The sequence below is a fragment of the Lycium ferocissimum genome, chromosome 3 (assembly GCF_029784015.1).
Source record: "Lycium ferocissimum isolate CSIRO_LF1 chromosome 3, AGI_CSIRO_Lferr_CH_V1, whole genome shotgun sequence".
Classification (NCBI taxonomy): Eukaryota; Viridiplantae; Streptophyta; class Magnoliopsida; order Solanales; family Solanaceae; genus Lycium; species Lycium ferocissimum.
This window is the reverse complement of record NC_081344.1, coordinates 65,154,261-65,226,349: the sequence shown is the minus strand read 5'-3', so window position 1 is coordinate 65,226,349 and position 72,089 is coordinate 65,154,261. Positions and strand designations below refer to the sequence as shown.

General features: G+C 34.2%; 3 protein-coding genes and 1 pseudogene across 3 annotated transcripts; all 4 read left to right on the top strand.

Annotated features, from left to right (window-relative positions):
• The first annotated feature begins 11,529 nt into the window (after positions 1 to 11,529).
• LOC132050416 (factor of DNA methylation 4-like) lies at positions 11,530 to 21,315 on the top strand (annotated as a pseudogene).
• A 5,990-nt stretch (positions 21,316 to 27,305) lies between these two features.
• On the top strand, positions 27,306 to 29,015 carry LOC132051183 (flowering-promoting factor 1-like). The gene is made up of 2 exons (XM_059442441.1): positions 27,306 to 27,618; positions 28,487 to 29,015. Exons 1-2 carry the CDS (start codon positions 27,522 to 27,524, stop codon positions 28,774 to 28,776), a joined length of 387 nt encoding a protein of 128 aa, XP_059298424.1. The 5' UTR covers positions 27,306 to 27,521; the 3' UTR covers positions 28,777 to 29,015.
• Positions 29,016 to 32,966: 3,951 nt separating this feature from the next.
• LOC132051182 (GDSL esterase/lipase At1g29670-like) lies at positions 32,967 to 36,322 on the top strand. The gene is made up of 5 exons (XM_059442440.1): positions 32,967 to 33,366; positions 33,758 to 33,882; positions 34,147 to 34,392; positions 35,379 to 35,607; positions 35,891 to 36,322. The coding sequence occupies exons 1-5, from the start codon at positions 33,117 to 33,119 to the stop codon at positions 36,127 to 36,129; spliced, it is 1,089 nt and encodes a 362-aa protein (XP_059298423.1). The 5' UTR covers positions 32,967 to 33,116; the 3' UTR covers positions 36,130 to 36,322.
• Positions 36,323 to 46,291: 9,969 nt separating this feature from the next.
• Positions 46,292 to 51,765, top strand: LOC132050415 (serine/threonine-protein kinase PCRK1). The gene is made up of 4 exons (XM_059441649.1): positions 46,292 to 47,080; positions 48,418 to 48,678; positions 49,900 to 50,022; positions 50,849 to 51,765. Exons 1-4 carry the CDS (start codon positions 46,709 to 46,711, stop codon positions 51,422 to 51,424), a joined length of 1,332 nt encoding a protein of 443 aa, XP_059297632.1. The 5' UTR covers positions 46,292 to 46,708; the 3' UTR covers positions 51,425 to 51,765.
• Positions 51,766 to 72,089: the final 20,324 nt, after the last annotated feature.

Here is a 72,089-nt window from a genome sequence, read left to right as displayed (position 1 = left end):
ATATGACCAAGCTCTCCACATACAAAATAGCCCTGAGGGGGCGGAGACTGATAAACTGAAGCTGAGGACCCGGCTGAAACAACCCTGCCTACTAGTCGAGAAAACGACCTCTCTGGAGCTCTTTTCCTGGGTGGCTCACTAGAGGAAGCCTGCAAGGCAGAATGCACAGGGCGATCGGAATATGACTGATACGGCCTAGAAGACTGACCGGCGCCCCTCGAACTAGAACCACCATAACTCCCAATCTGACGCTGCCTCTTCTCACGACCCCCTCCAAATGCACGGGTCTTAGCGGCCTCAACCAAATAATCATGCTCAACGATGAACTGGAAGGAAGCTCCCATAGCCTTCATCTAAAGGCAAGGAATCTAAAGAGAACCGACTAGCCCACTAACAAAGCGCCTACTCCTGTCAGGCTAAGTAGGGATCAAAAGAGTGGAATAACGGGCCAGATATAGATAGCGATTCACATAGGCCTCTACAGACAAACCCCTCTGCAGAAGATGTAGAAACTCATCCCTACGTGCCTCCCTCAAAGCCTGGGGCACATACTTCTCAAAGAAGGCCCGATAGAACTGAGTCCAAGTTAGCAGAGGAGAACCCTCAGGTCTGCAAGAAACAAAATACCTCCACCAAGTCTTCGCGTCGCCATGAAACTGGTAGGACACATAGTCAACTCCATGGGACTCTACGATCCCCATCCTATGTAGTAACTCATGCATATCCAAGATGAACTCATAAGCGTCCTCTACAAAAGTACCCAAAAACCTCAACGGCTCCAACTTCCTATACCTCCCAATAAGATCCTGGTCAGTCAAGGTCGTAACAAGGCCCGCCATGGGATTAAGATCATCCCCGGAGCTAGCACTATATCAATACGGGGAACCATAGCTGCAGCGGGGTGTGCCACTCGACTAGGTCTCTCCTCAGGGGTCTGGGCCCCAACTCTGGTTTGCGAACCTCCGCCCGGAGTAGTGACACCAGCGGCAGCCTACTGGGCATCTAGATGGAGTAGAATACAGGCCATAGTATCTTACATAGTATGCTCAGAAGTAATCTCGAACTGTGTCCGTGCTGAGGCCATATCATCCTCGGTGGCCTGGTCTCGAACCTGCTGATCCTCAGACTCTGGAGACAGAGATCTCTCGCACCATTATCCTACCGCAGGAGCCCTGTCCCTGGCTGGGGCAGTCCCGCGGCCTCTAGCTCTGTCGCTCCCTCTGGCTGTCGCTTGCCCTCTGGTTCTGGCCCATGATCTCGGGCTATAGTAGCTCGAGTCCTCACCATCTGTGAGAGAAGAGATAAGAGTCAGATACTAATTCGATTGTTCGAGATACCAAATAGAACAAAGTAGCACATAAGAAGGAAGGAAAGCGAAATTTCCTAAAATATCCTATAGCCTCTCACAGATAAGTACAAAGCTCATCGAATCGATCCATGAGAATCTACTAGACACGCTCTTGTATTATAGACTGGGTAACCTAGGGCTCTGATACCAACTTGTTACGACACGATTCTGCTAAGTCACGCGAGCACCTACCTTTCTCACCTCGGTAGGTGAACCCTCAACCCAACAATAGTAAAAACACAAACAATTAACTAAATAAGAGGAAGAGATAAAATCACGTAAGTCTGACGATAATAATATAGAAAATATGTGAAAGTAAGGAAAATACACCCGAGTCTGGTTTAATCCATACAAGAGCATCTAACTAGAATATACAAGTCTGGAATATCAATAATACATCAAGTCTGAATATGTCTCGAAATAGAAAATAAGACATAAATAAAGAAGAGTCTTCAAGGCGGCAGACGTCTCGTGCTCACCCTGTAAACTCTAAGCAACTCTCGGAGCGACTATCAGCCATGAGAAATGGAGGTCGATCCCACCTGAAATTCTGCATTCATAAAAGAATGTAGTAAGTGCAGGTCAGTACAAAACCACAGTACTGGTAGGTATCATAGGCCGACTAAGTTTAGTTAACATAACCCAGATAGTAAAGTAAGATAAACAGGTAAATCAACAAGTATAAGTCAAACATAAGCCAAAAATCGAGTACACGTCATCACCTTGGTTATAGCATCTACATCCAAGTGTGCCAAGTCTCAATATATCCAAGCGAATCCAAATAACACAAGTATATCACCAGATCATCACAATAGAGCCATAATACAATGCAATGCAATAATGTATGAAATGTAAATGCAATACAATGTTGTGTACACATGTAATCCAGACGGAAGTATCAACGTCTCGATAGCACAACCCATGGGGGACCCGCGGAGTCCATGTACCTCACGGTCCGGCAATAACCTGAATATCGCTAGCTCACGATCCCAGTGCAAACCTCGGGAATCGCTTCGCACAACCTTGATTTTGGGACAACCATCAGATATCGGTCCTCACATCACTCTCATCCAACTGAGCCCTGCTTATCACAGTATTTCCTTAAGTATCATCAATGTATCAATAATATATCATGAAGGACGAGAATGTGTGCAATGTATGAGGTCAAGGCCAATAATCAGATCAATATCACAAGTACCAAGTAAGGGTACGCCAACAATATCATGAAAAGGCTACATAAGCCATATAGAATACTATCCTCGTATCAAATATCAACAAGCAAGGTACTACAATATCATGAATAAGATATATCAATAGTCTTTAATATCTACTATCACCACGCGGCATCAAGCCAACAACAATAGAACAAATCAAGTCTCAACACAATGGGGTGGCTAGCCCCAATCACACAATATGGCCCAACCTAAGACAATATCCAACTCAACTTCATGCCCGAAGGTTTGCATGCTTTCTCCGATAATACCATCTAAATATATGCTTCGCTAAACGAAGTCTCACCATAGGGTAAACTGTAACCTACCTGGAAGGCCGAACATCAATAACACTAACAATCACGCCTTAGCCTTTCTTATGGGGACATTTTGAGTGGTCAAGTGCAGCTGAAAACTCTAAGCCAGCAATTTAATCAAAATTACACTGAAAATTGGTAAATATCCAATTTTAAATTATAATTTTGTGTAGTAGCACATGTTTATTTTATTACACGTATGGTAATAGTAATGTTTTTTTGTATCTTTTTAGGGGTTATACACCTGATATGAGTAATATTGGGTAATAAGTTTGGTGCAGTTGATTATTATCGGTAGGTATACTTTTTATTAATTAAATAATATAAGTGTTTTGATGTTTAGTATTTACAATACTTGAACTATCTCTGTAGTGAAAATTACACACAAAACTCGCCAGTGGCACCAAATGTTCATTTTGGTGTTGTTGATCTTTCTTTAAACCCTGAAAATATTGAACACTATCGGTAGTGTTATATCCGTATTTTGAACAACGGGACAATATGAGTGAATTACGATAAGTTGGGGACAAGACCATTCCGAGATACGAAGTAGAGACTTTTGTTTGTTTTAAAAGCATAAGTGTGTATGAATTTATTGGCATGGAAATATTAAGGAAACATTTGGGGTCAAAAGCTATTTATGGAAAGTATTCTATTTTTGGAAAGTAGATATTTCATGAAAAACAAAAAAAAACAAAAAAGTAGGGGCATGTGGCCAGCCATGTGGTATGTGGGCCAAGGCCACATGGAGCCTTATACATGGTATTAAAAGATGACTAACAAGTCATCTTTCTCATTCAACACTTAAGAAAAATCAAGAAGCTTTGAGAGAAAAAAGAAGGGCCATATTCGGCCAAGAACAAGAAAAACCAAGTCCAAGAATTAGCCATCAAAAATTGGTTTCTTCTAGCAAAACAACTAATTGAAGGGTCCTCGTTAACGTGGGAGTGTTGTTAGAAGCAATAGACTACTCGTTTTCTTCATCCACCACCTTAGCCAAGTTGTGAAGTTGTGAAGAAAGGTGAGTTTTAATCTTGTTTTTATGTGTTATGGGTGGTTCATGTGTGTTGTAGTGTGTCAAAAATGCATGTTGAAATGAGGCCGTGTGGATGGGTGTGGCCGTGTGTGTGTGTGTTGTGTTAAAAGTAGTGAATTAATTCTAGTTAGCATGTTTTGATTGTTGTAGTGTGAAGAGAAGAATGAAAATCATGAAGTTGGTATAGAGGGGTGTTGGCCGAATAGGGTCCCCCTTGTGTGGTTGAGGATGAACAAATTTTAGTTAGTATTTTAGTTGTCGTCGTTATGGATTCTGTGATGAAAATGCAAGTTTAATGATTCAAATTGATGTTGTAATGGTTATGGGCTGATTTGGAAGTAATGTGCTTTTAATGTAATTTTTGTATTTATGAGAATGACATTGTTAATGTGTGGATTTATTGGTGTAATTCATGAATTTGAGAGAAAGAAATATGGTTTTAGTGCCCTCGAGTTGGGGGTAGTTTTCGGGTGAAGTGGTGCCTTGGTTGGGTTGTTTGGAATATTGTGTGAATTGTCCAAAGTGTTCTTGAATATTGTTTGAATGGTTTTGGATTAGTAATCGAATGTATAAACGTTGATATTGGTTTGAATGTAAGTAGTTGAAGTGAGTATAATGGAATATTATGAATGTTGTTGGATGATGTAAAAGAGAGTTACTAATGTTATAATGCATTCTGGATTGATTGTTGATGTTGTTAGAATGGTTGCTGGTGTTGTTGTTGTTGAATTGGCCGAGTTAAATTCTCGGGGTTGTTGTATTTATAGGGAATCGCCCAAATTTCGTAGAATTTGGTGTTCGTTTGGAATTGAATGCCTAGATGCTTATAGCTAATGTTTGATATATGTATTGGCGTTATGTAGATCTTGGGGTGCCCGAGACGTGAGGTTTGGATTAGCTTGAGAGCAGACGAGGTATGTGAAGCCTAACCCTTCGTTCTTTTGGCATGTCCTAGTGTTAAGTAGGCTATAACACGAGCCTCGGGGTAACTCCACTCTTGAGATCCGAGCTTATATACGTATCTTATTTGCTTCTAAAGATTTACTCTCTTAATGTAGCCTAACTAAGTCACTTATGTTTTCATTTGTTTGGATTTCAAAAGTTATGTAAAGAATTTTATTCCTAAAAGACTCCGTAACTACGAACGTCCATAACTTCCGTGGACGAGCTCGGATCGCCCCGAAACGTTCATAGGAGATTCCATAAGGCATAACATCCCCCAACTTTCATAGGCGGGCTCGGATGGGGTTGGTACCCGTCCGTGGGCCCCGCGACTTTTCTATGTTCGTTTCTAGCGACTTTTGGTAAGGACTTAGTATGACTAACACTTAACTCCCGAGTACGGATTACTTATTATCTATTGAGTCTGTGATAATTATTTTATGCATAATGTTACTCACGACTCTGCTCGTGCATATGGTTGTTACATCCTTCGCCGAGTCCCGGGCCGGTACGTTCGTGCGCACTATGATATATTCCGAGTATGATGTGTCCGGTTCGCCGAGCCTCGCTAGTAGGCCGGTTCCGAGTATATTTGGCGTTATGATGTGCTATGTGATATGTCGGGTTCGGAGATATGAAACCTTCTGGAGTATGATGTGTTATGGCGCCAATGTCAGAGGGCGACCATATTCTAAAAGCCTATGCATGATTTGTTTTTTTTAAAGTAAATATTTTGACATTTTGCATATTGTATCTATTTTTCCGCATCTTTGGTTTCGATTATGATTCTGTTATTGTATTTCTTGCTTTGCATACTCGCACATATTCCGCACCGACCCCTTTCTTTCTTCGGTGGGGTCGCGTTTCATGCCGCCCGTGTACGTACGCCCGTTGGTGATCCACCGGCCCTAGACACCTATTCTCGCTATTTGGGGAGTGCTCCTTCGTCCGAGCCTCACATTTTGGTATATACACTTTTCCGTTGCATATGTATATATTCATTCGGGGCACGCGGGCCCTATCGCGTCATATGATTCTCGTTGTTCCGTTTAGAGGTCCGTAGACACGTATGTGGGTTATGGTTGTTTCGTACGTATATGTTCCCATGCTTTATGTTTGGGCGGTCCCGTTCACGCGCGGCCTTGTCACGCATATGCGTATATTTGATATGTTATGTACATTATGCGCAGCCTCGCCGGCCTTTGGTGATATATGTTTGCTCTTATGCGATAATCTGAGACTATGTGTGACCATTTGTATTTATGCAAGTTTAGTATGCTGATTCTGAGTATCAGGTGCGTAAGAGTGTCCAATTCGGACACTAGTCATGGCCTACGGGGTTGGGTCGTGACAGGTAGGTTCATTACCTTGATATTAAATAATCCATATATATTTTAATGTTGGTATTTAAAATATGTTACCTTTTTTTCATGTAGGAAGAGGCCTTTACTAGATGGTGATGATTATCCTAATTATATAGAACATCATCGAGTGATAGCGATGATATACCGAATGCAGAGGAGTCCGACGATGATGATGATGATGATGATGATGAGGTTGATGTTAATCCTCATATGCGCAGAACAACAATTACTAGAAATGATGAAAAGTCGGCCAAACCAGCAAGAACCGATGGCCAAAAGCCCAATTCACCAACAAGAACCGTTGGCCGATAGCCCAATTCAGTGGCATTTTGAGTTATTTCATATCTTGACAATCTTCAAGGTCGTCCTAATGCCTTCGTCTACACCAGAGAAGATGATCCAATTTTTCATAAATTGTGGAAAGAACCGGTCGATCTTGTAAATAATGATGTTCACCTTGCAAAAGGCATGATGCTCCAATCCAAAAAGGCATTGCAAAAGGCCGTCAAAATTTATAGCTACCAAGGAATGAGGGAGTTTAGGGTTAATAATTCAACCCGAAAGATACTAAGACTGGTTTGCAGACGACAGTATCAAGGTTGTCAATGGATGCTTCATGGTATTGTTAAGCGTGATAGTATGCGGATTATCACAAAATTCCACCCACGTCAGACTTGTGATATGGGAGAGAATCAAGCAGATCATTTTAATTTAGATACAAATATGATTGCTCAAGTGTTACTTGTTCAAGTTGCCGAAACCCTAAGGTAAGCTATTCGACCAAGTTCATTATAATTTTGACATCAATTAAATTATCATATCATTGCTAAATGTTGTTTGTTTAAACTTGTCTAGGTATCCCATCAAAGATTGCATTAGAAATGTTAAGGAAACATATCGTAAAATGATAAGCAAGAGAAAGGGATATCTTAGGTGTAGGTGGGCTTTTGAGATGATTTATGGTACATGGGGGGCTCTTTCCAGCAGTTGCCGAGGTATATGGCAGCTCTACAGAAATTCAATCCTGGTACTGTTGTAGAGTGGTAGCTCGTTGTCGGTAATATTTTCAATTTTGTGTTTTGGACATTCAAACCTTGCATTGATGGTTTTGCTCATTGCCGGCCAGTCATATCCATAGATGGGATGCATGTGTATGGGGTATACAACATCAAGCTACTGATTGCAGTAGGAATGGATGCCAATAGGTAGATATTCCCTCTTGCTTTCGCCATTGCCGCTAACGAGAGCAACGAGACATGGGGGATGTTTTTGACACATTTGAGGCGATATGTTATTAAGGTTCGTATGGGCATATGCGTGCTATCTGATAGACATCAAGCCATATTAAACAATATGGGTGCCAGCCTCCCTTTGCTTACCATCGCTTTTGTTTAAGGCACATAAAGGCAATTTCCCAAACAAAATTTGAAAACAGCACACTAAACGAATTGATGTGGGCGGCTGCAATAGAGCATCAAGAAAAAAAGTTTCTTATGCAGATGGAGATGATCAAGTCAGTGAATCCAACAGCATATAATTGGTTGAAGGATATCGACATTGAGAAATGGACATTACATGCGGATGGAGGCAGGAAATGGGAGATGCTAACAACAAACAGCTCTGAGTCATTCAATGGTTTGCTAAAATCTGCTCAGGGACTACCCGTTACTGCAATGGTGAGAATGACTTTCAAACAAGTTGTGGAGCGGTTTGCCACTAGAACAAGACATGCCAAAGCCATATTAGCAGATGGTGGAAATTGATGCCAAAACCTGCACAAATGTTCGAGCATCATAGGAAAAATGTGAGCTACACAAGATGGAAGAGTATAACTATGCTGAACGTGTATATGAAGTCTGGACAGGTTATTACTAAGGTCGGGGAGGAAACCTTCATGCCGTTTATGAGAGAACGAGAACGTGTAGTTGTGGTCAGTGGCAATCATACCACATGTCGTGTTCTCATGCTATCAAGTGTTTCGAGGCAATGGGAAAAACGGTATCCACTTATGTGGCATCCGACGTCGCAAGTTATCTTAAAGCATATGCCAGAGGTTTCTAGCCACTTGGTGATGAATCTTATTGGCTAAATGAGTCATTTTCAATGATTGCTAACATGGAGTATATACGTAAAATGCATGTTAACGCACGAACTCGGATTCCCAATCAAATGGATGTTCCGGATAGGACATACTCTCGAAGGTGCTGAACGTGTAAGGAGTTTGGCCATGATAAGTGTTTGTGTAACCAACGGGTCCGTGGTGGTGCAAGAACCTCTCGTAGTGGAAGAACCTCTCATAGTGGAAGAGCCTCTCGTGGTCGAAGATTGTCTTGAATTATGAATGTATTTTAATCCCTCTTGATGTATTGGAATTGCCTTGAATTATCAATGTATTTTAATTTTTCTTGATGTATTCGAATTGTCTTGAATTATGAACAGCAAAAAAAAAAAAAAAAACTCGAAAAAAATATCAACATATCCTTAATAATATAATGCCTGGACTAAATAATAAAACACTTAAATCAAATCCTTATAAAATAAAACACTTAAACCTCACGATAATAAGTTTCTAAACAAAACTTACTTCGGGGCATTTACAACCCCTAAAACGACGATCCAAACGTTTAGGTATACTTGATGTATTGAGCCTACATTATTGTTCGCAAAAAAAGATATCAAGTTCTATATAAAATATTAATAATCCAGAGTTTTGAGACATGACTAATCTTTGGTCAAAGTATGAAAAAACCGTGAGTTTCAAAACTTTGAAATTATACAAAGTAAGAAAAAATAAAACTAGTACCTTTTGCGCACTAATTTTGTGCGCAAAAGATACTTCTGTTACTTTTTTTTTTTTTTTATGAATTATTTTGGATGAAAATTTCACTTTTAAAATTATTTAAGTTGCGGACTCCGCGAAGAAAAGGCCAAAACAAGCAATACAAACAGGAATTAAATACTCTGCAAACCATACAAACAGAGTCTTTTTGCAATTCCTCTACTCTGCTGTAATCTGTACCTTCCCTGGCAACGTATCTCTTTCATTCCCTATATCAATTTCTCATAATCCCTTTTGTAGTTCTTGACTTGCTCTTTTTCATTGGGTATTTTCTTCTCTTCTTTTTCTTATCCAATTACTAGCATTATTTGAATTGGAGGCTCCCTCTCTTTGTTATTTTTTCACTGTTGTTAGAACATTGGTAAGCCATATTACGTATTTCTCCATTTTGCTTTGTGATTATGGCTATGCATAGATGTAATATGTACATGGGTCATATTTAGATTTCACATTTTTATTCTTGTTTAGTGTTTTGGTTCATCTATGGCTTATGTTAAAGCTGTTTTTCCAGGAAAAAAAAAAACCAACGGTTGTTCAGGGTCATATTCAGATCTTATTTTTTGTTTATTGACATATATTTCGTCTATCTATAGGTGTATACATTGTATGTAAACAGTGTGTTTTTTCACAAACAATGCTTTCTTCTTCTTTTCTTGCATTTTGTTTTTCTAGGCAAAAGGACGGGTGCTTGTGCTCTAACTTTGACATTTACTCTGTTTCTCTAGGCAAAATAAAGGTTATTCGATTCTCCATTTTCATTCGTACCTAAGTACAGTAGCGAAGTCAGGATCTTCACTAAGGGGTTCAAAAATATAAAAGAGTAAGAAACGAGGAAGCCAAGGGGTCAACATCTACTATTTATACATAAAAAATAATTTTAACCTTATGTATACATGGTAATTTTTTGCCGAAGGGGGTTCGGGTGAACACCCTGGCCACCACTTGGCTCCGCCTCTGCCTGAGTAGCATTCAGATTTTCTTTTTGTCATCTAAACACAGGGTTTTACTTTATTTCTCTTTTTTTCAGTACATACAGTAGTTGTTTTTCTCAGGCTAAAAAAAAAAAAAATGGTATTTCTGTCAACAACCCCTCGTCCCTCTTTTTTAAAGAATGTGTGTTTGTGCTCTAAATTTTCATTTGAATTAATGTATGGTTCTTTATCTGTAATCTGTACATGGGTCTCCTTCATATTTTTTATGTTTTTAATGTCTGTTTACTTTCACCGTCTGTTAGGTGACAAATAACAGCACCCCCTCTAGAAAATGCCAAAAATAGCAAAACAACAAAAAGTAAATACTGCACTCTGTAAGGCATCTCTTTCATTCCTCTCTATATATAGTAAGTAAAAGAAAATTTCCTCTCTTTATGAATTTCTCAAATTCCCTTTCCATATTTTCCATTTCTTTTCTCTTCACTTGTTCTCTGCCGTTGGATGTTTTTTTTCACAGCTTTTAGAACATTTAGTGAGGTATAATATCATCATCATTTGCTCCAATGCATACCTATTTCTTCATAAAAATTCTCTATTTTTGCTCTCTGTTTATGGTATATGCTTATGTAATATGTACTTGGGTTATATTCAGATTTCACATTTTTGTTGTTGTCAAGTATTTTCTTCCATCTGTGGGTTATGTAAATACTGATTTTCCAGGGAAAAAAACAACGGGTGTTTAGGGTCTAAATTTTCATTTTTAAAGCTCTTTATCTCTAATCTGTACATGGGTCTTATTCAAATTTATTTTTTATTTTTGTTTATTTAAATATATTTCGTCCATCTATGAATGTACATTGTATGTAAACTGTGTGTGTTTTCACCAACAATGCTCTCTTCCTCTTTTCTTGCATGTACTCTTTTTTTCTAGGCAAAAGGGAAAGGATGGATGTTTGTGCTCTAGTCTGTCTATATTGAACATAGTTTTTTTAATTTTTATCAACAACCCCTCATCAATCTTTTTTTTTTTTTTTTTTTTTTTTGATATTTACTCTGTTTTTCCAGGCAAAAAAGAATGGGTGTTTGATTCTTCCATTTTCATTTGTACCTGAGTCACATTCAGAAAAATTGTTTTGTTCATGTTTGTTTTTGCCATCTAGGTGAGTTTGTAAACACTGGGTTTTTATTTGTTTCTCTTTGTTCTAGTATTTACTCTCTATTTTTTCTGTAAGTAGTTGTTTTCCCAGGCAAAAAATGGTATTTCTGTTACTCAAGTAATATTATCTTTGGTAAAATTATGCTCTATATTTATTGGGAGAAAATATTTACGCCACGTTGCCTATATTTTGAGTCTGTTACCCGGTTTAGCCCATATTTGTGTATAAACACCTTTTTTACAAGGTTGATACATTATGTATGATGCTTTCCCCAAGTCTAATGTTGTATAATATCGTATATTGGGTTACGTGACATAATATTTTATGTTGGGCTGTATATTTTTGAAAATTTCCCTAATATTTTTCGTGGATTTACGTCATGGGATTGTTCAGCTTTGTTGTTTCATAGGAAGAGAACTGAGGGAGTGAAGGTTCTTATTCTGCTAGTATTAAGTTAGTTGACTGTTGATTAGTATGTAATTTGCAGCTCTCTGTTCAATTACTCATACATATTCTTCTTCATTTCAGATGGTTATATCAAGTTCCTAGTATTACTTTGCTTCCATGCATTTGTATTTCTTTGCTTGTATGCATATGAATATTCTTGGCCTCTTGGCAGTTTATCTGTCTTTTTTCTAATGCTTTCTGCTTTCACTATATTAACTTTTCTAAATCATGTGCTCGCTCCGTCCTAAAAAGATTGTCTTACTTTTTTTATTAGTTTGTCTCAGAAAGATTGGCACATTTCTATATTTTGAAACAATTTAACTTTATGAGATGATTTACGGTCACTCAAATATCTAAGGCTTGATTTGGACCATACATTTCAAAAATCTTCCTTTATTTCTTAAACTCTGTGCCAAGTCAATCTAAGACAATCTTTTTGGGACAAAGGGAGTAGAAGTCTTCTTCAACCATATGAATTTATGAATCCTTTTGTCATTGAGACTGTAACCAAATGGTAGTATGATCACATCTCATTCATCACTATTGGTACTAATCTTCAAGGACTGACTAAAAATATCTGGTACCTGCATTTGTGAGCAGCATAATTTAAGAGATTTCAGTTTTCATGTTAGCTTATTTTTGAAGATTATTCACTATTGTTGTTTATGTGTATTTATTTTCACCATCTTGTGTGTATTTCACACTTTTTTTTGCCTACCACAGTCACTACTTACTCTTCGTTTTTCTAGGCAAAAGAAAGGCTATTTGATTCTCCATTTTCATTTTTACCTGAGTCACATTAAGAAAATTTGTTTTGTTCATGTTTGTTTTTGCCATCTTAGTACGTTTATAAACACTGGGTTTTAAGTACTATGTTTCTCTTTGTTCTTGTATCTACTCTCTGTTTTTCAGTACACACTTGTTTTTCCCAGGCAAAAAATGGCATTTCTGTAATGGGCAACTCTCTGTTGAATTACTGCTACTTGCTTCAGTGCATTTGTATTTTTTTGCTTGTATGCACATGTATATTCTTTACTATCTATAGGATTTATATCAAAATTTAGTGTTAATCTATCTATATTGTTTCCTTTTCAGGGCTTTCTGCCTTCACTACAATTTCCTACATTATGTAATATTCTTCAAACATGTGAAATTAAAAATCCTTTTGTCATTGAGACTAAATGGTGTGATCACATCTCATCAGTATTAGTACTAATCTGTAAGGACTGAATATCTGGTACTTCTGTCCTTTTATTAAGATGTTGTAGTGGTAATTAGCACATTTATCTGTCAGCTGCATAACTATTTTTTGAAGATTATCCAATTTTGTTGGCTTAGGTTATCTGAAAGATGTCCATGTCATCTGAAGAGGAAACTGATATTAGTGAGTCAGAGATGGAAGACTATGCTGATACATGGTATCAAAGATTAAAGGAGGGTTATGGGAAGGAAAAGATTTCTAGTAAAGTTTACCAATGTCCATTTTGTTCTGGAAAAAAGAAACAGGCCTACAGCTTCAAGGATCTTGTCCAACATTCTTCAGGAGTGAGCAAGGGCTCACAAAACAGGAAAGCGAACGATAAAGGAAAACATTTAGGTCTTACAAAGTACTTGAATAATGATCTGCTGAGTAAAGATTCCCTTCCAATGGAAACTGAATTACAGCCAACACATGATGGCAATGATGTTGATGAGAAATATGCATTTCCTTGGATGGGAATTGTAGCAAATCTTCCCATTGAGTTTGACGGTCAGCGTTACGTGGGAAAGAGTGGCTCATTTCTCAGGAATGATTTGAAAAAGAAAGGGTTTAATCCAGTGAGGGTACACCCATTGTGGAACTATAAGGGTCATTCAGGGAAAGCAGTGGTCGAATTTGGAAATGATTGGAGTGGCTTCGCTAACGCAATTAAGTTTCAGAAGAGCTTTGAATCACAACATCAAGGGAAGAAGGACTATTTAGTTTCACAAGATAAGGGAGATAAGTTATACGGTTGGGTTGCAAAGGCTGATGATTATAACTCAGAAGGTATAATCGGTGACTATCTGCGAAAAACTGGAGATTTAAAATCCATCTCAGATACTGAGGCAGAAGAGAAGCGCAAAACTGGTGCGCTTGTCTCTAATCTGGTTAACACAGTCGAGGCCAAATGTAGGAGCCTCGAGGAGATAGAGAGCAAATGCAATGAAACTTCCATGTGCCTGAGCAATGTGATGATGCAGCGAGATTCAAGAATATAATGAAGGTACATATTTTCTCCTAAAGATAGTAGCTAGTTTAATGAATTTCCATGTCTCCTGTTATTACAAATATAACAAGCACTTCCTATTTACGACAGACCTACAAAGGATGGCGAAGAATGCCCGTTATCAACTTGAAAAGGTGTTGAAGGATCAAGAGAAAAGTAAATTGTATTTAGAAGCACGAAGCGAAGAACTTGAGTTGCGCGAAAAGGTATTGGTGGAAAGGGAGGCCCTCAATGATAATCAGAGACAAGAGCTTCATTTGTTGAAGCAAATGGTAAAATATCTTACTTGATTAACAGAGTTTTGCTGCTTGTATTTTATGCAGATGGCTAGAATGAAAAGAGTTCTGCCTTTATCCCCTCTGTCCTAAGTGTGTCATTGCACTTGAAAACTGTTGATTTGGCATTAATGATTAAGATTGAGATGTTGATTTGATATTGATGATTAAGATTGATAGCTTTATTTTAGGAATATATTGTATTGATGTAAATGATTAGGAATAGATTATGTAATATTGTCTTTCCTTATTTAGTCTTAGAACTCATGTATAAGTACCCATTCTTATGGATTGTATATTCATTCGTAAATACAAGAAGCCCTTTCTTCTTGCTAAAAATCTACATGGTATCGAGCCATTCTTGCCTTTTGAGGTGAGTTTTCTCCCTCGCAAAGACTAGGGTTCCGTGTTTTATCAAAGAGGTCGAGTTTTTCTCTCTCTTTGTGGCTATCCGCACAAAAATCTGAATTATTTTTCTCGTTGTCGCCGGAACATTCCGAGCCCGTTCTATCGCTTGATTTTTTTCCGATCACCGGAATTAGATTCCCGCGTGGCAACCAACTTTCCTACGATTTTTTTCCGGATTTTTTTTTTTTCCGCTTCTCGGTCGTAGGCCTATTCTAACCCTTTCCATCCAGATAATATGGACGACTATTTCTCGGAGAGACTTTGTCTCGTGACGAAGTTCAACATCTTCGCCGTCTTCCTCGAACAAACTTCGACTTTTTCTAGCGTTGCTAGCCCCAATTATGTGCAATGTATTGCTTTTAATGCTCAACTTAATTGTTGGATTATTGATTCGGTGCGAATGACACATGACAAAGCTCTTCTAAAGGCCTTCAAAATTACTCTCCTAGTCCCAAAGCGGGATTATGTCGAATAGCCAACGTGGCTCCCTAACCCCTCTCCGGAACGAGTTCGCCTTTTTGTACTCCCGATATTACCTTATCATCCATTCTTCATGTGCCGATTTTCCTATTAACCTATTATCTCGTTAGCGCTATCACCAAAGAACTAAATCGTAGTGTCGATTCTTTCCCGATCAGATGTTTTTGAAGACCTTCATACGGGGTTAAGATTGGCAGTGTAGATCGCATGATGGCTTATATTTGATCGATGGAACTCGAGACTCGGGGTCAGCCTTTTTTCAGTAGGAAATAAGGATGTCAAACCAGAAATAATACAGCCGTATGTACGGATTGGGACACCCATCTTTTTTGCTTTAAAAAAGTTATACCGGTTTATTTTCTAGAACCGAGTTTGAATCTTTGTCTTGTGATGCATGTGAATATGCAAGCACACTAAAAACTCTTATCCTCCGAGTGACAATAAAAGCACAATTCCCTTTTCGACTATTCATTTCGATGTCTCTGGGTCCTACTCAAACACTTTCTTTGTCCGGGTAGTCGATGGTTTGTTACTTTTATCGATTGTTGCACTAGAATGACATAGGCATATCCGTTAAAAGCCAAAAGTGAAGTTTTCTCCTGTTTTAAGTCATTTCATAAGATGATTTGTGCTAGGTTTGAGGCTAAGATAAAGATATTTCGAACCGATTAACGGGTACGTATCATACGGATAAAACTTTGAGCTTACTGAGTTTTGGGATAATCCATCAAACTAGTCATGTCTTATACTAAATGGGAGTTGTCGAAAGAAAAAATAGGCATTTGTTAAGAAGAAGATCCCTTTGTTTACCATTAACTCCGCCGGTTCGAACCTTCTTCTTCTCGCGAGTTATCTATACCTCCTAACGAGTTAGATTTGCCTATTGTTTCACGGGGAGTGAGTCAGATTCGCACTAAACACCCTTTATCTAACTTTGTTTCCTATAATTCTTTATCGCCCTCCTATGTAGCCTTTGCCTTGTCTATTTCTTCCGTGTCTATTCCCCGTGAATGGAGGGAAGCTTTTTGCGTATTCTAAGTAAGCAAGCTATGATGGAAGAAATAAAGGCCTTATCAAAGAATGAGACTGGGAACTTGTCGCATCACCACCTTTGAACAAGAAGTTGCCGGTTGTCGTAAACGGGTCTTCACCGTAAAACATAAAGCCTGATGGGTTCCATTGAAAGGTTCAAAGCAAGATTGGTGGCTAAAGGATTCACTCGACTTATGGAGTGGATTATCAAGAGACATTTGCTCGTTGCAAAATGAATACTATTAGAATTCTTCTATCTTGTGCAGCCTAATCTTGATCGGACTTCGCAGAAGCTTGATGTGAAGAATGCATTTCTTCATGGAGACTTAGAAGAAGAGGTGTACACGTGGAGATTCCTCCTGGTTTTGGGTACCGAACAAAGTCGGAAAGGTACAGCTAGACCGAAGAAAGCCAGAGGATCAAGCAATCTCCACAAGAGCTCGTTTGACAGACATTCTATAAAGCAATGATCTCCTTTGGTTACCAACAAAGCAACGCGGATCACACCCTCTTATAAGACATTTAAAGTGGTAAACTCACTCTTCTCATAGTTTATGTTGATGACATAGTAATGACAAGAGATGACAAAGAGAGATGACCCGATTGAAGTTGCTTGTTGGCACAGAATTCCGAGATCAAGGATCTAGGAAAATTGCAAAGTACTTCTTGGGAATGAAGTTGCTAGATCAAAAGAGTCTTTTATTTCTCAAAGAAAAGTATATTCCGGATCTCTTGAAAGTTAAATGTGTAATGACAGTTGCAAACAAACAGAATCACCTATCGAAAAGCAATCACAAACTACAAAGCGGAGTTGGAAAGTCGATTGGATAAAGAGATATCGAGGAGGTCGTTGGAAGACTCATTTTATCTCTCTCACACTAGACCCACATAGCCTATTATTCGGTCGGCCTAGTGAGTCGGTTGTACGATCCTCGAGATGCTCATACGCAAGCCGTCTTTCACATTTCTGCAGATTCGAAGTCCGCTCCAGAAAAGGTCTACTTTACTCCGCATACGGTCACCTAAAAGCCTTTCTTACGCAAGATTGGCCGGATCTTTAGATGTGTGAAGGTTCATCACGTATCTTTGTACACTCGCAGAGAAAACTTGGTCACAGGGAAAACGAGAAGCGAAGTGTGATTCTTGATCAAGCGCTTAGAGGCGTAACATACATGAGCTATGGCCCGGTGTTTGCGAACTTTCGTGGTTACAAAGTTACTAGAAGACACCGAGATTGTCCGAAAAAGAAACTTTCCTTGTATCAGGACAACAAGGCCGCAATCAGTAAGATAGCTCAAATCCCGATCCCAAGACGACCGAACAAAGCACGTTGAAATTGATCGACACTTCATCAAAGAAAAAGTCACGGAGGTGGTTCTTGAGTTTATTCCACGTGTCATCGAAAAAACAACTAATACGTGTTTACTAAAGGCCTCAACAAACGGAATTTTCATACACATCGGTTTGCAAGTCGGGCATGCGCGACATCTTGCACCAACTGAGGGGGAGTGTCGATTTGGCATTAATGATTAAGATTGAGATGTTGATTTGATATCGATGATTAAGATTGATAGCTTTATTTTTTAATATATTGTATTGATGTAAATGATTAGGAATAGATTACGTAATATATGTCTTTCCTTATTTAGTCTTTTAACTCATGTATAAGTACTCATTCTTATGGATTGTATATTCATTCGTAAATACTGAAAAGGCTCCTCTTTCTTCGCTAAAAATCTACATGTCAGTTAATGAAAAAAGTCCTCATCGGTGGTTAATGAGATGGGTGGTTCTTATATGGGACTCGGGCAATCCTCCCCCGCGAGCTTTTTGGAGAAATGAAGTTAGTGCCCAAGATCCATTCTTAACACGGTATCGAGCAGACCCACCACCCGACGTGGCCCCCAAATTAAATTGCCCACGCACCGATGTCCGGCCCCGGGCGCGTGGCGGGGTGTTGAAGAATGAAAAAAGTCCCTCATCGGTGGTTAATGAGATGGGTGGTCTCCTTATATGGACTTGGGCAATCCTCCCCTCATGAGCTAGCTTTTGGAGTTGAGTTAGGCCCAAGATCCATTCTTAACAAAAACTTATCAAGTTTTCAAGTTTTCTAAGCAGAAATAAAATCTTATTAATAGGAAAATGTGTAGTATAGCCACTTAAATGCCAAATGAAATTAAGGTGTATATACCTCAGATATCCTTAGGATACTTATCATGAGACTTAGTCTTATCAGATATGCCTCAATCCTTGGATAAAGAGAACATTATGTTTAGTTCTAATGCAGTTGATCAACTATGCCTCAATCACTAGCTAGTCAGATCAGGTTATACTTGAAGTAAGGATCAGCTTAAACTTGAAGTAGTTTCTTACAAGTAATAGCAGCAGAAATGCGGCTATATTTAGGAGTTTAATGCGTTACCAAATTCTTGAAAAAGTTATGGGGCTGTTGATGAACACTGTTCTGGCATGTATCACTGGGATAAGAGTGTTCACTGTGAGGAACTTTCTTTGGCTTTATTGTTTAATAAATCCTTTGAGTTCTCTTCGGCTAAAGTAGCGGAAATAGGGACATGATGTTGATTTCTAAAGAAAGGTGACCCTCTTGCTACAACAAAGTGACATGTCCACATTCCCTTTTTGTTTGAAGACATGGTTGACACTTCATTCAATTTTTCTTGCAATGGTTAGCGAAAGTTTAGTCGTAAGAACTTTGTGTAACTTTTTTATTTTGTGGACAATCAATGAGATCTCCAATGACTTAGATAAAAGAACCTGCTTATTTGGCTGAAATAATCACCCTTTTGTGTCGAGTTACAGTTTAGCACTCTTGAGCCGCGGAGGTGGGGGATGGTGCGTCGGCAGAGGCAAATTCCTGGTTCAGTTGAAATGAAGGGAAATGAGGAAGATGGATAGTATCTTCATGGTAAAATATCTCACCGTCATTGGGCTTCAAGTAAACCGCTGTTCAAATAACTTAAATTACCTAATTTAAGCTACCAAAAAGAGAATCAGATCTATTAGGATAACAGTTAACATGCTGATGATCTGTAAGAATGGTTATCAATGATAATCAGAATTAGTTGGAAAGAGATAGAGAGGAAATAGCTTTCTCTCACAGAAAACAAAGGTTATAAGTTTCCTGTTTACAGGTTACTTTGTGACTTCTGATGTTGACTTTAAGCTGTTAGCAAATAAACTATATGGACTATTACCTATGTGGTATGCAAATAAGATGTTATAGAAATAGACTATTGTAGTTTGTAAAACTAAGATTGTTGATAGAGACCTGAGGAACTTCATCTGGATTTTACTGTCAATGCAAACGAGTTCCATTCGACATAAGGTAAAACAATAGGAAAACTGTTAATGACTTTTTAGTTTCCTTCTCTCCTCCTTCCTCCAACGCTCCCATTTTCCATGTTTATGTTACGCGCATCTGGAAACTTCTTCCGTGCAAATATACTATTCCAAAATGAAGCTACAAGAACCTAGTATGTATTTGCGTCCAACTTTAATTATGCTCTCAGTTAGCTCTGCTGATACTGTCTGTCATAACATAGTCAATCAATATATCACATCTGTGCTTGGCCTGCTCTTTCTGTGGAAGTGTTTGGCTATAAAATTTCTCTTTTATGTGTTTAAGAATGATAGAGCAGCAATGGAGCAAAAGAGGGTTGGTGAAAGTGTCTTACGTTTGGCCGAAGAACAGAAGGTTTGTATGCCAATTCTGTGTTTTTACTCAGCTTATGTAATTAGTCTCTGACATCTTAGAGAAATTTACTTGCAGAAGGTGAAAGAAACTCTCCGTCAGCAGAACATGGAGCTGCAAAAGAAACTCGACTTGAAGCAAGCACTGGAGTTCGAGATAGAACGTCTTAGAGGGGCTATGCAAGTAACGAAGCACATGGAAGAGGGCCAAGATGGGAAGAAAAAATTAGAGGAGATCGAAAAGAGAGCTTAAATGACAAAAAAGAAGAACTAGAAGATCTTGAAGCTCTGAATCAAGCTCTAGTTGTTAAAGAGCTAAAGGCAAATGTTGAGTTAAAAGATGCCCGGAAGGAATTGATCGATGTAAGTACAACTCTTTACAGTTAATTTTTGAATAATACTGAAGCTTTTATTTGTCCTTCAAGGGAATAAGAACATCATGAATGACTAGGAGCAATTCATTTTGACAGAGTTGTATGTACATGTTCAGTTATCTTTCAAAACCTATTACAAATTCCCTAGAATCTGCACCATCAACTAAGCTTCTCCCATATTCTATGTTGCTGAACATTCAAGTCTAAATATTTATGGATAACTTTAAGTCGTAAGGACCTAGCAAGCAGGCTTCATATCATGAAGATTTATGCTGTCATGAAAGTCCATCTTTCAAAGTTAGTTTACTTGGGAAAGTCATTATTACATGGTGAAAATGTGACAAATAAAACATGATTTTCATGGCATTTAGGGAATGAAGCACTAGTCTTCTCGAGCTTTAATCGGTGTCAAGAGAATGGGAGAACTTGATATCAAAAAATTTCAGGACATAACCAAGAGAAAATTCCTTGGAAAAGATGCAGATTTTCAAGCTGCTCAGTTGTGTTCAATCTGGGAACATCATCTTAAGGATCCCAATTGGTAACCAATTGGTATCCCTTTAAAGATGTAACCAGTGAAAATGATTCCAAGGTAATGCATTATAACTTATAGTTGTTTTCTATCTCTTTTAATAAAATACTTGTAACCTAATTATTTCTTGTGTCTTGGTAGGAAACCATCATTGATGATAAGGACGAAAGGCTGAACACATTGAAGCATGATTATGGAGAAGCGGCTTATGAATTGGTCACTACTGCTTTGATGGAGATGAATGAAGGTCCTAGTAATAGTAGATGCATAACAACAGAGATGTGGAATTATAAACTTGGAAGGAAAGCTACCCTCAATGACGGAATAACATATGTTCTCCAGAAGTTGAAGGCCAGTAAAGCAAAGAGGTGTTAACTTTCATGGGTATGTTTACCATTTTGAATTGCATATTATACCTTTCCAAGAAATTAGAATATCTGTTTTAGAGAAAAACAGTCTATAGAGACAAAGAAGCATATGTGTTTTTACCTTTTTTCTATGGTTTTAAATGTCATGACAAAAGTAATTGAACAATTTTCTAGTAGTGCTGCCAAAGGAATCCAAAGCCCTGCTTAGAGAATCCATGGCTGAAGCATTAATCTGTTGGTTTTGCCTTGGTTTGTAGTTGGTTATATGAAGCCAAATTTTCCTTTTATCTTGAGTTATGTTATTACTTTTAGGGGAAATTGTTGAAAATTCATTGTCAAATTCTAAATACTAGTCATGTATACGTGTATTCAGGGGTTAACAGTATGAGCCATGTTAGCTATTGGTCACAAGACTTTGATCTATTTCTGAAAAATCAAAGGTAGAAACTAAGTATACCTGATGAAATTTAGTTTTTACCTTTGATTTTTCAGAAGCTGGTTTAGCTCCTCGCATGTTAAGCATTTTGAGTACTGATTCATGCATATGCAATTACTGCATCCTCTGTAAAGTATACCTGATAGCTAGCTCTTAATACTTCATTTAACAAATTTCCAGATTGACAAACTTATCTAAGGGGAAACTTCACAGTGTTTTCTTTGGTCGAAACAGTAACAATTTTTTTGTTCAACCAAGTAACTTATTTACAGCTGCTAGTTCATTGTACTCTAGAACTAGACCTCAAAAAAACAAAAGCTCTTAATCTATAACTCTATCTGTACAGATGACGGAAACTTAACAGTTCTGCTTATCAGCTAGTAGGGCAAAGGAAGGAGACAAGCATATTATATATAGGAAGATGAATTCTTAAGTGTTGATTTATGTAAAAATAAAAAATAAAAAATATAGGAAGATGTGGATCAAGGGGCTACCTGTTAAAATTTCTTTCTTTCTATGGAGGCTCTGGAAATTTAAACTACCTGTAGGCTCTAGATGTCTTTTGTATAATCTTCATCTCTAATTCAAAAATGATGAAGTTGAAAAAAAAAAAAAAATTAAAAAAGAGTTCAGGATAAAGCTGCATAGTACTGATAAAAACTTGGGCTAGTTTTGACTCTTTCATCTATTAAATTATTCAGTATTTATACTTCTACTCTTGTTGAATTTTGTTTAATTTGGAAAGGTTTCGAGATTATGTCGCTGCTGTGATCTTTCTACCTTTTGTACTACTGTGCTTTTGACTTTTGCAGTGTAAAGTTTTGGAGAAACCATACTACTGAAGTCATGTAAATCATCAAATTGTTCTTTTTGTGAATACAATTAGTTGATTCATTGCAATCTAAAATAAAATTTAGAAATAGATAAACAAAAACATTTACACTTCTACTCTTCCTATTATGAAAGATACACTCTTTCCTTGACCAAGTTCGATTACACTAGGATTACTCGTAAATGGTTGATCCAAATTGATAAATTCGCTTTCGGAAACAAGAGGATATGGATAATATCGATCACTTGATCTCTACTTCAAAAACATTTTAACCTAGAATTAATCACAAATATATTAGTTGCTTTTGTTAATAATCTAAACAACGTTGAACTTCCTGCACAGAATGACGAAAAGAAAATTGAAGTGCGATAGGCACAAATTGAAGAGGTTTTCTACAGAATGACAAGTTTTAAACTCAACTTTCAACTCTTCCTCTATCAATAACAAACATAATAGTGCTAGTATATTACGTGAATGCTCATTTGCATATTCTTATTGAACGGATATAACATAGGTGTGATTGTGTGAGTACTTGTAAATTTTCTTATTCTAAAACAAAGGACAGAAAATGGGATAGTCTCACTTTTTGATCCCTTAGCTATTATTTTCTGTCCTAATTTATGTGGCACACTTTTCTAATTTTTAATATGTCCTAAAATGATTGTTACCTTTCTATATTTAGAAAAAAAAAAATTCAATTCTCTTTTGCCTTTAATGAGATGATTTACAGTCACACAAATATCAAAGACTTGTTTTGGACCACAAATGTCAAAAGTCTTCCTTTCTTTTTAAATTTTATGCCTAGTCAAATGATGCCACAGAAATTGAAACGGAGGGAGTTAGTAAAATTTAGAAATTAGTAAAATTTAGAGATAATGGACCAAAACACACCTAAAGTATCGGTTTTTTTTTTTTTAGTTTCCTACCTGATCTATTAGGTGTGAGAGTTTTCTACTTAAACTATCACCAATTAGTTTGCAAAACACACCTCAACTATCAGTTGTAAGAGTTTCTACCTAAACTATTACCAACTAGTTTGTAAGAGTTTCCTACCTAAACTATTACCAACTAGTTTGCAAAACACACCAGTGATAGTTGAGGTGTGTTTTGCACACTAGTTCGTAATAGTTTAGATAGGAAACTCTCACACTTGATAGTTCAGGTAGAAAACTCAAAAAAAAGTGATACTTAAGGTGCGTTTTTTACCCTTAACCCTAAAATTTAACTTCCGTCCTTGTGATATTTGCTAAGCACATTCAACTTTCAATTGATTAAAATCTATGTTCGTAGTCATACAAGATGCTTAGACATTCCTGTATCAGCTACATAGTTATAGAGGGAATTCAAAATTAAAGCTTTATGAGTTCAAGTTTTAAAAATTTTAAGAGCACAGAATAGAATTATCGTTTCCGTTTTCATTTCCATTTCATTATGCATTTGAACCTCAACTGAACTATTCATTTGAAAATATATATGTGAAATAATTAATCAAATACAGGCATATCATAGAATTAAATTCTTCTAGTACGTAGCTGAAGAACTAATTCCCTTCCCCAAGAGATATTCCCTTGATGATTTTTAGACTTTTAAGCACACAACTATATATACAGGTACCGATCAAATCTACGTGTTATGTCGACCAACTCTACATAAAAATTAATCATTTATTAATAAAGTCGCGAAAGAAAAAATAGGAGTATCAGAATGGCCAAATTAGATCAAAATTTTATTGCTTCACTATATTAACTTAAAACGAGTTTTGTGTTAGGTTAGGTCAGAATTTTATGTGAATCAATAAATAAATAAAGGTCATGTGTTTAATTGAAATTTAATTAAATATCATATAAATGGAGGGGCAATAGGTGGAAGAAGGGCATTGTCGAGCCATTTCTAATACGTTGACATATTTTATCTCGATAGATGGAAGGAGGGGCAAATTTGATCCAAGAGGTGAAAATATTTTTAAATCATTTCTAATACGTTAAGGGCATTTTTGACCATTTTTTGAATAAAAATACATATTATGACCTCAAGTCATCAAAGTTTGTCGTGTTAAATATATGTCGAGCAATGGTTATTACCCAATTCAATATCATTTCTCAGAGAATCTCTTGTTACAATTTTGTCACAAAAGAAAAAAAGATCCTTTATCTTCTAATGATATCCAATGTTCCGCATCTTTATTCTCTGAAAATTACTGTATTAGCCACAATAATAAACCTGTGGGGTACAATCTCCCTCCTTTCAGCCAAAAATTTTGACAGGCCATTTTTGGCTCATCCTTAATTATGTCACTCACCTACCTCGTCAAACGTTGGACAAGTTTAATATTATACGGAAAAGGCTCAAATATGCCATCGAATTATCGGAAATGGCTCATCTACGCACTAATCAATAGTTTGGCTTATTTATGACATCGTTGTTACCAAAATGGCTCATTCATGCCACTTTTCATAAATTTGGGTCGGATTTTTTGTTAATTTGGGATTTAAAATTGGACTGGTTTAATTAAATAATGTGGACCTTTAATTGGAGGCCAAGTGTCATACCTGGTATTGTAAAACCAGTGTTAATAAAAAATTGCATGAATGAGCCATTTTGGTAACGGCGATGGCATAGATGAGCCCTTTTGGTAACGACGATGGTATAATGAGTCAAACTATTGACGAGTGGCATAAATGAGTCATTTCCGATAGTTCACCCAAGATATTTGAGCCTTTTTCTAAAGCTCTATAATTATTGGCTAGTTTTGATGTCCTAAGAAAAGGGAATGTGAAAGATAAAGGATTTCACTATAAAATTTAACTTATGTGCACTATCAGTGTACAATTTTCTTACACCATTGAGCTTTCGACATTTTTATATTTGAAAATAATTAACTTTACATTTTTCACTTTATCCTTAATCAAAAGCTTTTTTAGTTGCGCAAATGTTATGACATGTGGTTAATGTCACAAGTTTCAAACTAAAGTTCTATAGCCCAACATAACTACGTTAGCATTTTAAGTCTACAAGATCCAAAAGTCTCAGCTTCTTTCTTAAACTTCAGTTTTTTATATATAAATGAGCCACAATTTGATTGTCATTGGTAAAGGTTAAATTTGAAGGAGGAGGATGAGGCTCCTCTCCATTTCTCTTCTTTCCATTTTCCCCAAGTTCTTACTTGGATTGGAGACATTTGTCATGGTTAAAAAGTAATGGTTGAGATTTAATTAACCAAATTCAAGTCCTCATCATGGTTAGGATAATAAATATACCATATATTTGCTTCAAATATTTCTGGAAATCCCATAACTCTCTCTCTCTCTCTCTCTCTCTCTCTCTCTCTCTCTCTCTATATATATATATATATATATATATATATATATATATATATATATATATATATATATAATACTTTTTCTCTCTTTTTTCAAGTTTGTTATGAGCTTCTTTTATTTGAATAGTTTTTTCTCTTTCTTTGAATAGATGGGAATATAATTGAGAAAATAATGAACATCAAATGCTTATAAGTGGGGGTTAAGTAAGATGGCCAATTAAATCAATGTATTATATTAAAAGTTTAAGAAGAATACAAAATGATGAATAACACTTGTAAAATAAAGTAATTTGTGCAATTTTAAAATTTCAGTGGCCATTTATTGACATATATTGACTCATCAATTTTTAAAAACAAAAAAGAAAAAAAATACAGAACAAATTAAAAGAAAAAAGAAATACAACAAATAACGGAGTAAAGATTACTTAACATATAAAGTTTAATTATTGGAGTTCTTATATATAAAAAAGAGGAACTATCGAAAATTACAAAAAAATGATAAGGAAATAGTTAAAATCTTCTTTTGGTTAATTAAATCTCAACCATTACTTTTTAACCATGACACATGTCTCCCAACCAAGTAAAAACTTCGGGAAAATGGAATTGAAAGGAGCCTCATCCAAAGGAGGAGGACTAGGCCTTGCCTTCTTAACGTGAGAATTGAGATATTCAAAAAGGAACCCAAAAAATACACAATTCCATTGACAATAAAGCTGGGAATTAGGAGTTAGGGGGGATCGATCAAAGTAAAGCATCCCTAGTTTTCTCTTCTTAATTCAAATTATGTCACTTATATTGAAACGGAGAAAATATTAATATATCTTGGAACGCAGAAAATATTAATGTGCAAGTTAAATCCATTCAATATAAGCACTAATAGGGCGTGAGATAAATTTACAAAATCAATAAATTGAAGTTGTTGTGAAGAGTCCCACATTGGTCCTTTAAGCCAGGGCAAATTTATGTGAAAAATTTGGGGCACGTGAACACGTGATTTTTTCACAAAACTAGATATTTTATGTACATATTTTCTAGAATTGATCTAATATTACTTAATCACACCCATGCTACAAACAGTCTGACTGGTACGTGTGGTTAAAAGCTAAGTTATTTATCAAGAGGAACAAGGATCAATTCTCACTTAATGCATTTTCTTCTGCTTTATTTAGTAGTGCAACCATGATCTAGAAATCGTACATTCACCTCTGCTTTAAAGGATGGGTAGTCTCTCTAATATAGCTTGGACAATTTTCACGGTCTCTTGAACCAACTTTTGAGGTTACGTTAGGCCTAAAATCCATTTATAGTTGTTAGCAAGTAATTTACCATATTATATTTTCCATTTTAATAAACCACGCTTACTATATACTCCCTCTGTTTAAATTTGTTTGTTTTTTTTTACTTGGTACAAAGTTTAAGAAAGTAAAGATTTTTTTTTAAAATTTGTGGTCTTAAACTAAATATATGTAGAATGTGCCAAAATGTCTTTTAATTTTGTGGTCTTAAATATGTCATGTTAAAAGTTGGAATTAGAGAGTTATCAAAAGGAAAGATATATTCTTTTTTAAATTGATTAAACGGAATAAGATAAACAAATTGAAAGAGAGAGATTGATTAAACATTATGTGTAGTTGGCTTATAAATGATGTTGAAATTAAAGCTAGCTAAAATTATTTGTACTATGAGGATATAAAAATCAAAACACGTCGAAAGTAAATGAACTAGCATCCCAAAAAGGTTAGTCCAGTTTTCCAGGATATCAGTGATCACATGCTGTACTAGCAACCCTACACAGTGAGACATCTACTGCTCCAAAAGAAAGCATTTCATCAACTTTAGATTCAGCTCATTTCTCAAAGGTATGTAGTATTATTTTTCTTTCTTCGTTGGAGCTAGAAATATAATTCAAGCAATGTCTGGTGTATGGATATTCGACAACAAGGGTGTGGTCCATTTGATTAAAAACCCTACTCGTGAGTCCTTCGAGCAAAAACGACCAACATATCCAGGTACTCAATATATATGTATATATATGTATGTGAAAAAGCTAAATTTCTTAAAATTGCATTGTTCGATCTTAAAGCGAACAGTTACCTTATTAAACTTGATTTTTTTTCTTTTTACTTTAACTTAAATTTTAATGGTTTGGTTCGATAATACTACGTACTCGCGGAGAAAATGATTGCATGTGTTTGATGGTATAGAGAGTACGCCTGAGTATCTATATGCATTTTATATTGTATATTTAAGATGGGGCTTAGAGAGATTAAGCCGTTGATTTCTTAAACTATACCCGTAGTAGGAGATATTATAGTGACTTTGCTTTGGGGTTGGTTCTCCTTGGACAATGCCATCTTAAATCGTTTTTTAGTCTTGGTCATTTATCCCCTTTATTTTAGTAGGCCTTCTTCATCTAGCTCATTGCATCAATATGGATCCAATAATCCATTGGGTATTTAATTAGAGATGGATAAATTGCTTCATACCCTAGATTGTCGATCAAATCAAATAATCCATTGGTAGTATGCCTGAGATTGGCAGAAAAGCTTCTCCATCCTTGAAAACTGACTAATCAAACAAAGCGGGTCATTTAAAAAAAAAAAAAATGACTTTCGAGAAATTATTGATTCAAAACTTTCTATCGTTACAGCGCTGATTGCGACCTTCAGTCTTAGATCGTGATAAATAGGTATTAATACACAATTTGTTGGATTCAACAAGGATTTGATAATATAAATTTTTTATTGGTAATTCTATAGCACCTAATTCAAGGCAAAATGCTTAATTCCCCAATCATGTCATAGGTTACATTTCCATCTTCTTCCTTGGTAACGTTCGTTCACGTACTGACTCTAAATTTTCTATTCGTCTTTATAGGCACAGGTACACCCACTGCACCGGGAGCCCGCCCTAGGGTGCTCGTGTATCTACCGGAGAACGAGACGATAAGTTCCTATGAAGAACTGGAGAAGAGACTCATCGAACTCGGATGGAGTCGATACAACAACCCAATAAGATCGGACCTACTACAGTACCATAAATCAGATGATTCTGCACATCTAATCTCACTTCCTAAAAGCTTTACAAACTTCAAATCTCGAGATATGTATGACATTGTCGTCAAGAATAAATCTTTCTTTGAAGTCCGTGACTCTCCATTAAGCTAGATCAATGTTTCTAGGACTTGCTTACGGGGTGCATATGTGGTACACCTACGTGAAAGAATCGGATACTGGTGCGTCAACTTTTATGACATTAAATTCTAGTGTACTTCGGAGAATTCAAATGAAGCACCCAAACCCTTATCTTACCCGTTGGACACAAGTATGTCATGATAAATATTGAAAAATCCAAGCACTATCTGCAGAGACAGAGCTAGGATATGAAGCTTATTATGCGTTGTGGATTCTAATCTTGTCAAGTTACTAGGTTCATGATAAATTATTTATACACATTAAGTGAATTTTAACACAGATTCTCAGTTTGACTAGGCAGAATACCTAAAGAACCCCCTAAATTTGATGCGTTTTATTCAGATCGCCTTGAACTATACTTGATCCTAATTATACCCCTATACTTGGCTTTTCTATAATCGGTACCCCTCAAACAATAACTGGTCTTAATTATCCCATGTACTTGACTTCTCTTTAATCGTTAATCCCTCAAAAAATGGGGAAAGAAGGAAAAATTGGTAGTTATGTTTTAATGGAGGAATAGAGAAGATATCTGAAGGACATAAGGAAATAGTTGTTGGAATGGGTAAAACGAAATGGCTTTTATAATTTTTCTACACGTCAGATTAATATGATGTGGCTGTTATTTCATACTCTCATGCGTGAAACATCATTTGAAATCACTTGAATTACAGAAAAGTCAACAATGTGGGGGGAGGGGGGGGGGGAGTTATGATCAGTTATTGTTTGAGGGATAACGATTATAAAAAAGTCAAATAAAGGGGGTAATTAGGAACCAGATATAGTTTAAGGGGGATTGAAATAAAACACGCCAAGTTTAAAAGGTCTATAAGGACGATTTTGCCTTCGAACTAAAGTTATCCCATTCCGCCGAACCCCTAGATAAAGTTGTAGCTCCGTCCCTGCTGCATTATAAGGATACATGAAACCAGACCATCACCTTTGACATATGCAACATGCTTTGACCTAAGAAGTTTGAAGCTTATAAATTATTCGTTTATATCATTGGACATTTCAATTTTTTTTGCATAATTTATACATAGTTAATTCGAGTTAAGAGTAATGAGTACACTCGCAAAATGAGCCCTAAATGTAATTTATTTTAACAGCCTTAGAAGCAAGAATTTGAGAATATTTTGAAGGTTTTGAAAGATATGTAGCCCTCGGAGGCTCGGACTGTTTCATTTACAACTTGATGTTAGAACACTAGAATCGCTTGTTTAGAAGCCTTACCAGAGAGAGAGGAGATTCTATATATGTATTAGTTAATTATGGTTTAGCAATAAAAGCATATATTAAAATATTGTGTGAGTGTGAATTTTTACCCGTATGTAAATACCCAGTCTTTAATTTGTGGCTGAAAATTAATGTATGGATAACTTTTTAACAACTTGCAGGGAAAATTGATACTAAGGTCTATGTTTTCTTTTGTTAACAGTTTGGCTAGTACTGGGCAACATGCAGTACGTGGTTTCCAAAAAATGCATATTTGATCCGTTCTACTGTTGTCTCATTTTAGCATAATTGTCAGTCTTATTAGTACTATTGCACAAATTCAATGCAGGGATGTCTTTTTTCCGAAAAATCATTTTTTATCCCTTTACTTGGGAATATTCATAAATTTAGCACAATTATTAAATGTTCTATCACTAAATTACTTATGAGTTATATTAAGCTTGTATTTTAACCTATATTTGAGGATAGTCTAGTTCTAAAAAATACATCAATTATAACATGTTTTACATAATGGGATAAAAACATATATTTAAATAATGTTAAATATACTGAGTCATATCACAAAAGCCAAAATCAGAATTTTCAAGTAGCTAAGGGACGAAATGGTGTTATTACTATCCCATTTATGTTTGGTAGGCTGTATTAATCGAAATAGTCCTTGTATTAAAATTGAGTCCATCCAATACAATGTTTGGTTAATTCAATTTAATCATATCTAATAGATGGATTACTTATACACCATATGGGGGCTTATCTAATACCGAGGAAATCAAGGGATTACTTATACCAGGTTTAACTATACCTGGTATAAGACCCCTAAAATGACTAAATTACCCCTCAAACCCTTTCCCCAATTACATGAACTCGAAAATCCCACAAATATTCAAGGGTGTAATTGTAAAGAAGATTTTGTACAGTTTTAAACCAAACACAAGCTTAGATTATTCATTGTATATCTAATTTTTAATACAATGAATCAAACACTTGATAAAAAATAATCTCAATATTACAATCCCTGCATTACTTGTATTCGTACCAAACGAACCCTTAATATTACAGTAGCAGAGTCTTGCAACCTTGAGCCACAGGGTTGATAAAATCACGGTCTTCAACCTCTTCTCTGATCTCCCTAACCAAATCAACAGGTAAATATGGACAAATGAAACCTACCCTCTTTTAGAATAAAACCCACTAAACCTTCCACTATTACTTATGATCCCCCCTAATTAATCAATCTCACACTTTTTGTCCAACCTTTGGCTAGGACAAAGATTAGTAGTCTCAATTCAATCACCGTGCAGAAAGTTTGGGATGTCAAATAAATTGTAACTTTTTGTATATTAATGATCAATGGATCTTCTATCACGTAAAGGTAAAGGTAAGGTCTGCGTACATCCTACCCTCCCCAAATCTCACTTGTGGGATGACACTAGGTATGTGATTGTTGTTGTAATGACCAATGGATCGACTTGAAAATTAAAAGATAGTACAGTAGCACTATAAAATTGTACTACCAATATTACCTATATTGAAATCCTAATAACCACCAACAAGGGTTGTTGTGGAATTGTAGTACTCTTCATTCTTAACTAACGTTTTCGGGTTTGAGCCTTGCTGGTGGAGGCCCTAATACGAATACCAAATATGAAAGAAAAGGAAAAATCTAATAACCAAATGATGATGTATTGAAAATCATGGGAATGTTACGATTTCCAAAGAATGGGGGCCCAAAGAATCACACAGTTATCGATAAGAAAGAGTAAGAATTCATCAGAATTTTCCGTCCCCTACCACTCTCATGCACGCTAGCTCTATAGAAGATGCAGAAAAAAGGACGTAAAAAGCCTATAAAAAGTTCAAAGTTACATGCAAAATCTATTAGACTTGTCAATCAATAATCTGTTACTCGAGCAGATGATTTCAAGCAATATATGCACAGATTTGAGAAGATAAGATAAGAATATTCGTGGGTAGAAGGATTTGATTTGTAAACAGCTTAGTAATTATTATAATCGATTTATCTTGTTACTTAATGCCTAAGCACGTTAGTATAGTGACAATACTTGATAACGTTAATGAAAGATATCATCAAGTTATATTATTTGGTTCTCAAGAGTAGTATAATTATAAAATTATATAATCATATAATGAATTGTTATATTTTAAATTCAAACAATAAAAAAAATTAAATAATTATAATTGCAGAAAACCATAAACCAAACGACCTAAAATCAAAGTAGAAAACCTATAGAGTTATCAAAATTAGTAAAATAAAAAATGTCGGTACATTAATTTCGATAATTTGAATTTTACCGTATTAATAGTCCTAGAATAAATTAAGAATAGTTCCAGAATAAAACTTTAACTTTTTTTTTTTTTCAATATCTTCATTCATGCTAATTTTAGTTATGAAATCATTCCAACTACTTTGTCTCCTTCATCACTACAAAAAAATGGGTAATTTACGGCGGTTGAAAGTTGCAATTCGCGAGGGTTTTAGCCTCCTCAATCAATTAGTGAAGGCTAAAACCCCCATGAATTATAACTTTCAACCTCCGTAAATTACCCATTTTTTTTATAGTGCATAGTCCGTCTCTACACTTCCCCACCCCCAAGTAACAACTATTGGAACAACTTTAGTGTCTCTCCTACAAAAGAATTCAAGCAACATTATGTTCATATTAATTTTTTAATATTTAGTTATTTTTTTAATTTAAATTGTGTATTTATTATGTTTAAATAAATAAATAATGCATATTCAAATGTTAAATGACAAATAATTTTAATCATTCAGTGTTCGGATCTAGAGACAACATCTTAATCATTCAGATGTCTTAATCTTATAGAAAACAAATGAGATATTAACGTTTTTTTTATATATATATTTGCAACATCTTCACTCATGTTAATTTTAGTTTTGAAATCATTCCAACTACTTTGTTCTTCATAGTCCTTATCTACCCTTCCCCACCCGCAACTATTGGAACAACATTAGTGTCTCTCCTACAAATGAAACATTTCAAGCAATCATCACTTCCTAATTACAACGAATTTTTCATTTATCTTCTTCTCCTCAAATGTCTAAAATGGTTGCTTGTGTTAATATAACAATAACAACGATATTGCTGATCTTAAACTTCATCACATTAGTTCATGCTGCTTCAAAAGTGCCTTGCTATTTCATTTTTGGTGATTCGTTACTTGATAATGGCAATAATAACAACCTAAATACAACAGCAAAGGCTAATTATCCACCTTATGGGATTGATTTCCCCAATGGTCCTACTGGACGATTCACTAATGGCCGGAATATGGCAGATATCCTAGGTCATTTCTCTTCTTTTTTTCTTTAAATTTTTAAGCCACAAACTTAATATAATTTCGTTAGCCACTCTTTCTTTTCATTAACAACAACAACATACCAAGTGTAATCTCATAAGTGAGATCTGGGGAGGGTAGGATGTATGCAAACCTTAACCTTATCTGTGTGGGGTAGAGAGGTTGTTTCCGATAGACCCTTGGTTCAAAAGAAAATAGACAGCAGCATAGCAAGACACAAAAACAAATACAGCAACAACTACGCGATAATATGTAAAAAAGTTGGTTGATAGTAATTATTTCCGTTATTAGTTCTTTGGCGTATACTACTTTAATTTGTTTGTTATTAAACATTGATTTTCCTTCTTTTTTTTTTTTTTTTTTCTTACTTTATTCGCAGCGGAACTGCTAGGTTTTGATCACTACATTCCACCTTTTGCAAGTGCGAGTGGTAGGAACATCTTGCAAGGTGTGAATTATGCCTCTGGTTCGGCAGGAATTCGTAACGAGACAGGAAGCCATCTTGTAAGTATAATTTTACGTTTCGGTATAGTCAAGCCCTTTTATGCATATATGCAAATTCATTTTTAACATTAGTTAACGCGAAAGGAAATACGATTTTTTTTTTTTTTTTTTTTGTTTTTTTTTCTCATGTTAGTATCATCCGCGTTGGGCTAATTAGCAGTAACTTGTGACACTTTCTGACAAAGATCTATGTTGTGCATTGAGAAAACAAGTCAAAGTACTTTAAATTTTCACTTGGAAAATTAATCTTTATTTTTTTTCCAGGGCAATCGGATTAGTTTGGATTACCAACTTCAAAATCATCAAGTCACAATTTCATACATTGAGGGTTTACTGGGAAATAAAGCTTCAGCCAACTTGCACTTGAACAAATGCTTGTACATTGTTGGAATAGGCAGCAATGACTATATCAACAACTACCTTATGCCGAAATATTACCCAACAAATCGTTCGTATACACCAAGTCAATATGCAACAATGTTGATAGAACAATATGCCCAACAACTAAAGGTTCAGATTTACTTTCACTACTTCATTCCTAATCTGCAAATAAATTTAGAAAGTCCTTTAAGACTTACTAAAAAAATTTAAAAAAAAAAAAAAAAAAAAAACTACGAACTTTGTCGCTAAATTAGAAGGAAAGCATTGGCGTAACTGGTAAAAGTTCGACCATGTAATCGAGGAGGTCGAGTTCGAGCCGTGGCTTGACCTCTCCTCGTAAATAAAGGGTAAGAGGCGATCTTATACGCTGTGGTCGCGGCTCTTCCTGGGACCCAAGCATAGCGGGAGCTTAGTGCATCTAATTTGCCCTTTTTTCCCGCTAAATTGCTCATAGCTAAATTTTTTTGATAATCCGTCGATAAATAGAATTAGCGATGGATTTTGTTGTTTAGCTCCAGAATATGCCCATTGCTAATTCCTATTTTTAGTAGTAATTATATTGTTAACAAATAGACTCTACTTTTAGCTTGTCTTTGAGATTTTTATTTTTCAAACTTGATGGCTTATACAAACTCTTAAAATTGTTACTTTTTTTAAAAAAAAATTGTTGTTATCAATTTCTTTAAGGTCTATTATTGAATTTGATATACCGAAAATATATAGAGTTGTCAGAGTAGATCGAGTTTCATTAATTTGCTTTAAACAGGTTAAGCTTTATTTCAAAGCAGTTCATAGTTCATACTTATTATTTCTTTCCAAATTCCGGTCACTTTTTTCTGTAGTTAAATAATGGCACATAGAGACAGATCTAAATAAGTATGTTTGATGTATTAAAAAAAAATAAAGGCAGTAAGTGTGGTACGTAGGGTTGAGAATATAATTAAGTAAATAATAGTGTGTTCTCTCTGACAGCTTAACATTTTAGATAAGATGGTCATACACTTCAACACGTATCATCAATGAATTATATTAGCATAATCTTTCTCTCCTTTGCATTGAAAGACTTTATAAGGTTGGATTAGCATTGCTAATACAACTATTTTGTTTGATACTAGACCTTATATGAAGATGGAGCAAGGAAAATTGCCCTGTTTGGGTTACCCCGAATAGGTTGCATTCCACAAGAGTTACAAAAACACAATACAACAACATGTGTGAATTCAACCAATGAAGCAATTCTACTATTCAACGAGAAGCTGAAATCTCTTGTAGATGAGCTGAATACCAACTTTACAAAGGCAAAATTCACGTATATAAACATGTATAGCATTTCGTCAATTATGGGTACGTTAATAAAAGTTTTTCTCCATTTATATTGAACTACAGTCACACCTTTCTATAACAGCATTATCATATAACAACAGTTATTTTTTGGAACAATTTTTTATGTTATATTTTACCTCTCTATAACAACTTTTTACCTATAACACCAATAACCATCTTTATAACAGTCATTCGATACAGCTGCCAAAATTTTTTGGACCCAATGGTGTTGTTATAGAGAGGTCTGACGGTACTCTTCAATTATCGACCAATGTTATAAATTCTATTTATATTTCTTTTGCAGGTACTCTCAGTTTCTTGAATAAACCATGCTGCAATATTTCGAAAACAATTGCTGAAGGTCAATGTGTTCCTAAAAAAACTCCATGCCTCCTTAGGGCAGTACATGTGTTCTGGGATAATTTTCATCCCACAGAAAATGCAAATATAATTGCTATTATGAGAGCATACAATGCTTTTCTACCTTCAGATACTTATCCTATGGATATTAGTCACTTGATCACTAGTGTGAGCAGCTTATAAAGTGGAAAAGAGCACTAAAGTTTATCTTTAGGCCAGATAGATTTGAAGTTCTTAGTTTACAGTTTAGTACTCCCCTGTATTTCCTAAGCATTTCATTTTTGTCCTTATTTTTTAGATACTGTTGAAGGTTGTTTTATATCCTTATCAACAAGTTTGCTATTTCCTTTGTCTCAATTTATGTGGCACGGTTTGGATTTTGAGAGTTAATTTTTCTTAATTTTGACTATGAATTTGAACATGAAATCTTTAAATTTTTTAAAATAAAATTTACATATTTAAAAACTACGTAAAAGTACTATAAGTCACGATAATTGACAATTTCAAATACTTTTAAGGCATATGAAAAAATCGCGATCAAAGAGAAATTCGTTTGACTCTCAAAATCTGAAAAATGCCACATAAATTGGGACAGAGAGAGTAAATCGCATCTCTTCAAATAGGTTGTACTGATCTGCATGCAGAGGCCTATGTTATGCATCGTAATATTCATAAGTTATCTGGTGGCGCGCTTAAAAGAAGCTTATAGTTATAAGGCATAAGTTGGATTTTGAACGGTAAAATTAAAGACGAGTCCATTTGAAGGACAAACCGTACAATTACTTGGCGCACTTGGGTTCTGTGATGGGCTGACGCGTTCGGCTACATGCCACAACAAGTGTGGGCTTCACCACACCCGATTGATAGCTTTTCCTTTTAGTTTTTGTTTATTCTTTTTCCTTTTTTTTTCTTTTATTCCTTTCACGTTCTATAGTTGGGAAAATGACATAAAGGGCCATCCATTATTTACCCGGATGGCTCATGTTTCTCCAAACTAAAAGTGTATGACGGACCTTTGTGTGAATTTTAGTCCCCACTAAAAGTTCGCTGCAAAAAGAAAAAGAGGACTATTTGTAAGATCATTTTTTTTCCGTAAAAGCCACTAAAGATCAACTATGCATAGAAAATGTATCATACATATAAAAAAGTATCATTGTTGTATAGAATATGTATTCCTACCGTATATCTATAGAAAATGTATCATAGGTTTGTATCATTGTTGTGTAATTTGTGTATAATAAAGGTATTATCAACGTATACTCACTAATCATACATATATTATACATTAGTTATACATTGATTATATACTAATGATTCACATATTATACATATTCCATACATAAGTATAGAAAATGTATCATTGTTGTATATTTTATGTATAAACTATATCATTCATATAGAAAGTGTATATAAACTGTATCATTCCAGTATAGAAAGTGTATATATAATTCCAACATATGTATATAAACTGTATCATTCTTGTATAGAAAGTGTATCATACGTATAAAAAATATATCATACATATACGTATAGAAACCGTATCATTGTTGTATAGAATATGTATCACTACTGTATATGTATAGAAAATGTATCATACGTATAGAAACTGTATCATTATTGTATAATATGTGTATAATAAATGTATAATTAATGAATAATTTATGTATAATAAATGTATAATTAACGTATAATTTATGTTTAATAAATGTATAATTAATGTATGCTTAGTAATTTTATTAGTTTGTAGTTAATATATTTTAGTTTGTTAAGTTTTCGATGATGGTTACTTTAGTATATAAAATGCATATTGTTGTATAGAATACGTATCCCTACTGTATATGTATAGAAAATGTATCATAAGTGTTATTATACATGTTTTGAGATATTTCTTAAAGGCTTAATCAATGTATAAATATACACATATTATATATGTTTTGGTATATTTTTTTGAAAGTTCAATCCTTTGTATATATATACACATATTATACATGTTTTGAAACATTTGTTGAAGGCTTAATATGAATTTTAACCTTTGTGGAGACTTTTTTAATTGCCACTAAAAAAAAAAATTGACTTTAGTGGCGACTTTTTTTTCAGCGGAGTTTTAGTGGCGACTAAAGTTGCCACAGAAAATCTTTTTTTTTTAAAAGGCGTTTGAGCTGCTGGGCCGGCCAGCGGTTGGGAATAGTTTGGGCTGGTCAGCTCACAATATTAGGCCCAAATGTGGAATTATTTTGGCATATTGGCCATTGTATGTCTTTTTCCCTTTATAGTTTTCCTTAATTTCTAAATTTGACTTTCTATCCCTTTGTTAGTTATTCAAGAATAAAGTCTTAGGTTCACTTCTCTAAGTTGGGTTTAAGATGAAGTACTATATTCAATCTTGAAATTTATTCATAAATTGAAGAAAGTGACTCACGATGTATACACTTGTGTATGTGCAGTGTGACTACAATCATCGTCCCAAAGTCTTTCGAGATCGAAGTTAAATAAAAAGAATGATAGAAATATCATATTTTCTGAAAAATATAATATATGGTGAAAAGAAAAGGCAGATTTGATTGTGATGTATTTAAGGGGATGGCTAGATGGTTAAGAGTAACAAAATCCTTGGTGATTCTAAACTCAAATCTCAATTACTATACTCAGTGAGCGTCAATCTGTCTCAACCTTGTTAAATATTTCTTTAATTTCTTTGTTTCTAGTAGTAGGTTGCAGCGAATGTAGTATATTAGTTACTGATCCAACTGAAATCAGTATTTTTCTGTGGAATATAGATATATACATGAAGAATTACTAAAATATAATGTCAAAAAATCTTAAATTTTGAATATAATTTTAAAGGTACAATGATTTCGATACTTAAAACCTTAAGATTAAACGCATCAAATTTGAATTTCGGATTTGTTCTATGATAGTAGGCTATTCGATAATTAATCGAGATTCATCGAAGATGAAATAATCAACGTTGCTGCAACTAGAATTGTCACGATTCTTCCAACTATGAATGTTTTTCACTTTTCGATTTGGATCTTCACTGATATCAAAAAAAAAAAATCCATGTAACGGTATTTATTTGATATATGAGCCACTTAATTTTTTCCTTTTAAATGTATTTACCCCTATAAACCTAAATCGGTGGTTTATAAAGACAATTAATCATCTGCTTACGACTATTCTCTTCAAATCTTACCTTAAAAATCTGAAATGAATGTCTAAATCAAGACGTCAATATCATACATATAGCATATCTGTCATGAGTGAGAAGATTTTCATAGATTAACCCTCAGCTCTTCTTTTGAAATTTTCGAGGATGATGACTTTGCTCTACAAGTTATACGAACACCATCATCATAAAATAGAAGGAATAAATGTTATGGCTAAGTCTTTCAACTCATGGAGCCAATCCCATTTGAAAGTTAACCTAATATGCTAACGTAAGTAGCTTAGCTTGGAGAGTAATGGAGACTAAAGACCAATTCAAGATTAATTCAGAAGAATCCCGATCCGATTTCCCTTTGCACGAGTCAAATGAGAAAAATGAAGTCAAATAAGTACGACACACATAAACAAATTCAAGACGATGTTCCTTTCACCACTTATATAAACAAAGAAAAAAAATAGCAAGGAAGTTCCAATTTTAAATAAAACACAAGAAGTGCAGAAGACTAAGATTTTGGATTTCACTTGTTCCTTGTAAATTTGGTATTTTGTCCTTCTCTTGAGATTATTACTTAAGATTTTTCTGAAAATATCAAGGAGAATTAGCAGATGCAAGTGATCCAATTTTGGTTATGATACAAAAATAGGTGAAGTGTTTTTTTTTTTTTTTTTTTAATCTTCATATATTTTAGCCAGCCAATATAAAAAGAATTCACTCGTTTAGCTGTAAAAAATTGTAGTTGTCACCAGTGTATACTGGCTAAAATTGTAATAAATTCTTTTTGTCATGGGGTTTGTTATGCTGTTGTGTAGCGTAAAAAAATCAAATTTTTTTAAAAACTTTTCAACCGTTGATTTATGCAAATGTCCCCATTTAGATTTTGACTATATTTTTAAAAGTTGTGAAAATATAGCCTTTGAAAAATCATCCTTCTGGACAAACATTAGACTCCGATCTAATATTTGCTCATATATTATTCAACCTTACAGACAAAACAATAGGTTGTCATCTAACACTCGCAATATCTTATACTGTAAAACTTTAGTTCATTGTCTAATATTTTTCTCATAAGATTTTCAGTTTGCTCAAAAGGGTTTTTTTAAAAAATCAAGTCACAAGAGAAATAAAAAGATGATCATTGCTAAACAATTATCCCAAACAGGAATAACCCACAAAAATTTCACCTTTTAAACCGAATGTCACTAAATTGTTGTTTGGTTGAAAATAATTTTTTTTTTTTTTTTAAAAAAAAGGGGATTTAACAAATAGTATGAACATTTTTTCTGAAATAAACATCACATAATCTTGAATCCGGTCCAAAAAGAGGATCAACTTTGTCGTTCTTGTTTTTTTAAAAAAAAAAAAATTGGGTTGATGAAAATAAATAATTAGGCAAATGTCACGACGCTGAATGAGCAAAAACCCATTCAAAGTGCTGACAAACCATCTTTTTCTTTGGCTAGCACAGCAGCCAGCATTCATGCAACAACTCGCATTGACAAATATAGAACAAGAAAAAGAAAAAAACTCGAGCAGTATTTAATTTTGGTGGCTGAAAAATTGGACTCTAGAACCTGCATGAGATATATTTATGAAGCATAGGTTTACTTTTTGGTCATCTTTTGCGGATTTCCAATGCTCACAATGGGAAAATTTGTGACAAAATACTCCAAAGTTCGGAATTCACAGTATGGCCTTCTTTTTTTTTTTTTTTTTTTAAATAAATAAGAAAAAAATTTGAATGTCCTCAGTGTAAAACTTTAAATGAGAGATTGGGCATTTATTAGAATATATGGGTCTAAATGCAAGTAAATTATTTAAAAACAAAAAGTCAATCCAAATTTTCATATCCAACGCATAAATTGTGGCACTACCTATGTCACTTCTATTTATTGATGAGTATAATATAATATTCACCACCAATTCTATATATATATATATATATATAAAATCAGCATAATATGATCGACTATAACTTTATTTTCAAGTTAGCATATCAGATCTCTTAGTGCTTGGACAAATATTTTGAAAAATTATTTGCAAATCAATATTTATTTTGTAATTTGTCCATTATTGCAACTTTAACTGAATTTGAGTTTGAAAAACTGATTTAAGGAATATTTTAAGTGGAATAATGGTTTTCACTCACAAACTTCGTCCATATATTATATGAACGGACCTTTAGTATGGAGAGTGAACCTATTGTTGTAGTCAATTTTGACTTGATAATGTAAAAATTATATATACTAGGAGTAATTCTAAAGTACATAGAAACGAAACAAGTTAACCTTGGATCATGCATGATTTGCACCAGTGATGTGACTATCAAGAGTTGTGGTGGGATGGATAAAATTCATCCACAGTCTGAAGGTCGAGCCTTGAAAATTGAAAAAATTCAAGTAGGAAGTATTTCTCCTCTAATGGGCCTTACATATCTCAAATTTAAATTAGTCCAGAGTCCAAAACAAAAAAGAAAGGCACCATTCAAGTGTAGTCTAGAAGGGGGGATAGAGCTACTAACAAAGGAGAAAAAAGCCAAAAGCAAAGATTTCATGATGTTTAGACAAAAGTGGCTTGTTGGTTAAGCCAATTAAATAGGGTCTCCTCTAATAATAATGCCAAAGAGTTTGCTTGTGAATTGTGATATGCTCCACCTGCTTATGCATTTTCCTTAAAAACAAAACTTGTCCTCCTTTTCACCAGCTACTAATGTTGTTTTTTAGCATGCTTGGGGTCTTTAAATATATATAAAAGGAAAGAATGCATGTGTCTAGTAAACAATATCGAGTAGTAATCAGTATGAATAATGAGGAAAAAAAGAGGTAATCAATACGATAGTGCAGAAACAAAATATTTTGTCTTTTACGTTTCAGAAGTATGAAATCAATCCATTTGTTATTATTATAAGTATTGATACATACTTACTCGTTCTGTGATATTTATACTCAGGTAAACAATTTAATTTTAACTGTTAAAAATTAAATTAGAGCAAGATTTATATAATCATATTTATGTGATAAGTACATGTATAAACAGGATGATTTGAGGTCAAGTTTCATATTTTGTATCCGTTTAAGGAAATTTTGCAAATATAGCCTCAACGCTACAACAGACGTATGAAAAAATCACGTTTGTTCAAGTATTGTTCACAAGGGCAGATGGACGGCTAAAACTTCATACTATTGTATTTGTCACAAGTTCAGTTGAATGAGCAAATCTTGCCTATGTTCAATTATTTACAAGTTTTGTCGGACAGACTGAACTTGTTACTATCATCATTCTACTTATCTTGTTAAATTGTTTACAAGTTTCGCCGGATGGACAAGTCTTTGCCTCTATTATTCAGTTATTCATCTCCAATTGAATCCTCTTTCAATTTTTTAAAGTATCTATACTGCATAGATACTCATCAATTATGCAAACAACCAATTTTGCTACTGATTATTCGAACTTAAACCAGTTATACAAATCTTAAATCACTGAAATACGAGCTTAATGTTGCTGAGTATTGCGCCTGTTTAAAAAAAAAATGAAAATACTTAGAGAAGAGACTCAAATCATCAGTTGATTTACAGGTCTCTATTGTGATGGCTACATTGGTTTTTGTAGGTTTAGCCTTTTTTTGACCTTGTGGCTATAATATACGACGATTTATGTATTCTATGCCACAAGAAAAATTATTGAAAAGAAAAATAACGAATCACATCAAAAGTAAGAAGAGCGTAGGATAGAAGTTGTTGTCTGACCTAAGATCTATATTTATAAAACTTTTTAAAAATGAGATAAAATTTAAGTATAGTAGCAGTTAAAATAGAACACACCGTGAATTTTTTTTTTTTTTTTGATGTTTGCTTGACTACTCAAGATAAGCAGATTAACTCGGACTAAAGGGGGTCATAACTCAAGCCTCCTAACTTAATTTTTTTCTTTTATTATTTTTCTTTTTGATGATTTCAAATCCTATATATATTTTTCATTGAAAATGTGCAAATTATTATTTTTCTACCCATTAACTTTAAAAAAGTTAGAATTTCGAATTCATAAACTTAAAATTCAAAGATCCGCCTCCATCTTAAGCAATAGTTTATAAGACAGACATATGTTGAGGTTCCTTTTTCATAATATTCATCTTCCATGTGACTTAAAATAAAATTTGCTTAACCAAATTAACTTTCTCTATGAATTATGCGACTGCTGCTAATGTCAAAGTTTACATCTAAAATAGTCTCTAGAGCCCCAAAAAAAATTGAAACTACTTAATTTTTAAAAAAATGTTATTTTTCAAATGTTTTCTACTTCAGGTGGGAATACTTTTCATAGACGTGTTTTGGTTGTTTTTCCTTTTGATGCAATACTTTTATTTGACGGAAATATTGATAATCCTTCCCATTACATGAAGTATTACTACTTAAAGAGTTAACTTTTCTGACTACGACTTTTTAAGACTTTTAAAACTATTTTGAATCTTGACTATATGAATTTATAATATTTTTATATAATTTGTAATTATATAAATTTAATTTTTAAAGCTAAATTTTCCATTGAAAAGTGTTTTGATCCTGAAACATTCAAACATAAACTGGGACAAGAGATCAGTATTGTCGTGATGAAGCTGTGGGGACTTCAGTTGTGTTTTTGAAATATCAAACCTAGGGGTGTACAAAGAAAATCGACAAATCGTACCAAGCCGATAATTCAAACCAAATCGAGAAAAAAATTCGACTAGTGGTTTGGTTTGACTTGGTTTGGTTTTAAAAAGAAAAACCCGACCACTCTTGGTTTGATTTGGTTTTAACTAAAAAAAATCAAACCAACTCAAACCAACCTAAGATTACATGTATAAAATTTCAAAAATATTTTATGCTTAAAAATATTTACTTATAATGTAATTTATAAATACTTATTAAACTTTTTCATAGTTTTTGGACTTTTAACATATTATTTCAAGCTTGGAATTAGAATTTGAATGGTCCAATAGGTCTTATAGCTTATAGATATTAGTAGCTCAAATAAAACCCAACAAAAATCAAATCAATACTAATACTAACAAAAGAAATTCAATTCTAATACTAGAAATGACAATAATATTTGATATCTATTCTTTAGTTTTATATTGTTTATACAATGAAAATAAATAGCTTAATTTAAATTTTTTTCTTTAATATTTAGTCATGTAATTAATATTTATTAGTCGTACTTATTTTAGCATGACTTAGTACTTTTAGATTATGATCATTTTTTATATGCCTTATAAATTAGCCGTATTTATTATACCATGACTTAGTACTTTTAGATTATGATCATTTTATTTTATGCGATTTCATCACATTTTTTGTTCAATATTTTAGTATAACGTAATCTCTTATCTCACATTTTGAATTATTTTCTTAAAAATATCTTAAAAATATCTTAATTAGAATACAAGTAATATATTTTGTATGAAGACTTACTGGACTAAAGTAAATGACCAAAAAAACCGAAAAAAACCGTAACTTTTTTGTTGGTTTGGTTTGTTTATATTTTTGATGCAATTGGTTTGACTTTGAATAAAAAAAAAAAACCCTAAAAAATCCTTCATTTCTTAAATTTTCAAAAACCGAATTTTTTGTTTTTTTCAAAAACCGAGGTTGAAAACCCCAATTATTGATGGTTTGGTTTGTTTATAGATTTAAAACATTTGATGCAATTGGTTTGATTTGATCTTTACATAAGAAAAATGTGATTTTTAGCCTATTTCTCAAACTATATTACTCTCAATTCTCAAATATGGTGTAACATTACTAATTTAACATAATACATTGACACCTAAACAAATCCTTGATCATAGTAATTTCTTAAACTTTTTTTCAAATTGGACACACTAGTACCATTTTTTGTTTTCTTTCAAAAGAGGCATAGTTGCATTTTTAATCCCCCAATTATTGATGAATTTTAATTTCAATCCTTATAATATTAACTAAACACATTTAATCTTCAATTAACTGACATGTGCGGCTTTGATCTCTTTACATAAGAAAAATGTGATTTTTAGCCTATTTCTCAAACTATATTACTCTCAATTCTCAAATATGGTGTAACATTACTAATTTAACATAATACATTGACACCTGACACCTGAATGATCTAACACTTAGTAATTTATTAAACTTTTGAAAATAAAAAATATAAAAAATTTAAAATTAATATTTAAAAACTATTGACATAAATGATATTAATTAAATAACACAAAATATATTAAAATAATCATATATTTGTAACTTTGTAACAAAAATAATTGATATATATTTTTCAAATTAATATAATTTTAATTAATTATAAAACTTAAAAGAAGACTTTCAAAATAGAACTTCATGGATTAGATGTTTGATAAAAAAATAATATTAATAAATATAATAATAACATTATTCAAATGTTTGACACAAAAAATCCAACAATGTAAGTGAAAAATAAACAACATGCAATGTGAAAGCAAATTTAAAATTGGAAATATAACCTAAATTCAAAATCAAAAGAAAAAATTCAACATAATACTCTTATGTCAAATTACAACATTACCTAAAAATTCAGACCGATTCAAAAGAAAGGAAAAATATAAACTTAACCTCATTACAATGAAATTATATTAATAAGTCACTACGTTGTATGTCAAGTTTGTTAATGCGGATTCTTTCCAATATTAAGAGGTGTTTTATATTAGAATAATAATAAGGTTATGCTAAATGAATAAAATAAATAAAAAAAAAAAAATCGAGATATGTTGCGAGAAGTAAAGGTTGGGAATGAGAAGAAAGAAAATGAATAATAAATAATATAAAAAGAAAAATACATTTTAAAAAATAAAAATAATTCAAAAGTAAAAATAAAAAATAAATTAAAATTATAGAAATAAAAAAATATTAAAAATCAAAAAAAAATAAAATAATAGAAATTAAAAATAAATTAAAAATAAAAGAAATTAAAGTAAAAAAAATAAACAAACTAAAAAGTAACCCTGTAATTACGGGGTGTAATTCAAATTTATAATGGAGGATATTTTTAATTTTTCCAACGTGAATTGACAAAGAGTGTGTGATATTTTAATTACCCTTTTCCCTTAATTAAATGTTAAATATACGTAACTAGAAATCACTAGACCAAAGTCAAAAATTTATTAATAGTACTAATTTCCCTTCAAAAAACATACACTGCCCCTCTCTCTCTCTCTCTCTATCGGCTACACGACAATATCAGGAATTCAGGATCAAGAGAACCTGCTCTTCCATTACTCTATACTAATCTATACATACGATAATATCAGTTATATATAATACCCCCACAAACAAAGTACTAAATGTAATTTACTATATATTAGTACCATATTGAAACACGATTATTTTTTCAACATTTACAAATCCAAGGTTGTACTTATGTTTGTTCACCCTCTCCTCAACTCAAATTCTTTCCTACCCATAAACCACCCATTTTCAAATCTTCAATTACCTCATCTTTTGTTGAAAATTTTCTCTTAAATATATTTATGTAATGTTAATAGAACTTGCATAAGCCCTCTGGATCCACCATTGTAATTGTTACCTAAGGCTATTTTCGTAATATCTAGAGATGAAATGCTTTTATTTTACAAAGGATAATGAAGAAGGAAGAACAACGTTAAATTCAAAAGTATCATGGGTTCGTTCGTTAAGTGTAGCCTCAAGCAGTTTTGATATTACACGGAAATCGAGGTCGGAGTTGGTCTCAGAATCTAAGGATTTTAGTGAGTCGTTTGAGTTTTACGAGTTTTTAACTCAAAGGAGAGGTAATGATTTAAGAGTGTTTAGTTTTTATGAACTGAAAATTGCGACAAAGGGGTTTAGTAGAGGTTTGTTGATTGGTGAAGGTGGATTTGGATGTGTTTATAGAGGTGTTGTTGTTATTGGTTCGAATTCGAAAATGGAAGTTGCTGTTAAGAGATTGAATCGTCATGGATTCCAGGCATGCCTTTTCTCCGTACTCCCTCCGTCTCAAATTATCTGTGTGATTTTTTAAAAATTGTTATCGCAAATTATTTGTTGTTTTAGAAGATAAAAGATAAAACTAATTATACTTTTCCAGTTTTACCCTTAGTAGTTAATTAGGATTTAAGGGCCTGTTTGGCCATGGATAAGTTTCACTTTTTGTCGGGAATTTTATTCTGGAATCATGTTTGGACATGAGCCCATTTGGCCATGAAAAAAAAAAGTAATTTTTGTTTTCAAAGCGAAAATGGTATTTAGAAATTGGAGTTGTGTTTGAATTTTTGTGAGTGATTTGGAGTTAAAAATAAGTGAAAACAATTTTTTGGTGTTTTTTTGAAATTCCAAAAGCTTCTGGAATTCAACTTGAATTTTCTGAAATTTTATGACCGAACATGATTTTCGGAATTCAAACTCCGGAAAAAGAGTAAAAAGTATTCATTGCCAAATGGCCACTAAATTAGGATTTAAGGGCCCGTTTGGCCATGGCCGATTTTCACTTTTTTCCGGAATTTTATTAGTTAATCATGTTTGGACATAGAATTGTTATTCCCAATTTCGAAAAACTCCAAATATGTTTTCACATTTTTCACTCTTAAAAATTTAATATTTTTCGAAGTTGTACTCATGTCCAAACACAACTCCAATTTCCAAATACCATTTTTTAACTTTTTCCCAAATACTACTTTTTTAAAAATTTCACAATTTTTATGTCCAAACGCCCACTAAGTTATACTCTCAATCTCAAATCAGGTGTCACGTTTTGCCTTTTTTAATCAAATTGACATGAGAAAAGTTGCAACTTTGCTTGTTGTCTAGCTAGTTTTTGGCTATTTAAGTTTCAGTTGTCAAATATTGAGTTGAGCTAATTCAATTTAGCTGTAAAGATTAGTTAAATTGGCTCTCTAAAAGCGAAACATGACAACTACATTGCGACGGAAAGAGTACTCAGGAAACACTTTATGCTGTGTAGTTCAATCTGTGATAGCTTAGTTTGAAATATTAGTTTTACCAAGTTGTCAATTACTTCATAATTAATCAAATTAACCTTTCTTCACAGCATTAACCTTTATTGAGACTTATAATGTCATAAGATGCACCGTTTTTCAAAAATATCACGAGTAGCTGGTGTGCTTTAAGGCTTGTTCTGGTTATTTGAGCAGTAAAAATTCTTTTTATATATATTTCTTTGGATAATTTTCTGTTATGTTTTGCATATTATAAATTCTACTTTTTCTGTATAAGTTCATTTCTCTATCTATCACCTCCTAGCTCAGCCATCTTATGTGGTTCATTTTTGTTTGGTCTAGTATTCAGGGGCATAAGGAGTGGATTAATGAAGTAAACTTTTTAGGTGTAGTGAAGCACCCGAATTTAGTGAAGTTAATCGGGTACTGTGCAGAAGATGATGAAAGAGGGATGCAACGCCTTTTGGTCTATGAACTAATGCGTAACAAAAGCTTGGAGGATCATCTGTTGGCCCGATCAGAAACCCCTCTTTCCTGGACTTTGAGATTAAAAATTTCCCAGGATGCTGCTCGTGGACTAGCCTATCTGCACGAAGAAATGGATTTTCAGGTGCTTTAGAATGCTTACTTCAAAATCCATTCCTATTTTTACGCGTGGTACTTACAAGTGGTTTAGCTACTATGTAGACTTTTGTGTTTTAGACTATACCAAATTATCAGGAAACCTTTTTACACGATCGATTGAAGAAGTCTTCTTTCGACAGACGAACTTCGTTATCTCTCATGCCTGCAACTATGAGTTAGGTGTGTTAGTTTAAGTGCTGCATTGTGTTTTATTAGAGTGAAATACATGTCAATCTTTTTACTATCCTCCTCCAATATGAGAATCTTTATCAAAAAAGTCTTCTCCAATGCTTCCAAATTGTGGTAGCAAGGAAAAAGTTCAATATAGAGGGTTGATTGTCCTTTTAATATTTTCTTTTTGAGGGAATAAAGAACCAATGTTGCCTTTTGTTCCTGGATGATGAGTAAATCATATGACTAAAGCCCTTGAATCCTGTTGGACAGGTTAATTGCAGGTCCTTTTCGCCACCTGGCTTATCTTATCAATTTGAATAAGGCAAAAAAAATAAAGCGAAGGAATGACCTTAGCTAAATTCTGTATTGATTATCAACTGGAGAATAGTAAAATGAATGTGATAAATAGCAAAAGAATGTGGAAAACTATATGAGATAGGTTCGCGTGACATGTTAGATGCCAAAGAGAAAGCTGACATTTGGCTGTGGATTTTGTTTAATCTAATCTGATGTTTATCCAAGCTTAAAAGTTAAAACAATGACTTTTTTCAAACTGCTTCACCATTTATTTGCATTTCTTTTCTGAATAAGTTACCAAAAGAAAATAAGAAGTCTCATTCAGAACATTTGGCTTAAAGCATATGGAGTATTGCATTATATTCTTTTCCTATAACAGTTTTGACATCTGGATGCCAATTGCCTTGGTACTTTTATGGTTAGTCAAGTTATTTATTGAGTACAGGCAGAAGTCAAAGTTATTTATTGAGTACAGGCAGAACTAACTGTAGAAATATTGATTCTTTTATTTGTAAATTCATAAGAAAACCCATGACTTTTTTGGTGCATATAACAGTCCAAGCCAAGATTATTTTTCTCTATCACCAGAGATAGCAGAATAACTTTATATTGTCTAAGGCCTCTTGAAATATTCAGGATTCAGCCTCTTGTCAGCATTACCCATTTCTAAGCTTTGACATTTCTTGTTCTATACTTATCCATTTTGTTACTTTTTTCTTTGCTGTCTTTGTTTCAGTTGATATTTAGAGACTTCAAACCATCAAACATTCTTCTGGATGAAGACTTTAATGCAAAACTCTCAGACTTTGGAATGGCGAGGCAAGGACCAGCTGCAGGACTAAGCCATGTCTCAACATCAGTAAGTATATTTTTTTCCCCTTTCCTCCTCTTTCCTGATATTCTTTCCCTTTCTTTTATTTGAGACTGGATGTGTCAGTGGGTCTTAATCTGGATCTAGTAAGTTTTTTTTCCTCCTACTCCCTCTGTCCTATTTTATGTGAAACACTTTCCTGTTTAATCCGTCCCAAAAAAGAATGTTATTTTTATGTATCTACAACAACAACAACATACCCGGTGTAACCCCACAAGTGGGGTCTGGGGAGGGGTGGTGTGTACGCAAACCTTAACCCTTCTTTGAGAAGGTAGAGAGATTGTTTCCAATAGACCCTCAACTCAAGTAGACCATTTCAAAGTAAGTTTGAAAAGGAAATACAATAGTGAAGAAGCCATGATGAAAATAATGGAGAAAAGAAAAGAACAACAACAAAATAATACGATAGCCGAAGCAAAGGAAACAACAGGTAATACTAAAAATCGAAGAGTAAGATAATACGAGACTAATAATGATACTGATATACAATTACCAGTTTAAAAAAAAAAAAAATATATATATATATATATATATATATATATATATATATATATATATACTGACATGAAAAAGTGGGGGCAGACATTTTTATGTATCTACAAACAATATAAGCTTATATTTTCCATTTTAGTCTTAATGAATGATTTAGAACACGAGTTTCAAAAGTCATTTGTTATTTCTTAAACTTCATGTCCGGTCAAACAGCGTCATATTCTTTATGATAATATAAGAGGGAGGATAAAACTTCAAGCAGAAAGATCATGATAATATAAGATTTTCTCTATGCATATTGCCTGAAATAGCAATTCCTCAGGTAGTAGGTACGGTAGGCTATGCAGCTCCCGAATATGTCCAGACTGGAAGACTCACCGCTAAAAGTGATGTTTGGAGCTTTGGGGTTGTTCTCTATGAGCTCATCACAGGAAGGAGAGTGTTAGAACGGAATCTTCCTCGAGCTGAGCAAAAACTATTAGAATGGGTGAGACCTTACGTTTCAGATTCAAAGAAATTTCATTTTATTCTCGACCCTCGACTTGAAGGGCATGGTTGTGTCAAGTCAGCTCAGCGACTTGCATCACTAGCCAACAAATGCCTCTCAAAGAACCCAAAATCTCGCCCTAAAATGAGTGAAATTGTTGATATGCTTGAGAATGTCATAACTGATGCGGTGCCTGAAACTCCGAAAGAAGCAGAAGATGTAAATGAAGAATCTGCAAAAGAAGAAGTCAACACAAAGGAAGAAGGACAAGAGGAAGTTGAATCAGGAAAACTGGAAAGCAATAGCCAAAAGTGGGGTTTTGACTTCAAAGAAATGGTCAGCTTTAGGAATAAGTCGATCAGTAAGTTAGATTGGCGGAATTGGACAACAGCTTTAGTCAAAACATCGTAATATACTCTGGGTAATGGATCATTTTTGTTTTCTAGAATGGAGATATCGGCAGCTTTGCCTATATATTTCCCGCAAAGTGGTGTAAATTTAGTAGGAACATCTTGTCTTGTTAGTTCACAATTGGAATGTATTTTCCACTTGTTTGTTTGTATAGAGAACAATCCTTTCTTTCTTAAAATTCCTCTACTCCATATAGAGGTAACTTATTAGATCAGCAAATCCAGTCTCACCAGGTTACTGCAATGGTTGAGAGCTAATTAGAGGGCAATATGTTATATGATCTTAGTTTTGCTAGATTGTGTTCAATGCCCAAATTAATGAAAGAGGCTTTTTCTCTTTTTTCCTGCACTTTGGAACAAGCTGGCATCTGCAGGCAATTCAAATTATAGTGTCGTGACTCATGAGTTCGAATACCAAAAACCGTAATGATAATCTGCAACAAATCAAATTATAGTGCCATGAGTTCGAATCTCAATAACCATAATGGTCATTGCTGTCTGTCTAGTCAGGTCTGCTCTACTTTTCGTATAAATGTTAAAAAAAAAAAAAAAAACATTTATTTTGTGACTCACACGATTAACACTAATGAGGTTACTTTTTATCTCCACAAACTGGACTCAAGTTTTGTGAACCCAAAAATTTATTTTGATAGGTTACTACTAACTGTCAGTTATTTGAGCCACATGATAATGTTTTGGGTAAAAAGGGAATTAGCTGAATATCTGACAATTCCCTACCCACTATGCTTTCTTTTTCTTTTTTTGTCATCACGCAACGTTGATATTGATAGAACTTAGAAGTGGTTCTTTTTTGTCACAATGTACCGTTGGTAGAAATGTCCATACGAGCCACTCTTCTTGTACAATTATGTTCATGGCACACCACAATGATCCTTCTTATACTCCATTTGATTAAGCTAATATAAACCGTTTTCTTTCGGACCAAAAAAAATTGTCTCAGTTTGACGGTCTTAGACTTTGCAGAAATTTTCACCTGTTGTCTCAAAAAAAAAAAAAAAAAAAAAAGACCCTCTTTTTAATTTTCTTGCAACTTATTGATCTTATAGCCCACAGCCTAAAGATTATTTTTGAGCAAACTAAAAATCTTATGAGAAACGTTAGACTTCATTCTCAAAATTTGCAAATTATTATAAGCTTTAGACAAAAGTCTAATGTTTTATCTGTAAGGTTGAGAAATGTACGAGTAAATTTTAGACCCGAGTGTAATGATGTCTAAAAGGGCAATGTCCTAAAGGCTATATTTGACTGTCCTAGATTTTTTTTTTTTTTTTTTTTGCGCGGATTGCCCCTTATTTGGGGTGGTATTTAATTTTTGCCCTTCAAATTGGTGGTCTTTAAATTTTACCGCTCGCCAAACACCCCAAGGTTGTGGGTTCGAATCCCAGCTCGGTTAAAAAAATATATATATATATATATATATCATAAAGAATTTCGCGAGCACTGCAACGGACTTTGCAAAATTCGCGCTCGCAAATCTACGAAAAATTCTGCCTTAAGGCAAAATTTGGGCTGCATAGGCAGAATTTTTGCCCATATAATTTTTGCCTGACGGTAGAATTTCTGCCTTAAGGCAGAATTTGCACAGACAGAATTTAAAAACCACCATTTTGAGGGGTAAAATTTAAAGACCACCCCCAACGACGGGCAATCCAGCAAATTGCCCCTTAGATTTTGTTTCACCTAATTTTTGTGTTGGTCCAATTAAATTACATCAGCAATTAACTTAAGGAATATAATTATTTGAAATGTTGGAGGCTTCAAAATTTTGTTGATAACCAAGAAGATTCAACGAAAAGCAATAAATTCTTTCTTGTAAGGATATGGGTGGACCAAGTTCAGGCCCATAACATTGGACCACGTTACCTGATTGCTGAAGCAGTCTCATCCAGATAACACACCTTCTCTGACCAACCAACAACGCACATGGTTTTAAGTCATGAATTAACTAAGGTTTCCAAATTAAAATTATAGCCTAATGGTTGAAACTTTATTAGGAGTTTAAGGTTTTATTTGTTAATCGTGTAAAGGATATTTACAAAATCAGATCAATTATAGTGTAATTACTTCTTTTTTTGCGTGGATTGGCCTTCATTTGGGATGGTCTTTAATTTTTATCCTTCAAATTGGTGATCTTTAAGTTTTGCCCTTCGCCTAATACCCCGAGGTTGTGGATTCGAACCCCAGCTCAATTAAAAAAAAAAAAATCGCGACAATTCCCCCTAAGGCAAAATTTTACAAATCTGGCCATGCAAGGTAGAATTCTGCCTTAAAGTAGAAATTTGCAAATTCTGCCTTTTAAGGCCCGCAGAATTTGCATGGGCAAATTCATTTTTTTGCGCGGATTGCCCTTCTTTTGGGGTGGTCTTTAAATTTTGCCCCTCATATTTGTGGTCTTTAAATTATGCCCCTCATATTGCTGGTCTTTAATTTTTGTCCTTCGCATTGCAACTTTGAGTTTTCACGCAGAAATCATGAGGTTCTGAGTTCGAACCCCCGCTCAAGCATAAATAAAAAAAAAAAATTGCAAGGCAAGGTTTGGGTCGTGTATATGCCGGACCCGGCATACTCTTGTTAAGGAATTACAAAATTTATGCGGACCGGCATACTCATGCCTTATGGGCGGACTTGGCATAAGTATGCCGGGTCCGCATAAGTAATTCCTTCACAAGTTTATCCGTGGGGGCATACTTAATGGGCAAACTTTTATGCCGGACCCGGCATAAACTTGTGAAGGAATTATCAAAGTTATGCCGGACCCGGCATACTTCTTGCCAAGTCTGCTCATAAGGCATAAGTATGCTGGGTCCGCGATGCTTTGGTAATTCCTTCACAGTGGGGGCATACTTTTAATGGGCAAACTTTTATGCCGGACCGGCATAAACTTGTGAAGGAATTATCAAAGTTATGCGGACCGACATACTTACGCCAAGTCTGCCCATAAGGCATAAGTATCCGGGTCCGGCGATAACTGGTAATTCCTTCACAAGTGTATGCCGGTGGGGCCATAGCGAAATTTAAACTTTGCCTTGCGAATTTTTTTTTTAAAATTTTGACTGTGTGTGGGTTCGAACCTGGAACCCATGGGTTTTAGCCGAAGGGCAAAATTTAAAGATTTCAAATATGAGGGGCAAAATTTAAAGACCACCCCAAAAGAAGGGCAATTCTGCGAATTGCCCGGGCAAATTTCCATGCAAATTCTGCAAAAGTTGAAGACCACCATTTTGAGGGACAAAAATGAAAGACCACTCCAGTGAAGGGCAATCCTGCAAATTGCCCGTGTAATTATAAGTAAATTTTGATGATAAACATTAACTTGATAACCTAATAAAATGATAACTAACTTGCTATTGCAGACTATACTTTGTCGATAATATAAAATCTTAATACTATCAATGTATATATAACTTAAACCTGCTTATTAAATGTTCAATATCCCTCTCAATCTTTCCAGCTCCTACTGCTCATAGTCCTCCCCCACGCTAAGAAAAAGTATAAATTAAACAAGTACGTCACCATGTGATGGTACAAAAGTTACATGCTTAATGGAAATACTATGATAGGGCTTCCTTTCTCCACCTTTCGTCATAAAACGTGATCTGATCTGAAAAAAATAATTTTTTGTGTTTAGGTCCCTACTAGGCACAGTTTTAAAGCTATACAAAAACATTCTGTAAATACTTTTGAATAAGTTATATGATCCCTCTTTAGATCATTCTATGATATTCTAGTGGTTATGGCAAAATATGAAGTCATAGTTCTTAAAAAAGTAGGTCAATTTTACGATCAATTACAAATGTTATTTTAGCTATATAATGTAAGCCCCCTTTCCTTGATTGAATTTGGCTTCGCTGCGTCCTGAATCAATCAAAAAGCTTATTGATTTGATTCATCCCATTTCATTTATTTGGGTGAGAGGGAGGCTGTGAGTCACCTGGCCTACGGATTTTTTCCGTTGGTTGATTCTCGAAATCACCTCATTTTTATAAGAAATCATAAAAGTAGGAGATCAGTAAATAAATCGTGAAAAATATTTGTAGAGTCATTTTTTTTCTCTATTCAAAATGATAACTGATTACAGGAGATCATTTTCTCTTATAAAAGTCGAGCTCATATTTTTAACATCACCATTGAATGTGAGATGTCATATGGCACACTGCTTTTTTGTGGTTCAAACAAAATGCAGATAAAACTTACCTCTCGTCTAATGCCTTTATGGAATGCAGAAAGTGATTACATTAGGTCCAGCAAAGGACCCAAATTGTCCTCACTCACGGTCTACTTCCATATCCTATAAGTCTATAACTACGTTAATAATCCAAGTTTGTGTGTGTGTGTGGTTTTTTTTTTTTTTTTTTTAGTTTCCCACTGGTATCGCATTGGAGCCCAATTATATCCTGATTCGCACTAGATAGGGCCCATTTCTGGGAAGCGCTCCATACCAAGGACTCGAACCAGAGATCTCTAATTAAGGGAGGAGCAGCCTCATCTACTATACCACATCCTTTGGTAATCCAAGTTTGTGTAGAAAAAGAAAACACGATCTCAAAATAAAATTGCTAATCAACGACATGATAAGGGACGGTCTTGAAGTTTTGGTCATTGTTTAGTCTATTTAAAAATGACTTCTGCTTTATTTTTCTTTCATACGGCGAAAGACGTTTTTGTCCTTATATATGACGCATTTTTAGTGGAAAAGATTGGCTAATGGACAACAATTTACAATTTTTTGCGCCGATTGCCTTTCAAAGGCACTGGTCTTTAATATTTGTCCCTCAAATTGCTGGTCTTTAATTTTTGACCTTCGCTTAAAAGGGTGGCTGAAAATATCTCGAGGTTACAGGTTCGAACAACATTCAGTCAAAAAAAAAAAAATCACAAGGAGGCCTTAAAAAGTCAGATATGCGGCGAGTTTGCCTAAAGATAACTAAAGTCTGTCGTATCAATGGACTTTTAGTTATGCCTTACGGAAAAGTCTATACCATAAGGTAGACTTTTTCAACACATTTCTGCATTTTTTTTTATTTATTTTTATGACTAAGCCAGGGTTCGAATCCAGAACCTCGAGCCTCGATAAGATTTTAAGCGAAAGACAAAAATTAAAAACCAACAATTAGAGGGACAAAAATTAAAGACCACCCCTAAAGAAGGGTAATCGTGCAAATTGCCCAACAATTTATAGTAAATTGTAAAGATTGTCAAGTCCGGTATTGCTTGAAATTTTTCCTTCAAGTCATGAGTGTACCCAAATCCACATGACCGACACCCATCACATAACCCGACCCGAGCAAACAAATTCATATGAGAATTCCCACTCATACCTCACTAATCATGTACACGGAAGCTTTTGGAAAATTAAATCATTTTAAGTATAATATAAAAAGTAAACATGAATGCTATTCTTTAAATCTTCTCATAAAGGTCATATGGCTCTATTCATGCATGCCATACGAGTAATCATAGATTTACAACCCCAAAAGGTATGAATATTTTCTATGGAACTTCTGTGACGGCGAGAATTAAATAATTATATGAGACAAGGTCCAATAACACAAAACACAACTAAAAAATAGGAATTAGTGATTGATGAATATTGTAGCTAAACAACAAAATACGTCGCTGAATAGTATATGAGACAAGGCTATAACACAAAACACAACTAAAAATACAGGAATTATATTTGAATAAAAGCAACAAAATAGGGCGCCTTAGAAATGTTTTTGAAGTTTTTGTCCTTCATTAAAAGACTCTACAATAGAAAAAATTGTTATTAGAAATGTTGGTTGAACTTTTTGCCCTTCATTAAAAGACTCTACAACAGACAAAATTATCATTTAGTATTTTGTTACTTATATTATTACTACACTCTAATAATAAATATTTCCTTTCAAAATAAAAACTTAATAATAAATATTCTCTTTCAAAATAAAAACTGAAATATAAACCTGCCTTATTTTTTACCAAAAAAAAAACCTACCTTATTTTTGGCAAAGTCGTAGGAGTCCTAACACTACCATAAAAGAAAACCAGTCGTATAGAAATGGGTAAACTACGTATATATACATATTAAGGAGAAATATTTACGAAACATGACGATAGTTTTCTATTTGCAAAATATAACATTACAAACCCTATAACAAACATACTTTTTTTAAAAATATATATTTTTATTTTATTTTTTTGTATTTTTTATTTTTTATTTTTTTCGCTCAAAAATTTATGTATGAAAGTTGTATGAAATGTGTATATCTCGCTCAAGGCTTAAAAAGTTTGCTCAAAATTTAGTGTATGAAAACGGTATGAAATGTGTGTATCTCGTTCAAGGCTTAAAAAATCCGCTCAAAATTGTATGTATGAAAACGATATGAAATTTGTATCTCGCTCAAGGCTTAGAATTTCGCTCACATTTTCGTGTATAAAGTTCATGTTAGATTTCTCTAAAATTAATACAACTACAATAACATTGTATACAACTTTGATACAACATTCAAGACTTAAAATAATCGCTTAAATTTTTGTGTATGAAATGTGTATATCTTGCTCAAGGCTTAAAAAATTCGCTCAAATTTTTATGTATGAGAATGATATGAAATGTGTTTATCTTTTTACGCTATGAGAATGGTATGAAATGTGTTTAGAATTTCATTCACATTTTGTGTATGAAAAACTATATTAAAAATCTCGTTTACACATACACATTTCATACACAAAATTTGAGGTAATTTTTTGAGCCTTTGAGCCAATATATATATATATATATATAAAATTTATGTTTAAAATAATTATTTTTAAAAATAAATTATTTTTAAAAAAATATATTTTAAAAAATAAAATTATTTTTAAAAAAAAAATATTTTTTCAAAAAAAAATATTTTCTGAAAATAAAATAAAAAACGAAAAATATATGAAAATCCGTCATGTTTCGTAAAATATCGTTATGTTTTGTAAATAAGGAAAACTATCGTCACGTTTCGTAAATATTTTTCTTTATACGTATATTTACGTAGTTTTTCCTATAAGAATATTGTGTGTGAATATGAATTGAATGTTGCTTTGCGAAAAGAATGAGAATTATATATATATATATATATATATATTTTTTTTTTTTTTTTTTTTTTTTTTTTTGCTTTAGGTTTGGGTGGGGACTAGGCTTTTGCCTTTTACAGTGGTTCCTAATGCAAATTAGAGAGATTAGCACGTAGCGAAGGCCCAAATTGCAATGGGTCCTACGTTATAGAATTTATTTATATGTCCTTTTACAATACTAGTTCTGGTACGTGGATACGTATTTCGCACGCGTATACTTAGCATCCATCATTACTTAACGTGTAGCAGAAATAATAATTTATAATTACCTAAACTGTATACATATTATGTTCCGAAGTATATGAGTTTAAACGCAAATTAAAAGCGTACAAAAAGATAAATAACGCCACTTTGGCCGTAAATAGTTATATATATATACGTTAAATCATATATGTTGTCTTTTCATTTAAAAAAAATATTATAATCATAATATACTATAAAAAACAATCAATTAGTGGCAATTCAAAAACCAGTCTTTTAGAGAAACCAACCCCTTCAGTTTCATAGCTAAAGAATCTTCGCTACCGCCACAGATGGAGATGGTGATCTTCATAATCCGTGAAGTTTGAAGGTGATGGGAGTTCCTGGCAATTATTTTGATTCTGACACATCATCCATTAACCATTAAGAATATTTAACCATGAATCCAAAGACTTTGGAATTATGTTCTTCAGGAAATATTGACATTTCCAAACATCTTCGAAAAATATGTACTGGGAAATTATATCATTTTGAGATGTACTTCCAGGCTACAAACTATGTTCCACCTGAAAACTCATTCTCTTTCTGTTCGTATCATCACGTATCATGATTTTCAAATGCAACACTAATGCCACCCCTAACAGTTATGAGAAGATCCATGGTGTTTTCTTCATTTTTCTGTCACTATCCTGCCTATGCTTGTGACAAAAAAGGGAACCATAGAAAAACTAAATAGAGAAAAGAGTTGTATACAACTATAAGAACTCAACCGGAGTGAAGTGTCAATTCTCGAGTAGAAGATCATATGGGATTTGCATATTCAGTAACACTTCTAGGTGACTTTAAATAGGAGACTTGGAAGGTGAAAAGAGTTATAGTAATTATTAGGGGGTTTTAGCCAACAAAAAAAAAAAAAAAATCAGATTCATCAATTTCCTACTTAATTGCCTGACCCTTAGTCCTCATGATCAGTTACTTGACAATTAAAGATATTGAATAGGTATGTAAACGTTTTATTGTAGCAGATTCGAATGAGGAGTGGAGAAGCCAACACGCTAATCATAATTATGAGGATTTTTAAATTTTGTATAATAATAATAATAATAAGAATAAGAATAAGAATAATATAGTTACATAGTTATTTCGAAGGGTAAAAAGGTCCATCAATTGATGGGTATTATGGTAATCTGACTTTTCGTTTTGGGGCTTCCCACTTTTATAATAATATGATGATACTTGAATATGAATTTTTTTGGTATTACATTTGTAGTATTGAGAGCATTCAATTTACTGAGCTTTTACCTCTTTATTATATCTCATATCTTTATTTTTTTTGTTCCATTATCGACATGGTTTTACATTTGATTTGCAGTAGTATACCATTCAATTGTACTAATAATATTGAGCTTTTACCTCTTTATTATATCTCATGTCTTTTTTTGTTCCATTATTGACATGTTTAGTACATTTAGCCAAAATTATTTATTTTCTAATAACATGATTTTGGTTTATGTTGCAGTGCATTCTCGGCATAATCATCAACTCTATCTTTTTGATTTTTTTTAGAGAGATCGTTGTGGATAACGAAATTTTATTAAATTTAATTCACAAGAAATTCGGATTACATTCAAGATATATTAGTCAGAATAAATAAATTATGGGCTAATATAATTGGGTTAATTATTAAATCCAATAAATATGGATTTAAGTAATGGGCCAATTTCATTGGGCTAATCCATTTAATTGGGGGCCAATTTCATTGGGCTAGTCCATTTAATTGGGCTACAAATGATGAGTCCACTTTGTCAAGCCCAAGATGTCATCTTACTCAAGAGGCCCAAATTGGTGTCACATGTCAAATGACGTGGCACGTCAAGTCAAATAAAGAAGCCTATACTGTCATGCCACATGTTAAAATAATGCAGCATGCCTAGTCAAATCAAAGGCCAATGAAGATGCGGCCATATGTACAAGTGACATGTTTCGATCAATCAAATATCGCCATATTAGCTTAAATCTGATTGGCCGAAAGAAGTCTGTCTTTATCACAACTATAAATAGGGGTCTTATAATTCAGAAAAAGGACCAGAAATTCTAACAAGAAGCAAGAGAGAGTCGGTGGATCAAACGCTGCAGATTTCTCTACAAGCTAAAAGCATTCAAGCACTCAAGTATTTCTCTAGAAGTTCTAGAGATTAAGACAAAGATTCAAGATCAAGCTGCAAGCCCCTGAATCCAAGTATAAGTTCAAGATCAAGACCACCAGATTCAAGATCAAGCTCAAAAGCCCTTGAATTCAAGTAGAAGTCCAGATCAAATCCGTCAAGTTCAAGATCAAGCTCAAAAGCCCTTGAAGTTATTATTGAAAAGGCGAATCAGAGGAATCATCGAGATTGTAATGATCATATTTGAAATCAAATAATACGATTGTTGCAATATTTTCCTGTCTTGATTATTATTTTCTCGACGCGAATTTTATTGTCTACAAATTCTGGCACACCTAGTGGACCAAATTTGTCCTTCATCTCTTCTCTCAAGTTAGATCTGGAACCAAATTAGATCTACAAAATCTAAAGTCAATTGTTATGATGGCCTCAAGGAAAATCAAACCATATTCTGGGATTCTCTTTGCAGCTTGTGGGACTTTGGTGGTATCAGAGAACTGCTTATATAGAAGTTAAAAGGCGGTGCTTGTTGCTCGAATTCTGAAGAATTGCCCTTAAATCAAATAAGGGATAATAAGATTGGTTCTTCTGGATTGAAAAAGTTGTGTTTGTGTTGCGAGCCAATATTCTCAAAAATATGAAAGTGACTACAACTTAGTCCCACGTGGAAGACTTTATTTACATTGGATGTTATTATTCAGTGTACAATTTGGCTTCCAAATCATCATCAAAGGAAACTTGGTAGAAAATCCTTTTACAAAGTAAAGAAGAAAAAACAAAGTTCACTTTGTGATGGAGTCATGAACCGTTTGACTTAATGGTTCAAATAAAATTCCTTCATGATTTTTTAAACTACACTTTGGAAAAGAAGCGTATACAAATGGCGTCCCAAAAGTGACGCAATGAAAAAATATTGCCGTCATGGATACTTCAAGTCTCGTTTGAGTTTCGGCAAGTCTACACACCGACAAGTCTTGAAGTAGGGCGCATTGTAGACAACGAAATTCTATTGGATTTGAATAGGACTCTACAAGATGAGTTTAATTCATCTTCAAACTCTAAGGTGGTTTAGGGTTTCTTAGAGGCTGCTCTACCATAAACCCTAGCTCACGCCTATGAAAAGGGACATATATTCCCTAGGAAAGGCATCTCAAAAATCTCACAAATTCATGGGATATTCATGAAGATCAAGGCATCAAATCATATCTTTATCAAACTGTCCAACGTTCTTTGAGATCAAGTGGCCCTTCAATTACGGAGAAAAAAATAGAAGAGAAGAATCAAGTGACGAACAAATTTGTACTCACAATCTTGATAAATAAAATCTCTTTATATTTGTGGTTGCAATTTATTTTCCATATTTGAAAATTTATTGCAAACAAACCTTCCTCTTTCTTCTCCTTTGAAACATAGCGGGGCACGGGAGTTGTCTTCTTCTTCTTCTTCAAAGACACGATGTTCCCTTTATTCTGACCGGAGGTGTGGCACCTCAGCACCTGCTTGGCTAACGTCAGTTATTTGAGGTACATGATAAAGTTTTCAGTAAAAAGGAATTGGCTGAATATCTGACAATTCCTTATCCAATCTCAATTTGGCTGTACACCATGCATTCCTTTTTTTTTTTTTTTTTTTTTTTTGTCATCACGTAATGTTGATAGAAGTGGTTCTTTCTTGTTACAATGTAACGTTGGTAGAAATGTCCATACGAGCCACTCTTAATTCTGGTACTATTATTATGTTCATGCATACCACAATGATCCTTCTTATACTCCTTTTGATTAAGCTAACATAAACCGTTTTCTTTCTGACCAAAAATTTATCTTAGTTTGACTGTCTTAGACTTTGCAGAAATTTCACCTGTTGTCTCCAAAGAAATAACTGTTGGGCATTTAAGCTTGAGTTTTAAAGATAAGTTAGTGTGAATGAGAAATGGAGGAAAAAATTAAAAATTTGAGCAAAGTTCTTTTTGGAAGAGAACTTTGTACCACATTGGTGGTGGAAATGGAGAGTGGTGTGTTTATATATGAAAGCACATACTCTAGCTCATAAAGGGTTGAGAAGAGAGTCTCCCTTCGCGCCGCCGTCGTCGTTCGGCTTCGAATTTGGATCTAATTACTTGATAATCTTTTTGGACCAACTGATTTAATTTAAATTTCACGGAATATTCCCAACGACCATTTCCTTTTTTGGAAAAGACAAGTCTTTCCCGAACAGGCACCATACGTGTTCTGAACAAGTATTCCCGCTCAAAATATTGGTAATAAATTCTAGAGGCTTCGCCTCTTTTTTTTACACAGCACAAAAATTCTGAACTTCTGCAATTGAAAAAATCTAAACTTATTCTCTTCACATTCAGTGCATCATTTTCAAACAAAAAAACTATAGGTGTCGTGTGATTTGATCCGGTATTTGAGTTCGCCGGAGTTCTGTAGTTTTTGCATTGCCGTGACTACAGAAACGTTCTTCCATTCTATCCTAGGAGAAAGTAACCCATAACTTGTTTATTAATAGTTGTTTCAGATTACAGTTAATAACATGCTTAAGGAATTATAAATTTTGTTTCAGTTAATCTGCTCAAAACAAAGAAAGAAAATATAAATTTTGGAGATTAAAGTCCTTGTGACTTTCTAGTCATATTGTTACTCGATTTGAAGATATAAAAACTTCATCGAGTTAATCTAGTCATTTGTAATTTGTACTCGATTTGAAGATATAAAAACTTTATCGAGCTAATCTAGTCGGTTGTATTCGGTTTGAAGATTAAAAAACTTCACTGATTTACCAAATATATTTGTGTCTATCAATTTCTTTTTCGGTCAAAAATGACAGTGGTTCTTTCTTGGAGCGTAGAACAACAAGCGGATTATTATGTTCAGGAATGCTACCGCCCATAAGCAACATAAACAACGCATCATCAAGTCGCACGACTGGGCATTTAACCCCGCATTGGCTAAGGCGGAGAAGCAAAGAAAAATTTACATTGGTGTGTATATCGACTTCATAAAAAAGAGTGGCGTTCGGCCAGAAAATGTTTTTCTGCGAATATTCCCACCCTCAATTCCCATCTTGCCAGAGGGAACTCCAGAGAATGAGAGATTTGTGGTACTTGATGTTGGCCTGACTAATTTTTCTATCCTCCCGTAATTTATTTGATCACTTGATTCAGTCCCAAAAGATAACAAATAAATGAAATTGTGAGCATTTTTAAAAGCCTTAAATGATTTTTATAAATTGTCCAGATCAATATTTCTTCCCCTTAAATTAACAAAAAGAGATTTTCATGCATCATAAATTTTATTTAGAGATTAATGAGTATTTTCATGATATTTATGAGATTTTGTTAAATTTAATTTTAAAAAAAAAAGGAGAGAGAGAGGAAGGGTTCTTATTTAATTGTTTAAAATTATCAAAATTTTGCAAATACTTCTTTTTTTTTCTTTTTTTTTTAATCTTTGAATGTTTGAATGATTTAAATAATTTAAGTTTTTAACTATTTAACCTTTTAAACTTCTGATTTTTATGTAATCTGCATGATTTGTCAAAATAGGCATAATTGCCTTTAAGTGTTTTAATCGGGCTAATTAATTAATTATTGATCCTTTATATAAATATATTTTTTGCCCGGGCCACAATTAATTTTGTCAGTTTTTAATTTAAAGAAATTAGAGTTATTTTGCAAAATCAGCCTGTTAACATTTTATTTGAAATAATAGGTTTAATTTAATTTCCAAAATTGTTAAGAAGGCCATAATTGAAATAATTATGCTAGGCTAATTAATTAAGGCCACTTTAGGCCCATTAATAATTTGACTGACTTTTTAAAATTATTTTAATAAAATAATTACGGCCTAATTTTTCCCGTAATTAAAATTTATTCAAATTTTAATATTCTTTCTAATTATTTGTTTTTAGGTATTGTATATACTCATGTATACACCAAGTATAGTATATATGTATATATGTATACACTTCGTGGATACATGAACTTGTAAGGCCCCATTTAATTAAATTCGGAATTGGGACTGAGTCCGTACCCATGACCAAGCTGAGACCCGACCCAATTTGTTTTAAACATATAATGGGTATACCCCCCCCCCCCACCCGCTCTCTCTCTCTCTCTTTCTTTCTCATGAAACCACAAGAGTCGCCATGTTCTCCCTCGTCTCTCTCATGCCAAAAATTGGCATATTTACAGAGGTATCTTTGACGTGCACAGCATTTGTATGCTCGTTGTGGTGAAATATCAAAAGATTCACTCGATTCCATGATTTTCTTTTACCCGAATATGGTATAAATCCTTTATTTTCCCTCTATTTTCAAATTTTAGTCAAAATCGTCATTATCTTTTGCTTTAAAGTTTATTTTTCTTGCATTTTTGCTATTGGTTCATGTTCATTGGGTCAGATCGACCCAAAAGGGTCAGATCTGACCGTATGTTGGCTTGCCTTAGATCTGGGTCGTTGATTTGTTGTTTATTGGGTTTGATTGTGGAAAGGAGTTTTATCCCACATCGTTGTTGTTGGTTTCAGTTGAACTTTTGGGGTTCTATTTATAGAACCCCAACCCTCTTGCAAAAAAAAAGAAGTTTGAGAATTTTGGAAGGTGGAAAAATAGTAGAGGAAAAAATATAGAGAAATTTGAGAGTAAAAGAAGTTGAAAAACTCAGATTTTTCGAAGAAAAAAAAATCTTAGTAAAAGAATTTTAAAACCTAGACTGAATAGCTGGGTTTATTTTTTAGTTAAAGTATTGGTCCTTACTTCATTTATTTTTCGTGTGTGGCTAGGTTGCTGAGGTTTGGAAGCACAAAGGCTCCCAAATCCGTTCTTTTTGTGGCTGCGCACACAAACGGTAAACCTTAATTCATTTCATTTTTGTCATTTAGTATTCTGCCTAGTTTAAGTGTATTTACAAGTTAGCTATGTTTTGATGTCTGTTAATGATGATGGTTATTTGCTAAGTGTGCCTTATTGGGTTCTATGCTTAACATGTGCTTTATTTGATGCAAACACAGTAGGAATTAGTGTAAATGTTATGGTGAAATTCATTTAAGGGGGGTAGGCTGCTTGAACCACCTATTGGTTTTGCTTGTTAATGTGATCTTGAGGTTCTATGTTTACTATAAAGAAGTGTGTGTGAAGTGCTTTGAAAATCCCTTTCCCTTCTCCTTCTTTCTTGAATGCTTTTTTAGTTCATTGGTTATGATCCTAAGTAGAGTCAACATAGGGAAGTTCAACTTATTTTTAAAAAGAGATGAGACAGTCTATGTGTTGATTTAGATGAATGTGGGTGGTTTGCTTGTAATATGTCCTTGTGATTGCAGTTAGAAGTCCCATACTTTGCTAATCAGCCATGAACTGCTCCTATTGTGAAGTGAAGTCTTTTGTCAAAGTCTTAAATGTGGTTGTTTGAATTTGACAAGTTGGTCTGGATACAACTCCTAATGTGTTCTCTTTCTTTAAAAATAAATAAGTAAATAAACACTTAGGTGGGATTTAAACCTGTTTGCTGAACCTTTGAAGATATAACAGTAGATTACCTTATTTCTTCTTTCCTTTCCTCTTAAAAGATCTTGCTCACATTATAATAGAATTAAGACAAGATAAATCAATGGTTTGCTTGTTTGTCAATTAATACTAAAACAAAGGGGTATCAAGTTCATGTTTTAAGTTTGTAGGTTGGTAGACTGTTCATGGCAGTGTCTATGATTATGTTATTATCTAATGTAGGCTAGACTATGTGTAATCACCTGTGATTTGTGGCAAATGTGTGCTAATTGTCCATGACTTATAGCAAATCCTAGAACCATTATGATTAAGGTATTTGAGTGTGAATTCTGTTTCCCTTTTGGTTTGATCAAGGCTTGGCTTTCTTGTCTGAATTTGTTGCCTAAACATATGGTGTTCATAACTTGCTCTGTGTGGATTATGTCACAAGTGTTTTACCTAGAAATAGTCTACTCCTAAAGGTTCAGGGTCTGTTAAAAAGAGAAAATGAAAGGAAGTAACTAACTCTAAGGAATATAGGACTGAGTTCCCATTTGAAGGTTAATTAAAGTTAATCTAATTGGTAACTAGCTAATAGGTTGGCTGTCAATCTATAACTTAGTCATGATCATGTTGAAACTAAAAAATATAAAAAATGGAATGAAATGGTGTCTATGAAAGAAGTCTATTCTCCTATTTGTGATTTCTTCTTGTTGGTCCTGCCCCCATTAGTTATTTTTACCTAAAGGGTGAAGTAAATTTATTATGAAAGAATGGACTGATATGCTATACTCTTGCATCTGTGTTGTTTTCCATACATGTATGGGTCTTAATTTGATAAATGATCATAAGTGTTCCAATTTTATGAGTTTAAGTGTTAAAAGAAGAATGAAATGAAGCTGCTTGGTCTTGATTTGTCCAAATCTTGAACAGTCTGGGGACTGAGGCTTTTGTCTTGAGACATGAAATCTTTCTTTGCTTTTCTGCGTGCACAAGTGGATGATGTAGTAATAATAACCCCTGGTTTTCAATTTGGCTAAGCTTAAAGATGGAAACAAATAGGGAAAGCATTATGATGCTAGTCTAAGTAAAAGAAGAGTACGAAAAGATAGAAAAGAAGAAAACAGTAGTTGAGAACTTAAGAAAACATTTGTCTTTGATCTGTAAACTGTCCGGTCTCTTTTGGTATGTGATAGAGGGTAATAAAAGATCATAAATGTCACGACCCGACTAGGGCCATGACAGGCACCCGGGGCTAACCACCGAGCAACACTCATACTATTACTCATCCTGCTTTCATTCATACTTCTTATACTCATAATCATAGAAAACGTCTTCCATTTGAAACATATTTACTTTATAAACATAAGCCCTTTAGGCTATCAAATTAAAATATAAACATATGCATATACATATACATATAAGAAACTTGTGAGACCATACTACCCACACTGCGTATCTACGAGCCTCTACTAGAGTACTAGATGTATGGACGGGACAGGACCCCGTCGTGCCCAAAATATATGTACACAAAAATACTGTCTCAAAATAGCACCTCCGGAATAAAGGAGGGCTCCTGTAAATCTGCTGCTAGCTCCTATGGATCTGCACCGTCTCTCTGTCTACCTGTGGGCATGAACACAGCGTCCGTCCAAGGAAAAAGGACATCAGTACGAACATTGTACTGAGTATGTAAGGCATAAACAATAATAAGACATCGATGAAATAAGGGAGGCATCAAATGTGGTGCAATTTGTAACTGACTGTGAATCATAAAGGAAATAATGCATGCTGGCTTACTTCATAATCATCATCATATCATGTATGCATATATGTATAAACTGCCCGACCATATAGGTACGGTGTGATAATCAATAGCATTAGCATTAGCCTGCGTCCGGAGCCTCCCGCGTCCAGGGGTACCATCTCACCGCCCACTAGTGGTGTACGCCCATGCCATCCGGCCATGGTGTATCTTGTATCTTTTGCCCGCCTTGTGGTTCTTGCCCGGCCATATAGGCGCGGTGTAATATCATCATCATATGCTCATCATAATATGCTCATCATCATATATTTATCATAACTCATCATAATGCATGCATGGAAACTCAAAGACAGTTAAACTTTATCGGGGTGACATAAGGTCGTGAACCCCCGATTCCATTATGGAGCATTCATAAACATTCTGCCTCACCTTGAAGGAACGAGCATAAGGAGTGTGTATATAATGATCAACATCGATAGATTATAGGTAGCATCATTAGCTCTATAGGAACATCATATCATGGACTATAACATCTTTAGACTTAATCTTATCATTATCATTACCTTACTCATAGTGTATCTCTTATGTCGTATGGATATTCATGAAAAAGGACTCTTAGATTCCTTGAAGATAAGAAATTCGTGAAGAAGAAGGAAATTCATGCCATAAGATTCATGACTTAGAAAGAAAGGACTAGCCTTACATACTTTTGTCGTTTAACTATTCTATCGCTTGCTTGTTCTCCTTTAATGCACACGTTTTACCTTCAAGAGAATTCATATCGACATTAGCTACGCAATTATAAGAACGGGCTTACTAAGGCTAGAGAAAATTGGGCAGCATTTCCTTTGTTTATATGACTTCCTCCATATTCCATATCAACTTCCAACGTCCGTAACATCATTCATAATATCATAAATAACAAGCACCATTTATCTACATTATTCACATTTCACAATTTCACTTCAATTTCCCCATAATCATGGTCATAATTCACTATTACGTTCTTTCATGTATAATGCTCATTCCATGTTCTAAATGTCATTCATAATATACTTACAATCACAACATATCCATATTCATGATTCATTCCAAACTACTACTCAACAATAGCACTATTCCCACATTTATGACCCATTTTCTATGTTCTAGTAGAATCCAAGTGTTTCAACTTTTCAATACTTCAATTAATAGGAAAAGATCATGAAACTCGCCTTAGATAATGTAGAAACAAGCCTTGAGTGGCAATACTCTTCTTACTCCAAAACCCTAGTTCACTTCTCTTGAGATTTCTTGACTTAGATGACTTTAATGTGTTTCACTCTTGATTTTGTTGGTTTGATGAAGTTGATCATCAATTTCCTTTGGATTCTTGTGGATGAAATGTAGAGAATATTCTAGAGAGTTCTTGACTTATGTGGAATGAAAAATGAAATGAAATAAAATGAACGTGGGTCTCCTTTTAATAACTTAAAATCTGATCCCGTCAGGCAATTATATGGACACTTATACGGTCCGTATAATTTATACGGTCCGTATAAGTGACCGTGAAATGGACCCTTCAGTTTCTCTTCTCTGTGACCATTATACGGTCCATTATACGGGCCGTATAAATTTATACGGTCCGTATAACTGACCGTATAATCCCACCAGTGAGGGACCTTCCTTTGTGATGGTTCTACGGTCTATTATACGGACCGTATAACATTATACGGACCTTATAATCGACCGTATAACCCATCGATCCTTTGAATCTTAATTTCATCACTTCGTTTGACCTCCGATCCTTATGGAACCTTCTTAACACTTGTTTAGTACTTCATTAACAATCGAAGGGTCATTATAACTCTTCTCCAAGATGTCTCTAAACTCTCATTATTTCAATACTCGAAATTCTTGCCCATACACACACTTATAACTTGTTTCCCTAACAACTTTCTTCCCTTACCTTAAGTGTCTTTGGAAATCTTAATTAGGACCATCAAATACTATTTCTTACTTATCACAACATCATATACTTCTTACCCTTCGTTAGCCTATTCACTGTACGTTAACGGAAATTTTTCAAGGTGTAACATTCTTCCCCCCTTTTGGAACATTCGTCCTCGAATGTTATATCATCGGGGATTTTATAAAAATTTCGCCAGAGTTTTCCCTGTAATATGGCACTACCATCCTGTCACAACAACCCATAATAACATTGCCTCACGGGGCTACAACACAATAGCAATATAAATTGGCCACACACGACCCATGTGCATAGAAGAAAAGCATACATACCTTATAATCTCGATGTCTCATCATAGATTTCTTCCGGGGGCTGAAATAAATGCGGATATGTGGATTTCATCTTCTCTTCCGCTTCCCAAGTCATCTCTTCTCGGTTGTTATTCCGCCACAAAACTTTAACTGAGGCCACTTCCTTGTTTCGGAGTCTTCGTACTTGCCTATCTAATATGGCAATAACGACTTCTTCATCGCTTGATTTTCTTGTCACTTGAACATCGTCTATTGGCACAATCCTCGTAGGATCTCCCACACACTTGCGGAGCATTGAGACGTGAAAAACTGGATGGACTAATTCAAGTTCTGAAGGCAAGTCCAATTCATAAGCTACTTGACCCACCTTACGGATAATTTTATAGGGTCCAATATATCGAGGACTTAACTTTCCTTTCTTACCAAATCTCATCACCCCTTTCATTGGCGACACCTTCAAAAACACCCAATCATCGACTTGAAATTCTAGATCTCGCCGGCGGTTGTCCGCATAAGATTTTTGGCGACTTTGGACTGTCAACAATCGGTCTCGGATCACCTTGACTTTTTCTATTGCTTGTTGAATCAACTCAGGGCCTATTAATTGTACTTCTCCGATTTCAAACCATCCAATTGGAGATCTGCACTTCCTTCCATATAAAGCTTCATACGGAGCCATTTGGATCTTTTGGAATGGTAGCTATTATTATATGCAAACTCGATTAGGGGTAATGGTCATCCCAACTACCACGAAATCTAGAACATGCTCGTAGCATATCTTCCAAAGTCTGAATGGTACGTTCGGCTTGTCCATCAGTTTGCGGATGAAATGCCGTGCTAAGCTTTACTTGAGTACCTAGACCTTCTTGGAAAGATTTCCAGAACTTGGCTGTAAATTGTGCTCCTCTATCTGTGATAATGGATATCGGAATACCATGAAGTCTCGCGATCTCTTTGATATACAATCTTGCGTAATCTTTTGCGAGTATGTGGTTCTTGGAAGAAAATGAGCTGCTTTCGTCAATCTATCCACAATCACCCATATTGAATCATACTTACCTCGGGAACGAGGTAATCCTACAATAAAATCCATATTAATCACTTCCCATTTCCAAGTAGGAATTTCCATTGCTTGCAATAATCCCCCTGGCTTTTGATGTTCGATCTTTACTTGCTGGCAATTTGGACATTGAGCTACAAATGCTATGTCTCTTTTCATGCCATCCCACCAATATATCATCTTGAGATCATGATACATCTTTGTCGTTCTCTTGGATGAATAGAATACCGAGAATAATGGGCTTCTAGATTCGACGACGATTACGCAACGTTCGGAACACATGCCTTTGCCTCGGTATTTAAGAACTCCTTCTATAGAAATTTCAAATGGAGACTTCTCTTTTGCATGACATGTATCTCTATAATGGCTCAATTGAGGATCTTCATATTGCCGCTCTTTTACTTCCATATTCAAGGACGAAACTGTGGGATTATTAACACTAACTCCCTGCGCTCTGAATCAATTAAACGTACTCCAAGAATAGCTAGTTGGTGGAGTTCATGAATCAATTCTTTCTTCTCCGAGGGGACTTCACATAAACTACCTATAGATCGGCGGCTAAGTGCGTCGGCTACTACATATTTGCCTTCCGGGATGGTATAAAATATTCACATCATAATCCTTCAAT

Coding starts and splice junctions, on each gene's coding strand:
- LOC132051183 (XM_059442441.1), top strand. CDS start 27,522: ATGTCTGGTGTATGGATATTCGACAACAAGGGTGTGGTCCATTTGATT. Junction 27,619..28,486: donor AAAACGACCAACATATCCAG/GTACTCAATATA, acceptor TCGTCTTTATAG/GCACAGGTACACCCACTGCA.
- LOC132051182 (XM_059442440.1), top strand. CDS start 33,117: ATGTCTAAAATGGTTGCTTGTGTTAATATAACAATAACAACGATATTG. Junction 33,367..33,757: donor GAATATGGCAGATATCCTAG/GTCATTTCTCTT, acceptor CTTTATTCGCAG/CGGAACTGCTAGGTTTTGAT. Junction 35,608..35,890: donor TAGCATTTCGTCAATTATGG/GTACGTTAATAA, acceptor TTTCTTTTGCAG/GTACTCTCAGTTTCTTGAAT.
- LOC132050415 (XM_059441649.1), top strand. CDS start 46,709: ATGAAATGCTTTTATTTTACAAAGGATAATGAAGAAGGAAGAACAACG. Junction 47,081..48,417: donor TGAATCGTCATGGATTCCAG/GCATGCCTTTTC, acceptor TCTAGTATTCAG/GGGCATAAGGAGTGGATTAA. Junction 48,679..49,899: donor ACGAAGAAATGGATTTTCAG/GTGCTTTAGAAT, acceptor TCTTTGTTTCAG/TTGATATTTAGAGACTTCAA.